Source organism: Agelaius phoeniceus, chromosome 5 (assembly GCF_051311805.1).
Source record: "Agelaius phoeniceus isolate bAgePho1 chromosome 5, bAgePho1.hap1, whole genome shotgun sequence".
NCBI classification, from domain to species: domain Eukaryota; kingdom Metazoa; phylum Chordata; class Aves; order Passeriformes; family Icteridae; genus Agelaius; species Agelaius phoeniceus.
The window spans coordinates 50,251,724-50,323,812 of NC_135269.1; the positions used below are offsets into that span (position 1 = coordinate 50,251,724).

The window sequence follows — 72,089 nt, forward strand, 5'->3', positions numbered from 1 at the left end:
CTTTCACTGTGAAATAGGGAAGAAAATACATAACCTTTGGGAGATATGGGGATACCATTGCCTACCCTGATGAGGGTTGAGTTATCAGGCATCTCTAGAGAACAAATGAACACATAATATCATTAATCTCTGGAAAATGCCGTTGTGCCTTGGTCAGTATTCTTACTGCAAATTTGCTTATTAATTTTAAAGTTCATGAGAGACATGTGCAATTATGTATTTGCAGGCAAACACTTTGTATTTGTAGGTAATTTCCAGAATTTCTTTAGATTATTAAGGCCTCTTAGTATTTACATTGTGCAGCTTTTTACTCTGGATCAAAGCTGTGAATTCATTTACATTGTTCTACTTGAAATTTCTTCAGAACTAATTGCAGTACTGAGCTGGATAAGATTTGTTTGGTTTCTTTTGTTCTGTGAAATTTTATGAAAAGCTAAAAATGATCTAATGTCTATGATGCCAGTATGTTAAGTTGTAAATAGACATGCTTAGAGATAAATACAGTGATATTTACACAGACTTTCTGAATACTATAAGTAAATCTCCAAACATATGAGTGCCCTCCATTTAATGATAACTGAATACTGCTAAATAAATTTTAGTTTAAAAACTCAGACAAGCAAAATATATAGCATGGGAACAATTCTTAATGAATATCTTCATTTGTGATTGGTGTTATTAGTGAAAGTTGAAATTTAGTGTGATGCTGTTTGTGAAGATAGACACCTTTCAGAAAATTCTTTGAAGTGTGATATTTGATTGGATCCCAACCTACATCAATTTCAGAAAGGTGCTGTTATGTAAGGACCTGAGGATTGACCAATGACTTAGGATAGTGTTACCATACTGACAAATGCACATCAGAAAGAAATACGGAATTTTTATTGCAAGAATGGTCACAACCTCACAAGAGTAATTCACCTTCTCCAGTGACTAGACTTGCACAGGATAACTAATACTTCTGCTTTCTTAGTTATCTTAGTGCAATACCTAATTAGATGTACTTTGGAGCCCTTAACTTGAGGTTTACTGACATAACTGATCATAACATAACAGAGCAGATCAAAGAATAAGCGCAGCTGAAACCAGTTAACTTTCACTCATAAGCTATACACATTTTGAAATAATAATGTTACTAGATCTTTATTCTACACTTGTCCAAATAGGATTTCTACTGTATTTTCTGTAAAAGCAAAGACTGGGGGAAGAGAAGAGAAACTGTTAGTGAAACCAGCATTGTTTGCTTATTGCACTTTTCCTCCATGTCAGTATTGTGAGATAGCTAATTAGAGTGAGGAGTTGTGATCCAAAAAGGAGAAATGATGCTGCATGAAAAATAGAATTTTACTTAGGGAAAATTCTTTCTCTATTTATAGATATAACTAAGCATCTTTAGACACTAAAATTAACATTTGTGGTTTTGAAATATCTTGAATACTGGAAAGCATTCAAACCTTTTATTGACAAAAATTAAACTAGTCTATTTTAACCTTTTTCTTAAATAAACATGATGAATTGCCCTGACTGCCCAAGTCTCCATGTGACATTCTAAGTTTCAGGCACAAGAAATCTGAAAGTCCTCAGAGCTCCCAAAACTCAGATCCTTTTCTCCTCCAAATGAATGCTGGCTTAATACAAAGCTCCTTAGTTCCTAATACTTATAACAATCAGACAACTTTGCAGCAGATACAAATGCTTTTTTTGACATAACTTGGAAAAAAAATCTGCATTTTCTAGCGGTAAAAAACATATCAAAAACTTCTTGGCTGCCTTTAACAGTTATTTTGATGCATGATATGTAATGGACTAATTTAAGAATTCATCTGAAATACGAGAAAAAAGGAAGTAGATTTCCTAAAGATGCTGTTCCATGTTGTTATTGGGCAGTTATGCCCATCTACCATATGGGCAAAAAGAAGACCAAAACAGTGATTTCCAAATCTCAGCTCCTAGTGCTATTCTTGTAGGCAAATACATTTTACATATTTTGTAGAAAATGACAGAAATAAGAAGGGTATGCAGTTAGAAATCTAAAGGTCAGCATCTAACATTATTTATGAATAGAAATTCACTATGAAAGACCTGAGGAAATTATTCCAGTCACATTATAAAGATGGAGTCATCTGATTTTCTGATCTCTTTAAACTCTTCTCTTATGCAGTGAATAATATAGGTAAATATTTTCCAGTAGACAATTCTAGTTGCTGACACTACAATGTACACATTATAAGCTCAAACTAATTATGGCTGAATATGTGGTTATCATTTTGCTGTCTCCATATCTGTCTCTTTCCAGCTTTGTATATCTCTCTCTATACTCCTATCTGATTATACTTTGCTTTGCATGTGTATCTCTTCACTCTCCAAGTATCTTAATGCCATTTTTTTCTTTTGTCCTGATGCAGTCTGCATTCTAAATGTCTGAGACTGCAAGTAAAGAGATCTTGCTGCTTTCACATGGATTTTATTCTCTTTTTTTTCTGAATTTATATATCAATCTTGATAGAAAGTTTAAGTGAAAGAAAATGCGAGGTCAAAGAAATTAAAACAATCATGTAATCAACAAAAATATTGACAGATGATCATTTCAACTGGTAATATAATAATGAGCTTTCAAGAAGAGAAAGACCTAATTATAGTTCTCAAATCCTATAAGAAGAGGTAGATATTTTCAAATGAAATTGAAGTACAAAAAGATCTGGAAAATGAAAAGAGAGGTAATTTATATTTTTAGAGGTAATTTATATTTTTAGGAGTTGGAGCTAGTAAGGCAAGATAATGATGACCGTGTGCATCTGTATGCATGAAAACATTTGAGCTCAGCTAGACTGCAAGAGGTGATATTGAGAGCTTTCTCTTGCATCTCTCAGTTTGTAAGAATTTCTATGGTATATCAGATCTTTCATATGTTTGCCTGAGTATTTTGTCTAAAAGTTTCCCATACTACCTCTTCTGACATAAGTATATGCACAGAACACACAGCAGACTATTCTACCTCAGTCTTAGGTCTTTCTCAATTATCAGAGTTTCCTTTAAGTCCTGAAGCACATTCTTAAAATGGTAGGAAAAAATCTCACATCATGCAATTTATACACATTGAGTTTGAAAATTTCTTGACCTCAAAATCTTTGGGAATAAGTTTCCAAGCCAGAACACACAGTGTGTATAAACAAGTTTATTTACAGATACAAATTTTCAAATATTTTTCAATGTTTATTTTTTTCCAATTTTGAAAAAGAAGAAGCAATTTAATTTAAAATAACTGACGTCCTTGACGTGCATGTTCTTTTCACTAGATAATATTGACTCAATTTTTTCTGAACAAATATGTTAGTAAAATTTGCTTTTCTGCAGAACCTTTTTTTTGAGCATGTATGCAATTTTTCTTCTTGCATTCCTTTTCACTAGTCAAATAATGTCAATTTCCCATGTTTCTAAAGGTGCTGCTGGTTTTTCAGGGTCTACTGCTTCTGCATAACTAAAATATTTTGCCACATTTTAGCGGGACTTCAATTTCATCATATATTGAAACGTTTTTGGAAACTTAAGTTTCCCAAGGGTTTTCATAATGCCATAACAAAAAACTGAAACAAGAACTACAGATAGAGTTAAAACCTACTATATAGGAAATGGAAAACACAGTCATACTTTGTGGCAGACAAGCCAAATCTGAAAAATGTGTATGGAGCATATATGCTTTTTTACTCTACTCTACTGTACTCTACTGAAATATGAAACTGAACAGCATCTTCTTATATATGATTTTTCTGCTCCTCAGTTACACTGGTAGGTATAATAAAATATATTACTTTTTTCCTGAAAACCTTCACTTGATACTGCCCCTCAGAGAAAGTATAGTATATACTTCTGCCTTTTCCATTGTGTCTCCTAGTATTTATGTAAAATTAATGTACAAGTTATTTACTGATGATGACTGCTTAAGACCTTTATTACTTTTTGGACATTTTTAAAGAATCTTTTGGAAACATAAATACAACTCCATTTACCACCATTTTTCTTTATCTACCATTTTTCTGTTAATTCATAAAAAAGGCCTATATCTTTTCACTCGTCCTTGCCTACATATACAGACACAAACACATTATTCTATTGAACATCAGGACCCATGTGATTAATTGCTGTCCAACTCAAATAAAAAATTTATATCTGAAACTTTGCTGTATTCCTTAAATTGCAATGTCTACTCCATTATAAGGTTCAAAAATTTTTAAATTAACATTCTTTCCAAAGCTCTTGTAGTTTTGAAGAATTAAATTTATGGTTCATGAACTCTTCTAATTAATTTACCTTTTTTGGAAACCTCTATGAAGTCTAGGCCTGCTGTCTCTCAGATCAATATATTCATCCCCTTTGTCTCCAGGGCCCTAAATATGTTGATGGTTTACCTGAAATGAGTTGACTACTTTTCCTTTAACCTTAGAACTATTCTCTGTAAATATTTCAGCAGTAATGTCTTAAAAGAAAATAGGCAAAAACTGAAGAGACATTTATTTTCCAAATTCAGTATTCAAAGTCACTGCTTTCTTTGTGAGTTTTAAGTTACATTAGAAGTAACAAATTTAACTTTTTTGAATGATTCAAAAGACTATGGGAGCAATCAAAAACAACAAAAAAAAATCCTTAAAAAACTTAAATATTATAGTGCTTATCTAAATTTTCATATGCGTTCCCAGTCATTTTTGTCTGGACTCTTAAGAAAATACACAGGATTAAGTATTTTGAAATGAAAGTACTTTGGTGTGATAACACACATCTCTATCACCAATAGATGAACCCTGTTATGAGTTTTAATGATATTATGGGATGACATAATATCAAGGGATTGATATTATATTATAAAGGGATGACAAAATCTTCAAGGACACAGAATGCATTTTTCTTTTAATTCCAGTGGAGTTCACCTGGCCCAGATTCATACAGCTATTTATCTTCAAATTTCAGTTATCTGGTTAAATTTTCAGTGTGAAAAATATCATTACTTTTTATATATACATTTTCTAAAATGCATACATGAAGAAAAACAAGCATTAGAGCATCTTTCTCTCAGAAGTATTTCGGATTAAGTCTCAAAAGGCAAAAGGAGTATTTAAAATTATCTGCTTCATCAGAATATGACCTTCAGCAAGTAGCTGTCAACAAGCTAGTGAGATAGTCAGAATTATTAACTGGACCCCAGAGAACTTGACTGTAGGCAGTGCTGTGAGGTTTGAGAGTTACAGTATACAAATCAGACAGTGAAACCTTTAACTTTGCTAATGATAACCATCACTCTAGACTTCTAATCTTTGGGATAATAGTTCAGCTGATTCATCTTTGTTCTGTGACAAAGGCATAGATTCCAGTGATTCATTACTTTTACATTCCCATTAGCAGAATATTCACTCACTCTAGGGGCTTGTGTAACAGAAATCCACAGTGAGAAGAAAACACTTCAGGCTGTGCCAGGTCTTTTCTGTAAACAATTTAATTATTTTGACTTCAGATAAATACTAAAATTAAGGAACTCTTCCTTGCCTGTTATTCTCAGCTAAGGCCTGACACAACAGATAAAAACTGTGACACAAAGTACAGAGGCTGAGGAGTAATGTAGCCACACAGTAATGTAGGCTATTCTTGTCATGCATGGCATTCTGAGGTCACAATTTACAAAGCAGAAAATTATTGTCTCACAAGCACACAACAGTCATTATCCACTCATCAATAGTTTTCCTCTGTGTTAGTCATTAATAGACCTTCTCAAGAGACTGTTTTCTTGACAGGACTATGGACTCTGTAGATACTATTTTTCATTTCCTTTTTCACCATGATAAATTGGAAGGACCTGGACTGACAAACTTGATACCCACATTTGGTAGCTCTGCACTGTTGCCATTAGTCTGTTAGATAATAATGGTGCCCTTTTAGAGGAAATGAAGACTCTGACTCAGTGAAATCATCCAGCCATCTATACTGTCTGTATAGTCAATGGAGAAAGTGGACACTTGTGACATGCTTGTCTTCCTAGGTCAAATTATTTGTATTCTGAAACTCTTTAATTACTGCCTGTAAGAAAGATGGGATTTGTTAGTTCTGGTTATTTGATTAATCCTGTTCAGTTCAAAAATCTAGTTTGGACCAGATGCAACTCTTTCCTCTTACTAACTTAGGAACCCTAATTAAATAGGTAAACTTGGGTAAAATTAAATAGTTAAACTCGGGTAAAAACACCCTCAGGGCACACACACGCACACACAGATATGTGACCGTGGTCACAGGGGTTTTCAGGTGAAGGAAGAGATGAGAATGTTGACTCCATGATCAGAAGGCTTGATTTATTATTTTATGATATATATATTACATTAGGACTATACTAAAAAGAAAAAGAAAGGAAAAGGTTTTCTCAGAAGCTAACTAAGCTAAGAATAGAAAAGAGAAGAATGATAACAAAGGCAGCTCTCTCGGACTCTGTCTGAGATAGCTCGGTCCTTGATTGGCCATTAATTATAAACATTTAAGATGGGCCAGTCACAGGTGGACCTGTTGCATTCCACAGCAGCAGGTAACCATTGTTTATATTCTGTCTCTGAGGCCTCTTAGCTGCTCAGAAGGGAAAATCCTAAAGAAAGGATTTTTAGTGAAAAGATGTCTGCAACACAGATACATGGTTCTTTTACCATAAAGAGCTACATTAACCCTCCAAGAATAATAATATTTTAATATTAGCATTGCTACAAAGCATTCTTCCTGTCTAGATTCCAGACACAGTACCGTAAACAGAAGCAATCCTTCTTTCACCCAAACATTGTGATAGAAAAGGCCAATTTTTCAGTCTACACATGACTTCCATCAGGCAGCTACTCAAATTAAGATGAGATATAGGGGCTCAAAATGATAGCAGTCAATGGAAAATCTATCTCCGTGAATGGCAGCTATAATAATTCAGAGAATATTGTTATCAAGCCTTACGTTACTGGCTTTTCTGCCAGCAGAAGTGCCACTTGTTAAAGAGAAAGAGCTCATAGCATTATGAATGCCTAGGTATATGTCAGCAAGTCCTATTTTTCAGTTTGTGCTCCCTTGAATACATTATATGCTGAAATAGCTTTGTATTCTGAAAAGAATCCAATTTTAGTAAATCAAATCCAATTTTAGTAAAATGTACTTTTTTACTTTCAAAAAGTTAGACTGTATTAGCAAAGTTGCCATTGTTCCTACTATTAATACTCCAAAATTTTACAAGGGGAAGAAAGAGTCCTTCCAGTAAAACTCAAAATTTATCACAAAAACATCACAACTTTGTGGGTTTCTTGGACTCCAAGTAACAAGGACCAGTAAATTCACTCTAAATTATGAAATAGGAAAAGCCATATTTTTTTACTTTATGACAGTATTTATTTACATCCTATTTCCTACTTATTATCAACGTCTTTCTAAATAAAAAACCCCACAATCTGCAGTGAGTGATTGTTGTTTTTTACAAATTTTGAGGACAAATGATTCAGTTCTGGATCTGACATGATAATTTTAACTGCCTAATAATGTGCATAATTGCTGTGCAATTCTTGGAGTGTCTCCTCTAGTGCTGATCTATCATGGCCTGCTTGAGTTCTTTTACCATAATAATTTATTGTCATGTTGGGGAAAGTGGTGAATATATATAATTTATATATGCGCTCCATTATCTGAAAAATAATCAGAGGGTGTGATCTTCAGGTAGTATAAATATCCACATCCATTAGCTTTAATAAAGCTGTAAGCTTCCATCTGTACCATGGAGATAGTCACCTTTGACATTCAATAACCATTGAATTTGACAATATTTTGCACAAAATTATAAGGTTATCAACAGACCTGTAAAAGAGGAAAAATATTTCAATAATTAAGCAATTAAATACTTACATAGTTGAATAATTATTTGATCCAAAGCTAAGACAATATTCTTGCTGAAGAGGCATTTCCCAGATTTGGAAATTCACATCTGTTAATCTCTGAGGGGTGAAATTTTGTGCCAACATTTTTTTCCTTATAAATCAAGAGTATTTACTCTGAGTTGTTTTGAAGTATTTTGTATGCTATATTTTATTAAGATTCATTTTTTGTGGACTGTACTGAGGTTTGTATTCTTATACATGCCTCATTTGTTTTGAGAAAAAAAAAGTTTCTAATGTGAATATTTGGGTATATGTATTCATAGCAGATCCTGTAAACATAGTAATCTAATCTTAATATTAGAAGTTTCTTACAAGATATCTTAAAAGCTGAGAAAATTGTTTAGTCTATAACATTTATTAATTGCATAATCTGAGGAATCTTACAATTTATTCAGAAATTACCATATATGTGGGTAGGCTAGAGCATATATTATTGTTCTTAAGAACATTAACTTTCAGAATGCAACATATTATTGGCATAGTTTTTTGCACCAGATGTTACCTCAAAATTTGAAGTAGTGAACACAATTTACTAGAAAAATTTTCTCATTTATTTTCTTTTCACTTTCAGAAAAGAAATGATCCACCCCAAGGCAGTGTTTGATCAATCACATTAGCATGTCGAAATTAGGTGAAGGTAAATTCAGTTTAATTCTGTGGTCTGATATCTATGATATTTATTGAATGCACATAGTAAAAGTGATGTCATATATGTTTGACCCAGTTTTATCCAACCTTTTACTTTTTTAACAAACTGAAGCACAGACTCTTGCAATGACCCATCAAAGAGGTAGAAAAAGAGGGAATTAAAAAGATCCTGAAATTTTAGTAATGTTTTGCTTAGTTGTAATGCATCTGATCAATATGGAAAGGCTTTCTGTCATTAGTTAGATTTTTAAAATGACTGGAATTTGACTAGGTTCACTTTTATTTATATAATCAAACTGTATTATATAAAATATTGCCATATCTCAAATTATAATTACTTGAGAATGTAATGGTCTTCTGCCTACCATTTTGCTTGTACTTCCTTGCCCTGAACAGTCAAGAGCTATGCTTCAAGTTTTACATAGCAGAAGACAAAAGAAGAAAAAAATTTGTTTCTAATACATAAGCAAATAATTTGGTATTAAGTTTGAGCACTATAATTACATAAGTTTATTGAGTAGATTTAAAGTTTTCATGGGTGAAATATTTAAACAAATACTCAGAATAAAATAATATATACATAGAGGTTATTGGATCTAATTCCCATAGAAAAATATTTGGTGGTTATATTCCTGCATGTATTGAAGGCCTTGTGTGTCTTGACGTGTCTTTTTTATTGTATCTTAATTTAAACTTCTAGGCAGCATGCTGTACATCATCTTGAAAATTTATTAAAAATGTAAAAAAGAGTGCTTTGTTTATTTTTCAGTTGTTTCAATGATCTTTATTGGTAGCAAAATTTCAGATTCTTTTTTTTCTTTGCAGTTGTGCTTTCAGCTCTCCTCATAAGTCACTGGGCATATGATTTTGCTGTCATGTGGACCAGAGTAAACAACCAGGGAAAAAATGAATGTTCCAGCAGTGGCCTCTCTATTTGTGTACTACTAGATCCTGAAAAGCTTGATTAATTCACTTGGTCTGTAGCTTTCAGATCTGGCTCTTGCAAAGTTTATCATTGAATCTGTAATATTAGCTCTGCTACGAGGACCCTTATGAAAGCAAAACTAGCAGGCATCCATTTCACTCTTTTATCAAAAGCACTATTGATGAAAAGGTCCCAAACACTGCAGTGTATTTGGGGTTTGGCCAGCTACACTCCTAGGCATGTTTATATGGCAAGTGAAAGGCTAAATATTATTGCACCAGTGCCAAAGCAGTTTCCTCTCCTTGGCAGCTGCTAACTAAAAGTCATCTTCCTGAGAATGGTAGGGTGGCTCTGTCCTGCTGTGCTATGACATTTCTGGGTACTGTCCTTTTGCAGCTAATATAATTAAGTATTTCCCTCATGCACTGAGCATGTTGACAAAATAAATCCAACTGAGAAGAAGCACCTGGTATTATAATTCTCCATGCCTCTACTGAAAATGTAAATCAAATTTAACCTCAGCAGTTTACTCTTTTCCTTAATGAAAAATGTATGGAAGCCAATAAGAGAAACATCAAGTCAATGTATTTTAATAACATGCTTTTTAATGTTGTGATATTGTGACAGAGGGGGATTCTAAAGATTCATGTGTACCAGTCTGAAATATTATTATTAAATTATATTCGGTGCATTTTCAAATATGCATGGAGTAGTATATATTTGGTTATTTCTACAGAGCATCTAGCTGCAAAAATACATTAAGAGGATTAAATATTTAGAAAGGTGTCTAGCTTTCCAGAGTCTGCTAAATTTATGCTGCAGCATACTGTCTACATTATTTAGAAATTTTCTATGTTATAATCTTGACTGCAATTTCACACACCATGTTATAGTTATCTAAATTCTGAGTTCAGGCAACAGGTATCAGAGCTCCATGTAAAACTCATCTGGAGCAAAGGAAGGTTATTGTTGCCCTGAGACGTCAAGGACAGAGGAACAGTTTACTATTGTGTCCAGCCTCTGACAGAGTGGCTTGTCAGCTAAACAGCATTTTTCCTGACTTCCAACTGTTTTCATTTGTAAACAGAACAACAAGACAGTTGTAATGGAAAATTAGTGCTCTCACATCAAAGTGGAGGTAACAGATCAGGCTTTGGAGACAGTCTCCAAATTTGTCTTGTTACAATTTCAGTGCAAACATGAGATCTGGACAAGATATAAGTATGCCATGACTTGAGTCCTTCTCTATTATGACTTGCTGCATCATTTGTGTGGGACTGAGGAGGACCTAGGTCATTTTCTTTATAATAAGTAGTTGAACACTTCCGGCATTTTAAAATAGGAACTGCAACATTTCTGAAAATAACTTAAACACCAAGTTTCATTTTGTAAATCTGAGATCCTCGAGTCCTTCTCTTAAGAAGTGGTGGTATACAAAACGTTTTATCATTTTGGACTAAGAAGTTCTGTCTTATCTCTTGTAAGAAATAGAAGAATTTGTGTGAGCAGTGAAGCACAGTGAGTGACAAATTGACAAATGTTCATTGTCTGTTTTAGTGAATCCTGAGCTGTGAATGTTTCCACTGAGGAGCAGCACATTGCTGTCTGTTGCATCAGAAATTGATAGCCTCCTACAGTAATGTGGATGAGAAGCCATGGAAATACATTTCTAAGTAGCAGCATTCAGAGCTGCTGGATCTTAGTTGTGAGATATGTCAGAGCCAGCTAATTTGTGAAACCTTTAAATTCTGAGTGGATTAGTATTTGTATTGTCATTAGATTTCATATTGCTTCTACAGTATGTCTTATATCTGAAAAGAATACAATAGAATCTCTGAGGTTGAAAGAGACCACTGAAATTGAGTCTAACCATTTACCTGTCAAGTCCACCTCTAAACAATGTCATTAAGTGCCACACTTACATGTCTTTTAAACACTTCCAGGGATGATAACTCAACCAGTTCCCTAGGAAGCCTATTTCAATGTTTGAAAACCCTTTCAGTGAAGAAATTTCTTCTCAGATCCTATCTAAATCTCCCCTGGAATAGCTTGGAGCCATTTGCTCTTACCCTATTGCTTGTAATGTGGAAGGAGACACTTACCACTTTGATATCAGCACTCAACTCAAGCAGCTGTCAGGATTTACCAGCTCTGACTCTAGAGGTTCCCTATGCATCTGTCTTTATATCCTTATCTAGAGACTTGAATTCTGAACCTCATTCTGGAGGAGACTGACACATTACAAACACCAACCAAATATCCCTCCATGGGCCTTCCTGCAGGGATGACATATCCTATCTGGAAGCTTGGAAAGTCCTCTGGGAAGTAGCAGAGTGCATCTGAGTAGTTTCTGGTTGTCATTGGAAATGAGCCTTAATTCCATGCTTTTGGGAAGACTACTTGGATTCCAAAAGTGCTTTTTTTTTCAAAATAAGGGACCTAAGGGTGCTTCTCTGGTTTTAAAAAGAATGTGCCTTGCTGGGTTAGGTGCCTATCCATCTTAGCTTTCAAATGATCCAAGAGCTTAAAAGTTCAAGTCCTTAGTCACTCATCGAAGCTGGTGGGAAGATCTGGAGTTCTCAGTCACCACTATATTTTATACCTGCTCTGAGTGGCTTTCTGTCATCACACACAGATTTTGTGGATTGTGTTTCTAAGGAACTTCTCTATCAAATTGATAGGGAATGAATGTGCATATTTGTGGTGCTGTGAATTATCCTGCTGAGCTGTATCTAATTCTGACACACTGAGAAACCACTTAAACTACTATCAGATCATGATGAACCAAAATGGAAGCAGAATTCATTCAGGTCAAAAATGTCACACTGATGTATATCAGTGCCATATCAAAACTGAAATATAAATTGTCAGTATTAAAGATGCTCGAGATATGTGGATGGTAAAGGATTACCTCCCTTGAAATACAACACTAGTGGAAACTGCTGTGGTCAAAGCCCTTGAAAGATTGAAATTGTCATGTAGCATGCAGGGAGATAGCACTGACACAAGGGATCATTGCATTTCAATGAAGGAAGAAACACAAGTGGAAAGGTACAGAATTCCAAAACACTAAAAATCAAAGTTGTAAAAGACATGTCAAGTTGATACAACACAAACAAATCCTGAAATGAGGTAAAATGGCATTTTTAATTCAATACTCAGAATAAGAATATGATGAAATAACTCCTTCACCATATTTGCATGATAAAAGAATGTCTAGTGATGGTGCTTTTTTATAATTTTTTCTTTTCTGGTAATTAAGAATTTTTGCACTTAAACTTGAAAGCTTGTTTTTTCATGCCCCTTTTGACAACAGAGTCAGGCTGACCTGCTAACTCCTAGGTTAGCAATGCCAGCTCTTAAGTTTGCACCCTAGTGGGCAGGTGCTGTACTTGAAATTATGATTAAGACATCATGTATCGACATTTCAAGCAACTCAGGAAGTGGAAACTAAAACTTTTAAAGTTGTTTCTACTCCATTTTTCCTTCTAACATGCAAGTTCTCCTGAGTGGTTTTCATTTTCTCTTTTTTCAGGTCATTTAGTTTCTTATTTTAGCCATTATTCATTAAATATTAAATTTAAAGCATTTGATCAGAGTGTTCAGAGCTGGCAACGAGTCAGATCTAAACATTATATCTTACTGATTTGCTCTGTCATTGTAATTTCTCTAACTGCTAAATGAATTATAGGATATCACTGTAATGCAGAAAATACCTTCTCAAACTTATACATGAAAAAGTGACATAAAGCAGTGGGAAAGATATAGCAACAACAAGTTTTTTATGTCCATTCTAAATCAGTACAATAAAATACACTTAAGTAGTGTACACTGGAATAAGCTATTTTTGACAGAGCTCAGAATCTCTAAAACACAAAATACTGTGCTCTATATTGATTCTCTTTTCATATTTTTCCATCATTTTGGCATACAAGAAGAAGCAATGAAAATCTCTAACAAATGTGAAGAAAACATTCTTAAACCATTTCTTTAAGATAGTGAACTTCCCCTTTTAGGATGCAAACTGCTGCTGGATGTTATATCTGAGAAAATCTCAGTTTTCTTGTATCAGATTTTACTATAGCTACCATCTGACTGTAAGCAAGAATTTGCTGTCTTATCATCTTACTAGAATCAGCTTGAAGGTGACTTTTTGTCTCCAGCTTTCACAATGTAAGGGAGATGAGTTGTAATACATATTTTCTGTGCAGCTCCAGGAAATAGCAAGGAGTCCTCCTGCAACCAGGGTTTCTGGTAGACTGGACTGATTAGGGATGCTGAACTAAGACTAAAGGTTTTTACTGCCCCAACACATGGCAGAGAGAGACGGAGGTCTGGAGGTGGACTAGACTTAGGAACATAGACTTTTAGACATCAGATAATTTAAACTAAACCATGAAAAAATAATCCCATTGTTCCTCTCCAAAGAGTCAGGGCCATAAGATACTGAAAAATGTGCTGCAATGAACCACAGCTGTAAGAGCTATAAACTTTTTTCCACTTGTATGTGATTTCTAAATTATTCACATTTGCTTCTTCTCTCCATATCCTTTCTCTGTATGTCCCAGCTTGAATTATTGAGACTTCTCTGGCTCACAGTTAAATTCACCACTGACATAATTCAAAGTGATTTTACTGGCCTTATCAAAGAGCAAATAATCAAACCCCAATGCGTGTCTTTAAGTTAAAGAGATCATTTATGTATTTTAAAAATTCCATGCATACAAAGAAGCATGTTACATGAGATCTGCCTGTCTTTTCAAAATGCAAGAAGTTCAAGGGTTGTTAAAATGCCTTCTTGTGTCCAGGTTTTTATAGCGATGACTATAACAGAACTCTTTCTCTCTCACTGTCATCCAGCTAGGCTAAAATGGTCACAGATTTTCACATTAAGGGCATAGCTAAAAAAACATAGGCATACTCCAGTGTTGCTTTCCAATTATAGATTCCTCTGTACTTTTTCATTTGACTTTACTCTTTCCATTGGCTGATCTGAATTCTAGTAAGAAAGTGAAGTTGTGCATTTTAAACAGAAATAATTTTAGTAGTGTAATCTAAGACAGGCTATTGAGGCTCTCTCTAGTGAAATACAAAGCTGGTAAAACCATTAGATTCTAGATTAGGTCACTTGGAGCTGATAACACCAGCATTGTGGGTTTGATCCCCATATGGCCTGTTCACTTAGGAGCTGGACTGGAGGATCATTGTGAGTACTCTTCAACTCAGAATATTCTGTGAATCTGATGCATTCAGACCACTTGCTCTGCAAGGAAATAACCCTGGTCCAGTTTTAGGGTAATTAATACCCTTACCTTTGGAGTTGTTCAATAGGTTCATGGTTCAGCAAATGTTTCAGAAACAGACTGTCCATCAATTAAATTTCCTGCAGCAAGCTGCAACAAATCAGTCCCTGCACTAACTAGATATTTCACCACAGTTTTAATGAATAATAAATGGCGAGAGTGCTTTTTATTAATAAAACAAGAGAAGTCTACATCTGATTACTGGTTCCAACTTATGAGCATAAAGCACTATCAGAATGTCCAGGAAACAGATTCAATTGCCTAATATTATTATAATTACTGTTATTCATCACCTATCAAATGAAAAATACTCTATCTGGATTTGTCTGCAAAAGTATCTGCTGTTGATGCACCTCTACTGTACTATTAAGCAAAAACTCAGAGGAAAGACCCTCAGTGATAATGAATGGAATGAAAGAAAAAGGTTTTTATGTATCCCAGTATGGAAAAAAACAATGGAAAGCATTTTAGCAGCTTGAGAGCTAAACAAATTGATCCTGATTTCATTTCTTTGTGCAAGTTACTTCTAAGTTGTCTATGCCTCTTAGCTCCTCCAGAGAAATAATACTTCATAAAGTCAGTAGACTAACAAACCCCGGGACTAATAGAGCTGGAGTTTTTTCAGAATTAGCTTGTTTGATTGGCTTTTTAACTGACTTACACGAAAAGCTTTTTTCATATCTGCCATGCAACCTATTACCTTCTCCAACACAACAATTTGATTGTGAAGTGTGAGGAGTAGGAATTAGCAGACTAGCATTGAAAGCTGTTCCTTTTCTGTCCTGTTAAACTATCTTTAAGAAGATAAAACCACCTAGTTTTATCTTCTTTTCAAATTACCTTCCTCATCCTACTGGGGTGGAGTGAGCTGCATGTCTGGCCAGTTAAACCAAAGCAGTTCTTCATCTTTTCTCACAGCTGAGTTTACTGTCATCATTATTTGCTGAAGGAGTGCATTTTAAGCTGATACTGCAAGATATGAAAGGCAGCCAATTTCTATGTCTCTAATCATTGCTATTAATACCAGAAATGCCCAATTCTTAGAGACAGTCATAGAACTAGAAAACACCCTTTTTCTGTGCATCCTTTCAAAACTTTTTGCGCTTAAAAACCCCAAACTTTAGAACAAACTGCTTGAAGAATAATTTCCACAAATAATTCTGGGGAATGTTTTTAGTATAATAAGCATGTTTGATGAAATAGGAATTGTGGAGGGAGATTTATTTTTACATAGAAATGTAACAATAATTTCTTAACTATGAAATATGATTATTTGATTCTTGGCTTTCCATAATAACTTGTGATAATTTTCTGCCTCCAGCAAGCAGTAGTAAGCAGTAACTCATGTCAGAAGACACATTGGCTGAATTACTGATTTAGAGAATTTAAACCCTATATACAAGAGGGAATACTAAAGGTAAGAACCTAAGCTGCTATGTGCAACTTTGACTGTAAAGGGAAAGTAAATACCTACATGCTTCATGTTTTAGGATGTTTAAAAATAAAGATTTTTGGCTTTTTTCAGCCTGATTCATTGAAGGGGAAAAAGCAAAAAAGGAGAAATCAACTTAAAGAGAGCCCTTTGCTACCAGTAAGCATCTGTTTTCTTAATAGCAGTTTCTTGTTTCTACCTGATCAAAACTATGTGAGCTATAGTCAAAGAGATCCAATCATGAATCATCTCTTTAAAATTTATGGATTATCAAGCTTCAAAACAGAGCATAACAAAGCAATGTAAAACAGATCAGGCAGCCAAGCTGGCATTATGAAGAACCAGTTCAATTCTACAGAATTTTTTAGATCAGGCACAATGCTCAAGCTAAGAATCTAAGCTAAAGCAAAATAGCTATATTACCATGACCTTGATCCTAAGCTAATAAACCCTGTCAAACTTGATTTGGCACCAGAGGAAAACAGCTCAGATATCTTGGCACAGTCAGTTCTGCAAAGACTCATTTGCTCAGGCAGACCATCACATGGTCACTGCAGTTTTCATCTATCCAGTATTGTGGTACTCTGTCAGATCTCATAACTTCTTCAAGAACCAAATACATTTGGGAGTGGATTGCAGCCTTGTCAGCCTGGCTCCACTGGCACTAGATCAGATCCACCCCCCTGGAATATATCAGGCCCATATGGTTTGGGATGAAGGGGACCAAATGGTACATATGCAAACATCAGTTTTCTTACAAGCAAAATCTTTACCATTAAAGGCAAAACTCAAAGGCTTTAAAGCTATCTTTTAGTGACTTTTTCTTGCAAAAATTCCGTATTGAATTACTGCGCTGTTATCCTTAATAGAGGGTATGGAAATATATATGGATATCAAAATATCAAAACATAAAATTATAAAAGTTGAAGGGAAAGGGAAAGGGAAATCTTTAATACATGGTCCTATGAAGAGTGGTAGGAGTGATGCCAGTCAGATAGGCTATATTCCTCTGTTTATGTGGGATATAGAGAAGCCTCTTTGCAATAACTCTGCATTTGAGCTCCAGCTAAAAAAACAGGTACCTGATAGGCCACCTGACCATGAAATGCCATTGCTGAGGCAGGGAAGAAGCATGAAGAGGAAGGAGCAGCAGACAGCTGTTATAAACTGGCTGCCACTCCCCATTCTTTCTCCCTTATACTGTCAGGGGCTAGAAGGGAAGGTGGTAGAGAAAATGGGAATTTTATCAGTCAAGACTGATTAAAAGGGACATTAAAAGGGCAGGTCTAAGGTGTTTTCATTTTTTCTGAGTCAGTTATGCCTGTGAGAATAATTGGCAAATTATTTCCTTGCCTTTATCTCAACCCATGAGGTTTTTTGTCTTATTTTCTTCCTCTGTCCTGTTGAGGAGGGGAAGTCAGAGAGCAGCTGGATATATGTCAGGCAGCTGGCCAAGGTTAACCCACCTCAAAAATATTCATTACTATTTTAGCAATCTTAAGAAAATTTTGTAAAAGTGTCAATGTGGGATATGGCACAAAAGACAGAGAAAGAGTGTTTAAACTACAGAGTACTTCTGTAATGAAAGAATATATACCTTCACATTTACCATTATTTATTTGGGGAATTAAACAATTTGCATCACTGTCAGAAGAGCTATTTGAGAACCTTTCCACAAGGAAATATGCATACAAAAGAAAGAAGGGGATTAAGTTCATGCTGGATCTTGCTGAGATCCATGAATTGCATGTGATGATTCAGACATATCTGTGCTCCTTCTCCTCTTCACTGCTGAGTAAATTTGCCTTTACTGAAACATCACTTACTGCAATACCACCTCGGTTTCTGTGTACTGGTGGATTTTACGTTAAGGTAGAAGAGTGTCAATTCTCAACTGAAACACTACTCAGTGAGATTCTGATATACTTTAAGTAATAATAAAAGCAATGTAGGGAATGACACAGTCAATTGCAGAGCTAGCTTATGCAGTTTCGATTTCCTCGGATGCAAATCATGGTTTCAGGCGGTTTGCCAACATCAGGATGGGCCATATTTTCTGCTGGTATATTTTCTTTATTTATTTATGGTATATGTCATAGATAATATAGTAACATGCATAAAGTTTAATTTCATAAAATAGTTTTACACTTCACTTAACAATTTAAATTACATATATTAATTTTTCATTCTCTCTTAAAATATCATATTTTGCCAGTTTCTGCATGCATGATAAAAAATTGTTATTAGTTTTGGTTTTTACACGTCCAACTAGAGAAATTTCCAGTTTCTCACAACATTTTCCTTCTTTCCTTGTGGGAAAAAATATTCATAATTTCCAAAATTCTTGAATCAGTTTTTCCTCTTCTATTTTTCTCCTTTACAGTTTGATGTGTTCTGTTATTTGGGAAAAAAAAAAAAAAAAGCTACAGGTGCATTTTGGACTGTATCCAAAAAATCACCATTCCCTTTTAAATGTGTTTCCCTGAGGTTTGTTTACATGTCTCAGTTCCTCACAGTGTTTCAAATACAGCTTTAGAGTTAGAAGTAGTTTAGGCCTACAGGTTTTTGATGATACAAAGTTTAATTATGTCACAGAAAATCACTAGTGAACTAGTTTTTCTTCACATCCATTGGCAGAATTCTCAGTGGAGTCTGTATGAGCTTCAACTGCAAAAGAGGTGCATATTTCCTCTTCAGATACAAGACAGAAATGCCATGAAATTATTAGAAATGTTCCTATAAAATTTATGTGACATGACACAAGACCTTAGATTTCTAGAAATTCCTTGGAAGATCTGTACCAAAATGGTTTAGAAGAAATGGAGCCATTTTGTCTTTGCATTGCCCAGAATTTTGCAATAATGTATGGACTGTAAAGAAATGACTACAGTAGAAATTGAACCATGCCATGGAAACCCTCTGGCCTGTAAGGCCATGTTAAATGGTGTATCATCAGGCACTTTTTCCCCCTCAAAAGAGAGTGGCCAGATCCAAACCTAGAATGGTAGGATGCAGTTACATGCAGTTACCTTGACAGTGAAGCAATTTTCTGGGAGACTGTTTGGCACAAACCATGACATGGAATAAAAGTGTGCTAAAATTTAGACAGTGCCCACAAACACAGACTGTTAGGAACTCACGTTCTGAACCATTTTTTTTTACTTGTATAGACATTACCCATGAAACAGCATAAGTCATCAGCTCCATCTCTCTCAGACAAAGATGACTTTGTCTTCCAAAAAGGATCTTCCACTCTCCAAAATACTGCAAGATACAGAAATACATCTCAGATACCTCACAAAACTTAAGTTCTGAAGAGAGCATGTATGATTCATGTCACTAAAGAAGTAATTACAAGCAGGTTGTGAGTGTAAGAGCATAGAAGTGTTGGTTCCTTTCCATTGGACATATGGAGGTAGATCCTGTGATGACAGCAAGCACAGATGTCTCTCCGGAAGATGTCTGAAGCTTCATTAGATAAATGTCACGCTGAACCCTTAGTACCATGAACCTAACTTTTGTCTCTTCTTTAATGGAACTCACCTCTCTTACACCATATAGCCTCTGCTGTACAGTTTAAAAGCACTAACCTCAATTTGGATGTAACATTCCAAAAGCTGAAGTTCCACAATAAAACATTTTACTAGCAAAATTATAAATTTAAAGATTGCGTCTACTAAGATTGTTTTTACCATATCAGTTTTTATTCCAACTTAGATTATATTTAGATTAAAAAATGGGCTGTCTGAAGACAAAAAATGAGTAAACTATTTTCTTATAGAATTCTTGGGAGACTCAAGAAAATTCCTTAAATGCTCAGCTATTTTACTCAGTATTATTCCACTCAAAATATACTTTCTAAAGCTCAGCTTGCCTTCCTGAAACTCAGCACATTATAAAAAGGGCAAAGAGCACTTTACTTGCAGGATCCAAGATTTCTCCTTTATATTTCTACAGCCCGTGGTGCAGACCATGGTGTGACAGGCTGTGCCCCTGCAGTCCCTGGAGGACCCCATGGCAGAGCAGGTGGTTGCACCTGTAGGGGGCTGTGACCCTGTGGGAAGACCATGCTTGGAGCACTCTGTTCTTGAAGGATGGCACCCTCTAGAAAGAACACAAGAGCGGGATCCATGCTGGAGCAGTTTGTGGAATTGTAGCCTATGGGATGAGCCCATATTGGACAAGTTCATGGAGCATTGCCTCCTGTGGGAGGGACACCCCACTGGAGCAGGGGAAGAGTGTGAGGAATCCTCCCGCTGAGTAAGAAAGAGCAGAAGAGACAAGTGATGAACTGATGTGATGGAGCCTCTGTTTTCCATCCTTCTGCATCACGTGGGGGGAAAAGGTAGAGAAAGTTGGGAGTTAAGTTGAATACAGAAAGAACGGAAGAGTGGGGGAAAGTGTTATAAGATTTGGCTTTATTTCTCATTACCCTACTCTGATTTGATTGGCAATGAATTCTATTAATTTTTCCCCAAGTTAAATCTGATGATAGCTTGTGAGTGATCTCCCCCTGTCCTTTTCTTGACCTACAAGCCATTTGTCCTAATTTTGTCTCTTTGTCCAGTTGAGAACAGGGAATGACAGAGAGGCTTTGGTGAGCAGCTGGCATCCAGCCAGGGTTAACACACAAGTATACATTGTCATACAATTGTTTTGTTTTAATAATTTTTAATGTAAAAAATTATTATATTTAATCAAATACAAAATAGCATAAGAACTAAGCTATGCAACTTGTGTACTCTTGGGAATTTTTTTAGATACTAGCAATTTCAAGGAAGAAATTTTTTCCTACAGTATTTTTTTTTATTTTATAATTTTTTTTATTTCCTGCAATATTTTTCTTTTCTGTTATTCCCTTTAGCAGGATTAGAAACTTCTTAAAAGGAAATGGTCTTCAATAAAGTGTTCTATGAGAAAAGGAGAAATATTAACTCTATATCTTTGACTACATCTGTTCTACTCTCTATACAGTCAGTTTAGCAAAGCACTTAAGATGCAACAGGCCTTAACTATGTAATAAGGACCCTTAACAATTTTCTTAACTGATTCCAGTACTAGGGCTTATACAGAAACAATATATTTCTTTTTCAACTTTCAAAAGGGTCTCTTTGTTCTTGAAACTATAAATTACCTGAAGAATAACCTAAACTTTGCCAAGTATCTAGAAGGAATCTCTTTAAATGCTAATGTGATGCCCAAAAATATCATGGCCATTTTTTATCTTGCATCTAATATTCTAGTATTCTCTATTGTCCACTGAGGTAAGCATAAAATAGAATATGTGCAACTTTTCTGATTAAAAAAAAAAAAAGAATCCAAGGAAGATAGGGCAAAATTTATTGCGTTCATAAAAGTTAAGGCATGAGCCTGTTTCAAGTCTTTCCATAAGAAAATTTTTATTGATAATATTGCACTGAGTATGATATAGCAGCAGCTCTACCTTCTTTCTTTTCAGGATTCACTCCCAATATGAATATCAGCTGTATGGCTTCACAAGAAATTAGTTGGATTTTCAAACCAGAACACACTATATGCTGTTCAATCTAGGTAATTTCTAAGTAATTTTTTTTTCCTGTCAAAATGAAGCACTAGCTTTTATAGGAGCTTTCCAGATCTCTTTCTGAAGAAATATTGTTTTGTACTCCACTAATACCAAGACATTATATTACATATATTTAATTCTCTCAATAATTCCGTCACATAAAGCATTTATCAGCTTCAGAATTTGAACCTGGATGTAGCACATTTCCCAGAATTTGAACCTGTATGTAGCATAATTCCCAGAGAATTATGTTATTCTCTGGTCCACTTTGTATTTTCTTGAAATTCTGTTTTCTTATGAAGGAGTAAAGCACAGACTGCAGAGGAATTTAAATAAAATAGTTGTGAAAGTAGAATTTTAAAAAAAAGGTGAATTACAGTACAGTGACTCTCTAATAATGGCCTGACACTACCAAATTAATGGGAAAATAATGACTGCAGTGACATTTGTAGGTATATTTATAAAATTATATCACACAAATCTTTTTTTTAGACAAGTCATTTTATATTTGTCCGATGGGATTTTTTTCAGTTTGGAGAACAAGTATGAAATATAAAACATAGTCTCTTATGCTTGACCTTTTAACCCACTCAACTTTCATTGTACCTTGTATTTCTTCTGCTCCTATTTACTTTTCCAGTTTTATTATAGCAGCTGTTAAATCATTCCTTTGCAAGAAGCGTCTGAGTTTCAACTTATGTCCCATGAGTAGCTTGGGGTATGCAAAGTACCTTTCACTTGGCAGTCAGGTGAACAGAATGTCCAGTTTCTCTTTCTTCAGATTCCCCTTGCATTGGAATAATTATCATAAATAATCCAAAGACTATATTATTTTGTGTACACACACAATGTGAAATAGCAAAAACTGGAACATGATGATATCAAGGATCTTGCTAGGAAAACATTCTCCCCATGGTCTCTCTGTAGTCTCCTGGTAACTGAGGGTTCAGAAATCCAAGATGAGAAGATGTCTCTCTCCTCCCCATGACAACGGATGGAGTTTACAACAACTTCTGCCTCATCATGGGCACAGTAGGTGTTAACCTAAGTGAGGCTAAACTGGGTGAGTGTGTACAGGGCATTCTCCTCTTTCTGACCCTGCTCTTCCCTCAACAGTGGACTCCTGTCTGAGGTAACAAGTCCTCTGCAAGTGGAACTACACATAAAATAACAGGACCTTGAGAGACTTCTAGGCATTTTTGCATTGTAAAATATTATTCAAAAGGGTTAGAAGATTCTATGGAAGGAGCCATGATTCAAGAAAGAACTATCAAGGGGCCTAAGTGTAGAAAGTCAACTGGGATGATGCTTGGTATTACTGGCTGGCAGTTTCTGTAAAGTTCATTCTAAAATAATCTAATGTTTTAGTTTTGTTACTTTATGGTCTCTCATAACAGCTACAGCAATTATAATAGCAGTTACTATTGCTAATCATAATTGAAACCCTAAGTCTTCAGGCAGTTTTTTCTGGGCCTATTTCTGATATCCTATCAATGGCAAATGAACATCCTTAAACCTTTACATTCCAGTCACACACTATTAGTATCAACTTAAATCTCATTTTGTAAAGTCTTTCAAGTATCAGAGGCATCCCTCAGAAATGTGTTTAAATTCTCTCATTTACATTCAAATTATGCTTTCCTTTCACTTTTAAATTCTTCCCTTCAATTGTAAAGCTATACAACACTTTCACTTGGCAAGAGAAAAAAAATAAGACTGATATGTATTAAGAGGAAATAGGTGATGATGTAGATTTGAAAAATATCGCTACTATGCATGCAATTTACATTCACAATTGAGTTTTTCTGAGGAATTGGTTTTGATAAGTTGTGGGTTTGGATTTTGACTTTCCATTTAGAAATATAATACATTTTTATTCATGCAGAGATTTGTGTATTCTGTTAGAAAGAAGTGAATTAATTCTCTCTGGATATGTTGTAGGTTTGCCTCTTATGTTATAGAATTCCTTTTAAAGCTCGGATTAGCATTCTACCTAGACAAGATCTGAAATTTTCCAGTCTATTGACATACAGGAAAAGAAATAAAAAAATTGAACATAACCATTCAAAACCTAGGTGGCATCTTAGTAGTACAAGTATTGCAGTATTGACAAACAAAAGTTGAGATGATTTGTTGTAAAAATTACCCATAGAATAAAATGCTATTTCTCAGGATTGATGCCAATATTGTAAATGTTGCTAGGAAACAAATTATAAAAGTAATAATTTGTATTATTCTGTATTAGGAAAGTCATCTGGAAAAATTAGCTGATTCTGATCTTGTGGGTCATTAATCCAATATAATGTGGAGAGTTCCATTATGGCAAAAGTAGAAGTAAGGAAGGATTGGTGAGAACACCTATTTTGAGGAATGATGCTTATAGTTCATCTGTATGGATACATGCCACAGCTGTCATGATCCAAATCTGTGCAGCAGCAAACCCAGGCAATATGCAACTTCCTCTTTCTCCAGACTAGGGCACTGAATTCGACTGGAGCAAAATCCATATCCATATATGAGAGCCAGAAAGGGCTCCAAGAATTTGCCAGTCTTGCTTCTTTGACACACACTCAGACTTGCTATAAATCACATAGCTGAGACTACCTGGAGATTAAACCTTTATTCTGCCAGAATAATAAGTATTAGAAGATGCCTCTAATGGGACGCTACAATTTCATCTGCTCCCTTAGTGCAGAATCAGGTTACATGTGAAATACAATATTTGTAATTTATTAGGCAATACAGCTTGCAAGTGTAGCACAATATATTTGTAGCCTGAATTGAGAAATATCAATAGCTCAGAGATTATTTGTAAACACACACACACAAAATTCACTGATTTAGTTTCATTATACTTTTTTCTGAAGTTGACCTGTTTCTCATGTCTTTCATCTGCAGTTTTCTTTAGATTAGCTATTTGTAATTCTGTATTTCAAAGCTTCAGTTTAAAGTTTTACTATGTCTCCATTATTAATTCAATACTGAGTTAATTATAAAGATAATGTAAAAGGTTCTTTAATTTCCGAAGAGGATTTTCTACTTATTAACTATATATGAAACGAGACTGATGAAATGTAGATTATTTTAAAAAATACTGTGAGCTATGCAGCTCACAGTAAAGTGGAATGTTGAAATACAAGCTTAATTAAACTTGAAGAAAACCCCTAAAATTAACTGGAATTAGTAATGAATCTTATTGTAATAGAAATGCTTGCCTGTCACATGAGTGAATGTACACATTTTGTTAAAATGTGATTGATTTGATTTGATGAATGATTTTGATTGATGAAATTTTGTGAGATAGCTGAGAAGCTGACAGCAGTTTCTTGGAAAACAAGAGCTTCCTTCAACAGTTTATCCCACTAAGTGTGAGCAGCAATTATCTTTCTCAACCTGCATTTCACCTGGAGAGTTTTCTACGTGTAGTTCAGTGGATGAATCTTAGGGTTTTATCAATGTTATATGTGTTTTTGTAGTGGGTTGATGCTGGTTGGAGGCCAGGCATCACCAAAGCCTCTCTATCACTTCCCTCCACAGCTGGACAGGGGAACAAAGGGTTCATGAGTTAAGGACCACGAGAGATCACTCACCAAGTATTGGTAAAACAGGCTAGAATTAGACATAATTTAATTTATTACTAACAAAATCAAAGCAAAATAATGAGAATTAAAATAAGACCTTAAAAACCTTCCTCTATCCCAGCTCTACCTCCTCCCCCAGTGGTGCAGGGAAACAGGGAATGGGGGTTATGGTCAGTTCATCACATGTTTCTCCCTCTGCTCAGGGAGGAGTTGTTGCCTTGCTCCATTTTGGTGCCCCTGCCATGGGAGACAGCTCTCTATTAGCTTCTCCAACATGAGTCCGTACCACAGGCAACAGTTCTTCATTAACTGCTCCAGTGTGGATCCCTGTGCACGCAGTGCAGTCCTTCAGGCACAGCCTGCTCTAAAGTGGCCCCTCTATGGGGTCTCAAATTCTACCAGGAAACCTGCTGCAGCATGGGCTCCTCTCCCCATGGGTCTGCCAGGACCCTGTTCCAGCCCAAGTCTCCCATGGCATCGCAGCCTTCTTTCAGGCATCCACCTGCTCCAGCGTGGGGCTCCTCCAGGGGCTGCAGATGGACCTCTGCATCCCCATGCCAGGGCTGCAGGGGCAGAGCTGCTTCACCATGGCCTGCACCATGGTCTGCAGAGAAATCTCAGCTCCAGCACCTGGGGCAGCTCCTCATCCTCCTTCTGCACTGACCTTGGTGTCCGCAGAGTTGTTCCTCTCACATATTATCACCCCTCTTTTCCTTGTCCATCATTACATCTGCACATATCTTTTTTTTTCCTTCTTAAATATGTTGTCATGGAGGTGTTACCACTATTTCTAATTGCCCCAGTTTTGACCAGCATCTCATTTATCTTTGGAGCTGCCAGGAACTGGCTCTGCCAGACATGGAGGAAGCAGCTTCTCACAGAAGCCATCCCTGTAGGCCCACCACTCCCAAAGCCTCCTCATGCAAACCAAATACAGTTTTCAAGCCTCTGATAAGGAAATCCCAGAATTTAAACTTAATAGGGTCCTAGAAATTGCACGCTCATGGAAAAATGTTTCCCAAGAGATTTAATACCTAAATTTGGAAAAATGGCTGCTAGCAATTGCAGTCAGTAATTCACAATTCAATAGTAAATACACAAACACACACACACCACTCCCTCCCCCACACCCACCCCTTCCTAATGAGTCATTAATGACAGAAGTATCATGCCTGCTGCCTATGTATAGTTTGAGAGTATATTTGATGTTCCATTTTTGAATAAACATCTAATTTTGGATTCAAATGTTCTTCAGTATGGCCCAGGATTTCGGCTCATCATCAGTGCTGTATTTTTGAACTGTGAAGAAGAGTGACAACATATTGTTCAGTTCTCAATTTGTATCTATTTGAGATTAGCAGAGGACAAAAATTAATTCTATCATTTTCATAGCATCTCATTTCAATTTGGATAGAAGGCAGTTATAAGAGTCTCGAAATATGTTTGCTTCATGCTAAGAACAAATCTTCTTTCCTCTCTTCTCTTGCTCCTAAAGCAATTAAATGCAGATTTGAAAAGATGGAATTATATTCATCTATAGCACTGAACCAAGCAGGGTCAGATCTTGAAAACAAAATTCTAATACTTAGTCTGCCACAGAGAACATTATTTTTACAAGAAGGCCTATTAAATTCAGAGGGATGACTTGTGATATGTAGATCTATTCATCACACTGCATCAACTAAAAAATGAAATGGAAAGAAGTTTTCTGTTTAGCTGCTAATTATCATGGAACTGGCATTTCATGTTTTTCTATCAGAATCAGATCCACAAAAATACTGAACATTTTGCATGATTCAGAAATATACTTCTTTTTCCTTTCCTCCACTCTCTTTCTTAATTCATAAGCACTGCTAGTTTTGCTTGCTTTCAGAATTTCTTGTTATTTAGCAACAAGCAAAATCTTAAAAGCTAGCATACAGGAACATTAATTTTTAAATTTTATTCTGTTATTTTTTCAGTGAAATTTTACTTTGTCTCAATGAATTTCTAGGATTTAAAAAACTGTTCAAGTTCTTGCCTCTGAAATAAAGTTTCCAAATAATTTTCATGTTATTGTTTTCTTGATATTTTTTCTTTTCAAATTGCAAATCATCTTGTTCCTTTTTTCTTCAGGGTAAATCTAGGACTTTATTTAGGCTAGAAATCACTATTCTTTAACTACACTTCACAAAGAAAACGTTTATTTCTATACAGTGGTGAATTTTTTAATCCCTGTTTTGATTTGATAAAAACATAATACAAATTCTTACTTGCTATAATAAAAGAGTTTTATAGAAATTATCTAAGTAGTGTAGTACAAGTTATCACCATAGGCATCTGTTGTACAAGCTATCACAATAGTCATCTGTTGTGAAAAAGTAGGTTGATTATTAAGAATACTCTAAGTGGTGTAGTACAGGTTAGTTATCATGGTTATAACCCCAATTAAATTTATGACAGAACTGAGTCAATTAGTATCTATTTTTACTATACATTTGTACAGATGAGATGCAGAATTTGGTAACATTAACCATTGTCCTAGAGTGACTTAGGAAATTTGCAAACTTTGGTATACTCTACCAGATACAGAAATGACTGTTGTACTTTAGTTCTTCCATACATAACTTTTCACACTTGCATTTTCAAGGACATTCTACAGGTCTCACGTGTACTTACATACTTTTTAAAATTCCAATATATAGACTTCAGACAAAATAAGGGTAAGGAAATGGGGAAAAAATCCACTAAACAACAAAATAATAACATAAATGCTGTAAAGAATACAATATTCATGTTATTAATAAATGGGAAACTTCAAAACACTTTTTCTTTCCTTTTTCATAGAGCTGTGAATAAATAATGCAATTTATCAGTGAAGTGACCCTCATTGATTTCCTAATGTTCTTAGCAAAAACTTTTTGTACAGTGGAGGTGCATTCAGTTTGAGAGTATATGTTGGCGCAAAGAGATCTGAGAAGGTCTCTCTGTGCAATTCATATCTATTTGAGTTCTCATCAACCTGGCTCCACAACCCACTTGAAACCTAATATTTACAATTCATTTCTCTTTGGACACTCTTAATTGATGCTGTGGAGGTGAAAACTAGGTACAGACAATGGAGGGTAAAATTTAGTTCAATATATTGCTTTCATTTAAGCTACAGACATAATTTATGCTTTTATCACAAGCCATAGAGCTTAAATTAATAACACTAGTGGAAGCCAAGAGGGTGATTTAGATTCGTAACAGTTGTCCATGGAATGATTCAGTTTGTTAAGCACATGTGTTTATTTATGTGAGATTGTTTGCAATATCTTCCCTGATCTTCAACTTATGTGGGAAAGTATGATTGTTCTGCAGGTCATGGGTCATATCTTCTAGTTCAGTGACTCTGCCTCAGGTATCCTAAGGTTTCTTCAGTGACACTAGATTCTTTTGGGTATCTGGATCCTCCATTGGCTATGGTAAGAAAGATAGGTAGCTGACATATGTGCAAAGACACTAAAATTTATTTATACAAATTAAAATTACTTAACCTCCTATCCTAGAGGCCCCAGAAAGTATGCACATCCAAAATTTCTTCTTAGGCAGAGAGAAGAGTCAGCCTCAGTACCTGGCAGAATTATAGAGCTAATATTCACTCTCAATATCCCAAAACTCTTTTGGGGTACGTGAAGGAAACAAAAAACCCAAACAACCCCAACTCAAGGTTACTGGGTATAGTCAGCATCAATTTCTTATGGGCAATGAATGAATGACCAGCTCTGTGGCTGAAGGGAGTGCAGTGAACTCCATTTACCTTGATTATATCAATGTTACATAATTATCTCCTTTTTATCAAGATCTTCCATGGAGTCCTGGTAGCCAAATTAAAGATTAGATGTGTGAAGTATAATCCGGATGAAAAATTTGGACAATCAGACCCAAAGGATAATGGCCAATGATACCTAGTGATCAAAGTGTACCTAGTGATCATGGCATGTTCCTCTGGAATTGATTTAAAGGGATGATACTTTAACAACTTGGACAGTGACCTTGATGATGATTCACCCTCTCAGGTTCTTTTATTATTTCAAATTGGGAACCATGGTTAATATGCTTGAGAGCTAGGCTGTTCTTGGTAATGAAAGAATAAACCAGCTGAAAAAATGAACTGATAAGAATCTCCTAATGATCAATAAATACAAAGTAGTCTTCTACTTGGCATGAAGAATGTCCATCATCAGTCCAGGCTGGGAACAGACTGTCTTTAAGTGACCTGGGATCAAGATACGTTTACAACAATGAAGACCAAATGCCTACTGGGATGTATTAGCAAGGGTGTAATTAACAGATTGAGGGTGTAGATGGCAGATTGAAGCAAATGGTTATTCTTCATCCAGTGATTTTGAATTCAATGCTTGTATCTGGAATATTGTGTCTGGTTTTGGACACCTGGTAAAAGAGATATGTCAACAAACAGAACCTAGTGGAGAATCACTAAGATGATTAGAAAGGCTGAAGAACATCAGGAAAGGCTGTTGAAACAGTTTAGCATGGAGAATAGGGAGGAATATAATATAGGGAGGAATATATAATTATAATATAGGGAGGAATATAATTTCAGTCTTTCATTACTTAAAATGGAGTTACAGTAAAGACAGAATCTGATTTTTTTTCTTCGATGGGTACAACAAAAGATCAAGGGCTAGTAGCCAAACTCATGAATATAAAAAAATTCTACTTTGGTACGTTATTCACTGTGAAAGAGGTCAGGCACTGGAAAAGGCTGCACAAAGAGGTGGAGGAATCTCTCTCCCTAGTGATTTCCAAAATGCAACTTGTCAAGACCCTGGGCTGCCCTCTTTTGAGCAGGATGTTGAATTGACCTGAGCCATTTGCCCTGTTGCAGCTTCCCCCTTAGAGTAAAAATGAAAATAACTGATAAGCCTTTTCACAAAATGCACATAGCAGAACTATTTTATGCTATTCTTTTCCCTCTCTCTAATGATATTTTTTATATATTTCAAAGCTGAATCTCCTAACCCGCTTCTAATGATGAGTCAATCTCCTGCATTCATAAATCTTGGTTAGGCAGCAAATGCAAATTTTCAGTACGTCCTCCTCCAGTCCAGTTACCCTCCCTGAGTTACAGAATTGCCACTGAAGAGGCAGGAGAAAACCAAAAGAGTATCCTTAATCAAAAAGATAACTTCCTCAAAAGAAAAATGTGGAAATTGATTTCTGAATCTACTCAAAATATTTTACTGTGGAAATGAAAGAGAATTAAGTTTTATATTTTTTCAAACTTCTAAAAAATTGCAAGACAATACATTTATTTTCTTTTTTCTTTTTATTTCCTTGTTATTTTCTTGGTTTTGGGGTAAAGAAATTCAATTGATAGAAGATTGCAAGCAAATGAATAGGGAGACTTATCTGTAATACCAAAAAGCTAACCTCTGCTTCTGAGTGTTTTCAAGACAACTATTTCACCTTGTGTGATTTTATTGGTATTCAGACCACATTGGAAGAAAGCAGAAAGGGCCATGTTACAATTTCCATTGTGCTTGTTTGTGAATCGAAGCGTAAGCTGACACCTTGTAGTAGAATCAGAGAATGCAAGCAGCACAGTTCATAAACCTGCTTTCCTCAGGTTTCACCAATTTGAAATACAATTGCAATATTAAATTCTACTCTAGTTTTGACTCCAAGAAGAAAAGTTACTAATTATATCTGGTATTTTACATATTACATCAGTATTAGAGAGAGAGAGAGTAATGATTTTGCAGACACAGTGCTGGATGAAGAAAAGCATAAACATATGCACAAAATGTGTTAGAAATAACATGTATCAAACAGTCAGAAGGAAATAAAAGAACATAAGCAAATTCAGCATGGCCCATAAATATGTTTGTACTATTCACCTTGGATATAGGAGGCAGAGTTTAAGTAATGCTTCTTTCAGGTTTAGATTGAGGATTTGAACTTGAATATTCCTGGATAATTTTCCTAATCACCTCATCACTTTTAAATACTTCCAACCCGTATACATATAATAATTTTGCATTTTATCGTAGTAAATTTGACTTTCCACCAATAAAATGTTCTATGTGCTTGCAATTACGTTGTTCTCCATCTACTTTACAACCAGAGTCCCAAAGACTCTAAATCATTTAGGTAACTCGGGTACTTCCAGGTTTCCAGGTTCGACAATCCTTTCAGCTCTTCTTCTTTCTAAGGATATGTCATTCACACCCCATGTGGTCACTCAAGCTACCCCCTGGTTACAGCATTCCACTGAAGTTGTGAGAGACTTGTTCTTTTATAGCAAGTGTGCCCTAACCATCACTTCATAGGCCTTTCTGGAACAGTTTGTTCTAAGTCTTTCCAGGTGATGGTACTCCATATTACATAACCTAAATATTCAACAGGGCAGGCAAATACTGCAATTCAGTTGGGATTATGCAACCATGTGAAATGATAAAAGTCCATACTCCAAATCAATATTAAGTTATTGTACATGGTGGACCAGGTTCAGCACAATAGAATGAGAAATGATGCAGTTGCCAAGGAGACTTGTAGGGCTACAGAAAGCTACTTCCTTCTCAAATTCAGTAAAATAAAGATTTTTGCAAGGGTCACCCATATTTCAGGCACTCCCAAACCACTTGAGTATCAGGGCATCTGAGAAATCACTGTTTCCTGCTTTCTTTTCATTGTGAGCACAGCCACTAGGCTTCCAAATAGAGTTCACATCTATCAAAATTGAGTGGAGTTAAGTCTGATCTAGGTCTGATAGGCCAATTCTTCCCTTTACTAGCAATTTCCTGCTGGTTGTGCTAAATACTTCTATACATAAATAGGAGCATTTATTATTACAAAAAACTCCCCACATTCTACAAAAAGAACTGTCAAGAGGATATCAATTGGAACAAACCCTTAGGTAATAATCACTTGAAATGGTCACCATAATAATATATTAGTATTCCAAGTACTCAGCTCTTGATTTTCTTGAGAGAAACCACTTTTATTCTGTTACTTAATATTGACATTAAAGGTGTAAGAATATTATTCTCTTTTACAAATCACTAACACAATTGAATCAATCAGTAAACAATATGAACAGTGAAATTTTTAACCATCTGCATTAATAAAAACAGAACCAGACACATCATAGACCAACTGGGAACCTGAGAAAAAGGGGGCAGTGATACTGAGATGTGGGATCTAGGATCTCTGTTTATCTTGTACAAGTTGGCAGGTAGTTTAATAAGTGATACAGCAAAGCTAGAACCTGAGGAAGGAGAAGGAACTTGTTTCTGGTGATGAAACCTTTGCAAGCAGCCAAAGTAAAGCCAACACAGAAATAATTTAAGTAATATAAATAACCAGTATCCCAAAGCTGAAGCATGTTCCTTTTTCTTTTTAGTCATATAGACTTGGTCATTGAAACCATGGCTTTAATATTATCTGTCAATGGAATTAAGCATAATGAAATCGCCAGGAATCCAATCTCCATCACATCCACATTTTTAAATGTAATCTATAATGTTGACTTTTATTGGCAGACAAGTCCTTCAGTCTTTAAATTAAAGGGTTATATCTAATTGCATGGCTAGTTGCTGAGTAATAGTTCTGGGACTCAGGTGTGGCTGTCTTTCATCGACTTCCATCCCTTTTTAAAAGATAGATAAGAAAAAATTACATTGATGGTTGCCTTCTTGCATTGCAATTACTCTTACCTTGGTGCTGTGGGTTAACTCCAGGTAGCTAAGCTAAGTCCCCACAGAGTCACTCGTGCACCACAACCCTCCACTCCCCTTTCAAACGGGGGAGAGTATTAAGAGAGCAAAAAGCAAGAAATGGGTCAAAAAAAGGGTAGTTTAGTAAGTGAGGAAGAATTCCCCCAACAAGGGAAGCAAAAATATTCAGTCACCACGACCAGACCAATATCCATACAGTCCTCATGCAGTGGCTGTCTTTTGAATTACAAAGACAGACATTTCATTTCTGAACACGATGTCACATGGCATGGGGGATCTCTGGTCAGTTTTGGGCAGCTGCCCCAGCTGTGTCTACTCCCAGGTTCTTGCTCACTCCAAGTCCTGTTCCTAAGGAGGGGAGGGAGCAGCAGACAGCCTGGGCACTGGGCAAGGACTTTTCAGCATTAGGGAAAACATTGGTGCATTTTGGTCACCAATCTAAACAGCACCATATGGATAGATGTGAAGAAAACTAACTGCATCCCAGTCAAACCCAGTACATTTTGTGTTAATATCCTTGAGTTTGCTTCCCCCCACCCCCACCTTTCATTTACTCCCATCCTAGTCATTGTCCTGGCACTGCAGCATTCTACAGCAATGGGTAATTTAAAGCAGAACTTTTTCTCTTTTCACATAATCTGTTCCTCACATCTCTGTATTCATTTTTCTGTATTGATATAATTTATGATAAATTTGGATGTAAAGCTTGAGAAAGTGTCAAAATTTTTATAGCCTGCTTGCATCAACGTGGGTCAAACAAGTGAGTAGTTGGATAAGACTGAACACATTCAAAAGGATCAATAAGCTTCCTCTGCCTAGAGAAATTACACTCTTACAGAAGGGGACGTATTGCTCAAAAATATAATGTAATTATTTAGGCAAGAAATTTCTTAGAACTCAGATACTTGATTCTTTCTGTCAGCTCTACTTACCTTCTGGAAACAAAATCCCTTACAAATTCAAAGTTTGTAAAGGAAATTGCTTTTCTTCTTTGCCTTTTGTCTGACTAACTGCTGAAACTAAAAGTGACATAACTGACATCATGTAACAAACCATTTTCTGAGCAGGTGGCTTGGAAATTGTACTAACACTATTCTTATTAGCAATGAATATAATACCTTGAGTACGGTTGATATTTGCACTGTTATTTGCAAAATATTCCATTTTTCCCCTTCACAAAATAACTGTTCAGCTTCAGAAACATCACATCTTTGTTAGAAAAATCATAAAATATTAAAATATTAGTTAGATGTATGCTACTGCCAGTTTTTCTAAACACGGGTTAAAATATAGCATAATGGTTTAAATGGTTCCTGACTGTTTTCGGAGCAAGAATTGAAACATAGTTAATATTTTTAGACAATTAACAGTTCTGTAACTATTATTTTCTCTCAGTGCTATGCATTGGGTAATTAACATTCAATGTTTTGAAGTGTATTATTACCTTGATATTAGAAATGAAATATTTTAGTAGATATACTCATTATTCTCTTGAATGCTGCAGCTGGGAATTCCTATTTTTTTCCTTACTGCAAGCTCCAGTTCCACAGATTTGTCTCTAAAGGAACCATTCAATTCATGCATAACATCCATTTAAATCTGAGAACTCCATAAATATACAGTGTTCTTGTTTAAGAAATGAAATTGCAAAATCAGAATTACAGTTCTTGCTTACCCATATTCCATTTAGGATCTTGTCCTAGATCACCATGATTGAATTAGTATTTTGCATTTCAGACTGAAGAAAAACTACAGATATCATTATTGTGAAGGGCAAAAGAATATTAAAAATTATTAATTCTCATATTGAAGATTTCCTCTCAGATAACAAGCTAGAGGTAATTATTTCTTCCTTTCTGTAAGTTTTGGGGGTTTTGTTTTAAATTCCTATTATGTCATGTAAATTTCTCTTTTTCTAAGAACAGTTCTATTGAATTCAGAACTTCAGCTATTGTTCCAGTCTTCAAAAAAAAGCTTTGTGACTCAGCAGTATTATCTAACCATAGGCTTATTGCTCAATTATCTCTGTGTTTAAGTCAAGGAACAGAAGTTTTTTTAATTACTTGCCTTTTTTTTTTTTTTTTTTGAGATATGTTAGTGTGAATTTAGGGAAAAGTACAGGACAAAAGTACAGGGCAAACTTTATGCTCTCTATAATTCAGTGAAAATGCCTTTTATCTTAATAAAATGGACTTAATTGAACCCTTTAATGGTACAAAATGTTCTGCATAGGTCAATGGAAATTTAAGCAGTGTTGCTGTTGGTTGGTTGATATATAGTAGTAGACATTTAGGTACAAATTTTCCAACTTTCTGTCAATATCATGTCTCTGCAAAGCCTTACAGATTGCTTATAATTTTTCTTCTATTAGAAATTAAGTAAGCTTTGCTTCTACTTGCAAAATTTCAAGGGTACCTTTAAAGTGTGTTCTCTGAGCAGAATGCCAGAAATACCCAAGAACACTTCCTCAAGGTGCTCAAAGTTCTAAAAGCTGATGAGATGGATTCATACCAGACTGCAGATATCAAATGCAAGATCATGAGACCTTTATAAAACACGTATGGCTTTGATTAATAAAATAAATCAAACTAAGTGCTCTTTTATGACCTTTAACCACAATTCAGGGAAAGCTAATGCTGTTGGCTGACAACAAGCCAATCTTTCCTGTAATGGCAGCTATTAAATACACGGGAAATCAAGACATTATCCAATTCATATCAATTAATCAGATACCTTGGCTAAGCAGAACTAATATCCCATTTTGTTATCAAGACATATAGTAAAATGTAATAACTGTAGTAGGGTTCAGTTTAGTAGCAAAACTAAGGTTTTGTGCTCATGTATCTTTGCTTTCTGTTATTGATCTATTGATCTTCAAACCTACTTTTAATTAAAAAGCAACTCTTCTGTTATGGTTTTGTGATATCCATGACTGTTTGTAAAAAAAAAAATTAAAAAATTGAATATGCTTTAGTCTTTTAAAGCATCTGACATTTCTGAAAGATAACCTCAATAAGAGAATATGATCCAACAAATGCTCTGGACCAGCTGGAAAGGAAATATCTAACAGATAAGTTCTTTCCAGATGTGTTTCTTTTCCACATTAAGGTAAATGTGTAGTAAATGTGTAGACTATAATGACGTGTTTCTGAAGGAAGGATTATTTCAGTGAGAAGAAAATTAAGAAGAATCCAGCCAGCAGAACAAAATGTTACATCACATCTTAAGGTAATGAATTGGTCCTGTCAAAGATGATGTCTTTAAAGAATTTGTTAGAAGAGATTGTGACATTCATTATAAGGAATTCTCAGCAGGAAGGTTAGTGAAAGTCATATTAGAGTTTAGTATAATTTATGCTGAACATTATTAAAATATTGAATATATTTGAAAGTTGTAACATATAAGTTGTAACATTTTGCTAATGAATAGACTATATATAATGATTCTCGACATAGGTGGCCATGTCAATATTCCATCCTTACATAAGCTATGGAAGGAACAGCCCAACAGCTAAGGACTATATTGGTACTTCAAAGGGCTGCCATGGGTTTAGATTTTTGGTTTGTATACTATTGTTCACTTTTGTCAGACTGCAACACTTCTGAATGTTAGGAAAGGGGACAGCAGCTTTTAGTGTTGGGAGATATGTGAGTCCTTGATGAATACCTAAATTCCTGAGTGAGAATAGCAAAGGTAAAAATCTTTACAGTTCAGATGTGCAGGACTAGGATAGTGTGGGTATACACAAGATTATCTTCCTTATGTGGAAACTGAAGAATCAATCCCTGAGACTCCCAAAGGACAGAGTATACATAGTACTACTCTTGTGAGTGACCACTATAGAGTCATAATTTGTAGGGAACTTCCTTTCCTGCTTCTTTACCACAGCATGAACATTTTCCTTGTAAACCATGTAGATAATATCATAAATGATAGAGTGCATCTCTCCAATTTAAGTAATCTCAGCAGAGCATTGTAAGTGACATGAACTTCATCACAGAATAAAATGGCATATTCTTTGCATGTCTGACATATTTGACCTATTCCACGGTGGTAGAAGAAAGACAAGCCCAAAAGTCTCATGCAGCAGCTAAAGACCAGCCATCTAAGTTAGTCAAATATTAAAATCTCAGGAGTTCTCTTAACATTTAAGACAAGAAAAACTGGACCCAGTGGGAACAGAAAGTAGTCTTCAGTATTAAGGGTGCTGGTGGAAATCAGTGTCACAGAGAATGTGCTGTTCCAGATCCCCTTTTACTTAAATTTCGCATGCAATTATACATGCAATTTTCTTCCCATGAGAGTCAGTTGTGAAAGTCTGCTGTTTCAACAGCAGTAGTACCAACCTTAAAACACAATATCACAGAATCACAAATTATGCTGAGATTTAGCAAAAACTTAAAGCTCCTTTTTAAGGCCCAAGAACTTCTTGCTAATAGTTTATTGAAGCATAGTGTATACTGGTGTTTCCTAGCAATATTAGCTCTCAGGTTCTTGTAACACAGGACCATAGACACTCATAATCATAGAATGGACTGAGTGGAAAGCAATCTAAGGAGATAACATACTTCCAAATCCCCTGGTGTGAGCAGGGACATATTTCACTAGGTGAGGTCACGGGCCATTCGCAACTTCTCTGGGCAACCTATTCCAGTGTCTCATCCCCCTCATAACAAATAATTTCTTCCATATATCCAATACAAACCTACACTCACTCAATTTTAAACCATTTTCTGTTGTTCTTTAATAAAGATATTGAACAGTACAAGTCCTGGTACATCCTCTGAGGGACACCACTTCAGTGTCAATCTCTGGACACTGAGTTGTTGATTGCAACACTTTGTTGATTGAGATGCCCAGCCAATTTCTTATCCATTAAATAGTATGTCTATTAACCCCATATCTCTACAATTTAGCAACAAAAATGTTACGTGGGATCATGTGAAAAGCCTTATAGAAATTAAGATAGATGACAACAACTGCTCCTACCTTATTCGTCAACATAGTTTCTCTATTGCAGAAGGCCACCAGATTAGTCAAGCACCATTTGTCCTTGGTGGAGACATAATGGCTGTCTCTATTCACTTCCTGTCATTTATATGACAGCTTGACGCAGCTTCCAGGAGGAGCTCCTTCTGTGATCTTACTAGGTACAAAGGTGAGGCTGACTGATCAATAGTTCCAGGGTCCTTCTTTATTATCCTTTTTAAATATTGGTGTGATATTTCCCCTTTTTCCAGCCACAGGTAGCTTCACCTGATCAAAATTACCTTTCTAGTATGGTGGAGATGGGCTTTGAGACTACATTGGTCAAGTACCTCAGGATCCTAGAATGCATCTAAGCAGGTCCTCTGGATTTGTGTACTGTCAGGTACCCTGGGTTCCAGGAACCCTCTGCCGTGAGATCCAGGGACTCAGGAGACATGGGAAGAACTGTTTCTGGCGAAAACTGAAGCAAAATGTTCTAAAGTGCCTCAGCCTTCCCCATGTCCATTGCCACCAGATCCTCTGCCTCATTTATTGGGGGCTGTACTATTTCTTTTGTCTTTCTTTTCTGACTAACATATCTGTAGAAGCTCTTTTTCTTCACATAACAAATTTAGATCCGCCTATGCCTTTGCTTTCCTGAATCCCATCCCTACACTCTTGGACACTGTCTCTACATTCTTCCTGGCATGTGTGTCCCTGCTTCCACTGCCTATGCATTTCCCTCTTGTGTTTCAGTTTGGCTAGAAGGTCCTTCCTCAGCTATGCTCATCTCTTGCCTTCTTTGCCTGACTTCTTGTACATAGGAATTGATACTTGTTGTGTTCTAATAAAAAATGTCTTTATCCCTGGAGGCAGTTTCCCAGGATTCCCATCCACCAGATCCTTTAGAAGACTGAAATTTCACTTTTAATAATTTCAGGGTCTTTACTATTCGCTTTAGATATTACTTATCTATATCCCTTGAGATCACAAGTTCCATCAGACATGATCACTGTAGCTCAGGATACCACCAATTTTGGCCTTTCCAATAAGTTCATCTGTACTGGTCAGCCCTCCTCTGGCTGGGCTTACAATCACCTGGATTAGAAAGTTGTCCTCTATACATTCCTAAAGTTACCTGGACTGCTTGCAGATTGCTGTGCTGCTTTTTCTGCAGATGTCAGGGTGGCTGAAATGCTTTTTCAGGAGCAGGGCCTGCAGGCATGATGCTTACTGTAGTTGAAGTGAGAACATTTCATTGACATCCTCCCCTTGATCAGGTACTCTTTGCTAAATATCAGTCACAAGGTATCCTTCGTTGTCTTGATCTCTAATTTTTACTCATAAACCCCTGACCTGTGCATTACTGCTTTTCAAAGAAAGATCTGTGCAATCAATCCATCTGTTTAGGTATAGAGCAAGTCCCTCTACCTCTGTTCCTCCAGAACAGTTTACAGCCATCAATTGCAGTGTTCCAATCATGTGATTCATCCAACCAAGTTTAATTGAGAGTGATCAGATCAAAGATTTCCAGCTCCATTGTGTCTTCCAGCTCTTCTTTTTTGTTACCCATATTGTGTGCATTGATATACAGATGCAATTTGATTACTGTTGATTCTCATCTTTTTCATGGAACCTCTTTAGAGGGTTTGGGGCTGTGTGTCACTGCTGTGGTAGGCGTGTTCTTCCACTCTGTTGCTTTTGAGAACACAAGGACTTTGCAACCCAGTCTCCAGTTCATTAGTGTATAGTGCAATTCACTGTTGGTGAATTTTCCAGTGATGATTCACCTGCTCTTCTAGATAGGGGTATCCCATCTCTCCTTAGGAATTTGAATTCGTCAAAAAATGTCCCATGATCATAGAAGCCAATGCCCTGGTGTTGACACCAGCCATGAAGCCAGGTGTTGACCTGCATGACATGCCTACTTCTGGCCACACCTCTGACTGGCAAGATGAGACCATTTGGGCCCCATCCTCTTCACTTGTGCCACCAGGGCTCTGAAGTCCTCATTGAACTTGCCGGGGTTATGTTTCACTGTGCCATTGGTGTCCATATGCAAAAGAATTAGGTGATAGTAGTCTGTGCTTTTAACCTGTTGTGGCAATCTCTCTGTGACACCCCAGATTTCAGCTCCTGGCCAAGCAGTGAACTTCTGTTGACTGTATATAAGCCCATCAGATGGGTGCCTCAGCAGAGAGTCACCCACTCCTAAGTCCCTGCTTCTTTTTTAATCTCTTATTATGTGCAACAGGTATGGATGGTCTCTTCCAGTTTCAGCCTGAGTGACTCCCTCTTGAGGGCTTTGTGCAGCTGGAGCTGGCACTCTCCTCTCCCTGGACCATAGGGTAGTGTGCAGTGCTCCACAGGGGCAGCAGCTTCCCTGACAGGAAGCTCTGTCTTGGTGGTAACCTCCAATTGCTCCCAGCTGTCCCAGCAGTTGGCTCCAGGCTGCTGCGGAGCACAGCCCTTGCTTTGTCTCTACCACTGTACTTCCCAAGATGTCAAAGCACTGCCTAATCAGCCCTCCTACTTCATGGAATCCTCAAGCAGCTGGGTGGACTTGTGCAGGCAGTATCTGGCTGGAATGACTGTCAGGGCTCCAGCCTCCAGCGGTGGAGGGGCAGAGCAGAGTGCGGCCTGGTTGCTGTCAGAGCGCACTCTCCTCCTTGCACCAACATGCCACTCCTCCCAGGCATTCCTCTGTTTTTGTACAACCTGGTCATGTGATTCCTGGTCATTTGCTCTCCCCAAGGGCCAGTTCCATGGAGCTTCCTGTGGTTTAAACTGGCCATGCAGACACCCGGCCTCCAGAGGCCTCACAAGCCTCCTGGTCTTCCTGGCATGCCACAAGAACTGCTGCTGCCACTGCTGCTAGCATGAAAATAAATCATAAACCAGGAGATATTGTATAATTGGAAGTATTTGATTTAAACTATTTTTACAATAGTTACTTATAGCAAACAGCAACAAAACTAAATCAAACTATACAGGTTATTTTTAGCAATAGCAAGGCAACCAGAAGCGTCTCAAAGCACAAAATTAATGCAAGGTAATGTAAACATATGATTAGGTTCTTTATAAACAAAAATAAACAGGCACTAAACCAAATAGTATTAATACTTGTAAACATCTCCGACATCCCATAGGATAAAAGGAACTATACAAAAGTAAATTGTTATTCTCACCACAATTCTGGCACGATACTGTGCAGAATGTTACTACTGGATATTTTTAATAAAACTACAGATACACAGAATAATCTGAATTCAAAAGGGACCCACAAGAATCATAAAATAAAATCAAATCATAAATAAAGGGATCATTGGGGATTGAACCCACAAGCTTGGTGTTATTATCACCATGCTCTGATCAACTGAGCCAATCTCAGGGTCTGAAATGTCTTTTAAAAATATTCAAATTATTGCATGCTTTTAGTGAATGTAGGTTTCAGACAAAACAGCTATTAAGTGTATCCAAAATTGTATATTTTATAATACATTATATATTTTCTGATACATAATCCATTAGACAAGTCTTGCAGATGATCATAGGATTCTCTACAGCCTCCATAGAACAGTTCCACAACTACAGCTGTGCCTCATAATGGAGAAGGCATTGTCAGTGCCAGGCAGGGCTACTGAAGTGTGGGAGACAAGCAGCTTTCTTAACTGTCTGCTGCTTTCCATCTGGAAAACTGGTACCTTGATCAGTCATTAATTTCTATATGTTCTTTCTCAAAAATCAGCATTTTAAAAAGATGCCCATGATTCTGCTTTAGACATCTGTACACCTGCATAAAGACTTGGCTCAGCACAACCTTTTGATCCTACTACAGTGGACCTTATAATGCACTTAAATTGAAATCACACATGCTTTAAGTAAAAATGCACTGACAGATATGCAAATTTTCATTCACTATGAAGTAACCATTGACTGAAACCAACATTTCACCTCTTATCTTCTGCTCAAAGCACAGTATGGCTGAAAAGAGTCAAACCACATTGATTGTATTATAGTTAGTTTCTAAACCTCTGCATTTTATAAGGTTAAATATTTTATTGGTGAAAGTGCATAAGAAAGCTAAGCTTCAGTGCAAAACAAAACCAGCAAAAGTTGCCAACATGTACAGCTAAGCTATAAATCCACAATAGAGGTTGCAATAGAAATGCTGACACATTCTGAACCACAGCTATTTGAGCACAACCAGCTGTAATTTGTCCCATTATTAAAGACTTGAACTGGCTGCATATTTCACAAGACTGATTCTGCAGTCTGGTTGTCAATCTGTTTTAAAATGTTTATGATTACAGAAAAAAGATTCTTTGTGCATTGTTTGGGGTCTTTTGTTTTTTTTTTTTCCTCTTTCTGGCACTCACATGTTTTCTTGAACAGCTTGATCTATTGTCAATACTTGAAATTATTTCATTGTTAACAATACAGATTGAGAACACAAATTGTAATTGCATTAATAAATTTTTCTGTTCTCATACCTGAGATTCCCATTCCTTGGTCACTTCTAGCTCACACATAATTCATGTCCACCCTTTTCACCTACTAAAGTGTGAAAGAGATTGCATAGAGCTTTCCTCCCCAGCTCCCCAGTTTCTGCTATTTATAACAGTAGCAGTTGAATGGAGGAAAACTAGCCATTCTCAAAACACACCTTCTGCATAAATGCAACTGGTTAAAGAAATGAAGAGACAGAAATTGGTAGCACTGAGTTTGAACACCAGCGCAGGTTCTCTGATGCCCTTTTGATCAATCTTCCTGAGCCAAGCATAGGACAAGCACAGCTTATTTCTCTCCTCAGCTAAGAGAAAATAGATTTGTATGTAAAAATTATAATTCTTGCTTTCCATCTCAGGAGGCACAGTTACGTACAGCTGAGGTTTATGACAAAGTTAGAATTAGCTCTTACTGTGTGGAAACAGCAGTTTGATTTGTGAAATATCTGAGATGACACATTTAGGATGATGTTTTTCACATCAGTGAACACTCACTTAAAAGTATCCCACTAGGGCCTACAAAGATGATGCTGAGTTATTCAGTTTGTTAAAGGGTTAGGTATGAAAAGGAAGGGATATGGTCTTCTGCTAAAATATTACTATTAAATCATTCTTGGGAGCATTTTAGCTGTAGATTTTTCAGCTCATTTCTTGTTACAGTCATATTTTATCACTAGACATAACTCCCCACATATTATTGAAGAGTATTTTCCTTTCCTGTTTGTGACAAAGAGTTGATCCAACTCATATTATACTTAATGGGGACCTGTCAGATTAAATTTGAGTTGATTCAAGTCAGTAAACTGCAGTCCTGGTCACTGCTGTCTGGCACTACAGCGTATGCAAGTAAATTCTTTTCATTTAGGCAAGCAACTACCATGTAATACCATTGTAAACCTTTATATGTAATATGAAAGATAATGTAACAGGTTTTGAAATTATTATTATCTGTGAAGTAAACCGAGGAATGATAGTTTGCATCAGCTAAGAGTACGACACAAATTGTTCTTCAATAACTCCATGAGGAATTATTCATTCATTTATCACACAAGTCCAGAAATTCTGTCTGACAGTTCAGGTCATCTCCCTTAAACATCTTCATCAGCAAGCACTCTTGTGCTCCTTTTGTGCTGGGAGAGTGAAGGATCTGCCTGCCTGGCCTCTATCAATGAATAACCTCCATCTGAGATAAGATGAAGGCGCTCTCAACTGAAGAATTTCCAGTAGAGGTGGTGTCTCCACTAGAAATGTCACCTGTGTAAATAGCAATGTACCAGCTGCAGCTATAATACAGAGTTTAGAGACTCATAGAGCAAACCTGAGGCTGATTGTAAAATGCCAAGATGCCATATCTTGGAAATGAAACACCAGAACATGAAATTGATTGGAATATCTAGAAATCTTAGTAAAACTCTTCATATGACATGAATAATATCCCAGAAATTCTGGGGAACAATTTTTTCTTCTTTGGAGAGTTGATATTCCAGGAAAGAAAGGTAAGAAAAGAAATACTGTGTTTGTCCATCATATTTGTATCTGGACTTTATTAAGATTGAGAAAGTAATATTTTTTATCCTGGTTAAAGAAAACAAGAAGAATGGAATAATGGCAGTTAACCATACAGACCTTTATTGAGGAGGTTAATGAAGCATTTCTTAGCCTATTTAAACATTAAATTTTGGTGGAAGCAGAGAATTTTACTATGACATAATGCTACAACAGGCTATAGACTGACAATCATACTCATGGAATTTACTGGGAAAAAATTGTGTTTAGGAGGTTAGAAGGGGACCAAGTAACTTAGATTTAGTTCTGCCTAACAGGGAGAGTTGATTGAGATGAAAAAGGTGCACTGTTGTATGGGGTGAAACTAATCACAAGAAGATAAAGTGAACTACCTTAAGGAAATAAATGATAGAAGAACTAAAACCAGCATAGTTTAAGGAGTCAAGCTTTGATAGAGAATTCAGGAAACTCATATGATAGATCATTTGGGAAGATAACCTGAGAGAGACAGAAATGCATCATATCTGGCAGTTACTGGAAGAAACAATATTAATGCACAGTATCAAATGAGTTAGTGCAAGAAGAAGATGGCAAGCACAGTTAGAGGAATACTTTAACTATTCAGGATGTCCATAGTGACTTGAAAAGCAAAAAAAAAATCATATAAAAATGTCCTGTGGTTGTGGGTCATATAACTGAGAAGATTAGAAAAAAGAAACCTTATACTTGTAAAGATAAACCCAGAATAAGGACAGAGCTTATGAGTATCAATTAGTAAGAGAAATTAAATAAAAAAAATATGAGATCTTAAACTGCATAAGAGAAAAACCAGAAGAAATACTGATCCAAGTCTAATTGGAAAAAAAAGAACAAATGACAACTAGAGCTTTCTCTTCATTCTCTGTTGAGGTCTGAATTCAAACTCAATAATTTGACAAAAAGATGGTCTGATTCTGGAAAGAAAAAGGTACTGGTGATAGTTCCAAAGAGTTCTCAAAATCACATTAAAGTGTTTATGGCACTGTGTGAAGAATTTGAAACATGAATGGTACTTTTAGGAAAGGCTATGTGTAGGAAATCCCTAGAGGACTGAAAATGGAACAAGAAAATTCATAGACCTATCTTCAAAAGTGCAAAGTAAAGGAGGGAAAAAAGAGCTGAAAACTAGTCAGCTTTGGTCTCAGACAGTTCTAGAATATACAGTTAACTCACTTCTACATCCAAATAATTAAAAATTAGTTAAGACAAATATTTAAATATTAAAGCCCTAGCTTAAATTTTCAATAAGGGTGCATTTAAATTGAACTAAAGAAATCTGTATGTGCAAAATGCTAGGATGTGGACACAGTGTACCCTACCATTGACCATAGCGGGGCAGTGGAGCGAAGCAGACAACTGGATGCCAACCACTGTTTGACAGAAATTTTCTCTTATCCCTCTGCGACAGGGAATACAATTATTCAGCTCTACTTAGCACTGGTGATCCTTGGTTGCAATGCCACAGTCAGTTTTAGGCACCACAGTTTAAGAAAAAAAAAGAGCCCAGGAGAGGATGCCATATATGGCAGACATATTAGAGAGTACATGAAGCAAAAAATAATCAAAATGCCTTTGCTGGAGGCAGGAAGTGGAACGGCAGTCTCTTAATTATTATGGGTTGCTATGAAGAAGTAATGAAAATCATAGGAAAGGACCAGTAGAAATCAGTTTCTCTTGTAAGAAGAAGCTATAGATAAGGTATTAACTTTCTAATGTTATGAAACAGTGGACCAGATTACTGCATGTTGCTGTACAACTCTTCCCACAGTGGTTTTCAAAAGCAAGTTAGAAAAATATTTATTAGGATGTCTTCACTGTAAGATGATTACTCAGGTGATTTTTCAAGCTCCCGTCTAATATTATAGTTGTACAATTTCACTTCTCGTACATTTTGTCTTAACATGAATAGAGTATGTTTTGTATCTAGAATACAATAGAAAACATCAGATATTTTTATGCAATATATTTTATGCCATTGCTAACATTCCATTTGTGGCCAATTAATGTAGAGGTATAGTATTTTTAAAACAGTCTTTAAAATGGAAAAGTGCAGTCCCTTACTTTATTGTTAATTACAGAATCATAACTAAATAATTGTAACCCAATTTTAAAAAAAGCACTTCACCTCTATCCTTTCTAAACATGAGCCATTTCTTGCTACATTTACTGTTTAATTTGCAGTGTAATCAGATTCAGAAATATTCTACATGGTAATTGTCTCAGTCTGTTGATATTTTTGTACTACATATAAAATAATACTTTCAAAAAGTTCTTTTGAGTTCATTGATTTTAGAGTGCACTGTCAGAAGTCCAAATAGGTGATTGTACAAGACAGTTGAGTGAGTGACACTGGGGTCTGAGTGAAGACTGTGCAAAGGCTTCAAAAACTCTGAACTGCTGCAGTGCAACCATGTGACATTTGTTGTCTTGTAGTTACAGAGAAAGATCTTCCGGGTGCTAAGCCAAACATAAAATTCACATTCCAATATATTTCTCTCTTTAAAGAAGTGGCTTGAAAGCTGTTGTAAGCCAAGGCTCAAATGCATGGCATAGACCAATTGTATTTCTCATATCAGAGGATTATCTTCTCAATTAAAAGGAAGATAAAAAGGTCAGGGTATTTTTAGAAATCTGGTTAATTGATTAAACTGCTGTCTAGCTGCTACTGTCTTACTCAGCTCACTCCACTAAAGCTATCCACCTGTCATCACAAACCATTTTTTTGAGGCGTTACTATACAAGTAGCTTTACAATGCAACTGATTTCATGTGCTGACACTTGTTGGCCACAAATTTATTAAACAATCATATCTGGAACTACCCAAAGCAGTCCTGAACATGAAAAACATGATTTTAGCAAATCAACAAAAGATTTTACTTGCTTCATTTGAAATTAAGAAACTTGCTTCTGATACATTCAGAAGGCAAATTCAAATCACAGATCTTGATTGCTGTACATAATACATATTTTTGTTTACTTCAGTTTATCTTTGCATGTCTGGCTTCATGGAATTAAAAACCCTTGATCACTTATGAGCTCCTGCTGAGCCACACTGTCTCACACAATGCATCACAAGGCAAAGTTATTGAGAATCAACATCCACAAAAAAAAGCACAGCCCCCAAATTCTTCTTTTTCCATTATATTTGGACCTGTGGACACAATGTATTTTCAAATCAAGACAGAAATTATTTTTTTTTAAGAAGTAGTAGCAATTTATAGAAAAAAAAGCACAAAAGGTTGGTTAAGAAGCAGTAAGTTCACAGGAAAAGCCAGAGGATTTTGTGAAAACTAGAGTTTAAAGGGAATCTTGGTTTATTATTGTAGTGTAAAACAAAAGTCCTTTTTGGGTTTTGTGTTTATTTGGTTTGGGATTTTTTGATTTATTTTTTTTTTAATGGGAGTCTTCCTTTGACTGTCATGCAGACATTAATAGAAATGAGACATTAAATGAATTGGGACAAAGGCCTGAAGCTTAGGGCAGTCTCTGTCTGCTAAATCTGGTCTCTTGTAATTGGCAATGTGGCTTTTTGCATTTCTGCCAGGAGCAGGACAGCTTTCTCAAGAAGTGTGCAAAGAATCAGCTTTCCTTTTCTGGAGGAGGTGATTCCAGCACTGGACATGTCAGTGCAGATGCAACAGCTCTGGCTTCACAAGGGGGTGAGGAAGCCCCAGCTCCTATGGAGTCACTGGCAAGTTACTAGGTGGGCTGTGAATAGCAGCTTTTATTCTCTCTTCCTCTGGTCTTGAATCCATCTGCTTTTACCACTTTTATTATGAGTACCCTGCCTTGGGGGATAATTTGTGTAGAAAAGTGACAGAATTTTGGATGGCCACATGGGATAAATTATCATAGTAGCCTCTGTTTCCAGACCAGAATGCTTTTGTCATATGATCAGTACCTCACATTAGTGGACTATGGATGTTGTTACTCTTTTTTCCAGGCAGAGCTGGAGAGTGATCTGTGTGGTCATAATCTCAGATATATATTTTTATATTGCTAAGGCTCAGAATTGCCTGAATCAAAATCTTAATAGAGCTTTTCCTCCAACTCACAGAATCACAGAACATGCTGCATTGAAAGGGATCCCCAAGGATCATCCAGTCCAACTCCTGCCTTGCACAGCACCATCCCCAAGAGCCACACAGTGTACCCAAGAGCATTGTTCAAAAGCTTCTTGAACTCTGTCAGGCTGGTGCTGTGACCACTTCCCTGGGGAGCCTACTCTGTTGTTCTTCTATTATTTCTAGAGTCCCATATTGTTGATCTATTAGATTTCTAAACTCCATACCTCTTTGCTGTATTCTCATGGCTACAGATCTTCGCTGCTCAGACTCCTTCCTCTGCACATTGTTCTCTCTCAGATCAGGGCTCCTCCAAAGCTCTCCCTAACTGGCTAGCCCACCCCCTTTTATCCCAGTTATCTTCATTGGTTACAGCTGCAGCCCAATTAAGGACATCGCAGCTGCAGCCCATTGAGGGCAACTGGGACCTCTGGGGCAAAGCTTCTATACAGATATTTAAATACAATACATATCCTCTACTATACTACTCTAGTACCCATACACCCTTTGAGTGAAGAACTTTCTTCTAATATCCAACCTAAATCTTCCCTGACCCATGTAGAATCCTGTGGTGTCAAATAGAAGCAGATAATCATGTTGCAAATGCCTTTTCTGACTGGAGTCCCATAGATCCAATCATCTACTCAACAGACTGAAAATAATCTGCATTTCTGCAGAAGAATTAGCTAACTATATTCCAAGAATGTGTATCTTTGAATCTCATTCTATTCACAATCAGCTGATATCTTAATCATAATTTATATATTTATATTATATGATCTGGGATTTGAACCAAGAAACATGGTTAGGGTTTCTTTAGGTTTTGGCCTTCTATTGGAAGAAAGATCTTTCCAGTTTAGTTAAATTGAGTTCTGCAGGTAATGGGGAATATGAATGAAAATATTTTTTCCTCAATGGAACCTTGTAGGACCAGAGAAAAATTTTTTTGAGATGTTAAGAAGATCAAATCTTAACATCAAAGATGTTAAGAAAATTTTTTTGAGATGTTAAGAAGATCAAAATGAAATCTTTAAAATCCTTATTTTTAAAACCTGACTATATCCAATATTAGAATGAAGCCTTGTGTATAAGGATACTCAGACTATATATAAGCCCACTTTAAGTATGTAATGTAGGTGTCTGAAAACCTAGATTACATAAAACCAAAGACCTCTGGGAAAAATCTTTATACTTGTTGAAATGGATTTTTCCATGCATGTGTATACATGATAATCTATAATAGCTAAAAGAATTAAAAGAACCCTTTTTTATTAAAAAGGTCAATTTTTTGGCTTTCATGGTCTCCTCAGTCCTCTATAACATGATAAGGATATACACAATTAATTAAAAACAAAAGAAAACATGAAAGAATTATTAAATAGAAAGACAGATGAAAAAATAAAAAAATCAGTTTGAGTTCAAGAAGCAAATAATGTGCATGCAGACAATGTAGAAAACTAATGAAATAGTGGGTGAAAGATGGGTATTTACAGGATGCTGCAGCAAGAGTTCTGTATATGTAAGCATATTAGGATCAAAGTAATGCTGTGTGCTAAAATACATTTGTTTGACTATCAACATATTTTCATTAGTAAGATCAACAGTATAGACACTGATATATCTTTGCACACACAAAAAAAACTCATTTCTCTGCTAAAATGGTGACTTTAAACAGCAAGTTTTTAGCTAAAAAGAAATACCATTTGTCTTATGAATCAATCACCAGAGCAAATGGTATAAAAATAACATGGACTAAATACTGACCTTTTCTTATCCAGTTGAAGTTTCCAAACTGGTGCAAATTAAAAGATATAAACATAGAAAAAAATCCCATTCATTTATTTTAGATGTAAGAAGTAATATAGATTATAATTTGGTTGCAAATATGAAGCTTTAAAAATGCCATCATAAAACATGTTAGAAACCTGGATAAAGATATTGCAATTAATATGTTTCTTCCTTCCTTCCTTCCTTCTTCCTCTGGACTACAACCCATCATTCAATAATTCTCACAATACAATTTTTTCATGCCCCAAAATTTTTTCTTTCAGTCACTGTAAAATGTGATCAGTGCTACTTCCTCAACATCTCTGCTGCAGGTACAAAAGATATTTGAGTTCAGAATGCTGTACAACATGTACAAGCATATTGGTAAAATATTTCCTTTTGGGCCTTTCCTACTTTTTTGACCTGCTCCATATCTTCAGGATTATGTCTCCATGTACACTTTTTAATCTCACCTTTTTTGTAATTGAATGGTCTCTTGATCTTGATTTAGAAGTCACTGAGCTCCCAGGTGAGGAATGGGAAAAATAGACACTAAATTCTTAAAAGTGCTGAGCACTCCTACGATCTACCACAGGCTTTTCCTCATCACATTCCCCTCAATCTTTAAACACTGCTAATACTCTTTGCTTTACACCTCATTTCTAGCCAGTAAAATAAATGGTGCTGCTCACTGGAACCAATGGAGCTCATCTTATCAATAGGCTCTTTATGTGCCTATTTTTTGCATTGCTTTTTGTTTTAACCATAGAAGAATTGTGGACATTGCACTGCCCTCATTCAGCTCAACAATTATACATCTCACATGTAGGCTATGACCTCTGCTTGTATGCATTAGCTCCAACAATGAAAGATGAGGTGATCCATGGCAAGGTCGTGTCCTCTGCAGGGTTTGGAGGTCTCAGTGCTGCAGAGCTCTGCCAAAGCCACCAGTATCATCCTGAGAATTATGACTGTGTAGTTCCTAAGCCAAGAAGTGATGCCAATAGTAAAATGGTTCTGTCTCAATATGTTTAAAATGTGTGTACTAATTAAAGAGAGCACTGCCCTACCATTTCCTCTTAGTTGTATCATATAGGCAGAGAAAAAAATCTCACTGATTAATCCTTACTCTAACACTTAAAATGCTTAATGTAACAGAACATGACATTGGGGCACGAAAAACAAAACACCTCTAAAATTTAAATAAACCCCCCAAATATATATTATAACTGACAAACCAAACACAGAGCCCTGACTACTAAAGGGATTGTTACTCATACTTCTAATTGTCCCCATCGAGTTTTTTAAAATTTATATAAAAGAAAAATTTCCCTCATTTATGATCTTAGTAGAAATCTGAAAATATGGCTGTTACGCTCCCAGTGTTTATCAACACCTTATCCACAAGAAAAAAAACAACCATGTATTCTGGTTTTTCTGAATCAGAGACTATATTTGTGGGTAAAAAGAAGATGCATAGATTTTATTAGTAAGTAATGAGAACAGCATTGTAGTAATTGATCATGGTTGCTTCTTTGTTCAAGATGTGATTAGTTTTAATATTTGGCAAGGATACTTTTCCTTTTGACAATATTTGGATTTTATTAGTATTCATTTTTGTTGTAATGTACTGTGGTTTTAGAAGGCTGGGTTTACTAATGATACATTTTAAATCTTTTAACACAGAAATCTGGCAAGCCATCTCTTCTTAGTGGTAATGAATGTCAGTAAAATTGAAATTGGGATTTTTAGTTATAATACTGAATTCATAATTTGCATCCTTGCAGTGCTTGACGCTATCTTTACTCAGACAAACTCTTTTTGATGTCCAAGTGTTTCTTGAGGATTCCTGAATAGAACTTACAAAGACAGGGAACTGTGGGCAGTTATGATTTGCAGTAGTTAAGGTTCAACAGACTCTTTCAAATATAATTATTTTCATTAACTGCAATATGATTTTGGCAGACCCATATGGTTGCATATTTGCATAATCTTGATATCCATTTTGATAATCTCATTGCCATTTTCCCAACCTGCTGAGGAACACCAGCTTTAACATCTGCACAAACTGAAGGACACCTAGACCTGTTTGATGAATGTGGCCACCACCACATGGCTTAATTTACAGCACACCTTCTTCATTCACAGTGACAGGATGCATGTGACAAGATGTAGTTTACCTTAGAGCCTTTTACTTCCATGTGCTCATGCAGTTCATGAATAGCCCACAAGTAGCTCAAATCTCAGAGAGAACATGATGAAAAAATAATTCATGTAGGCTATCTTTGCCAATTTTGGATTCTCAAAGTGTACTTACAACCAGGCTTTCCAGTATTCTTTCCAAAATTCTGGCTGACAGTCTTTTTGCTTCTTTCGGAAATGTGTTTTTGCTCTTCTGACTAAAAATTGTACATGTAGTATGATCTTTTATGTAATTGGCAATGAATTAGTACTTATCTGAAACTCTTTTCCCACAGTTTTCTAGAAGTGGAACAAAATCTCACCTCAAACCCTGACAGTGTGAATTACTCTCTTAACATTCAAGTATTTTACATCACCAGTTCTATAAAATTGTCATGACTAAAGAAATTATAAATGAAAAGGAAACCAATTAATATTAAAATTGAGAAATAAGTGATAGAAATATTGAAGTTCAGATGGATGGAAAAATGATACTAGTTTAGGCTGAGCTCAAATCACTCCTTGCTTATCTCCAAAATTAAGCTTGTTAACTCCTTTTGGACCAGAATATGTATATTTTCTCCAACTACACTGCCTGAGTAGTTGCTTTTCTTTCTTTTTCATTCCCTCTGAACATGTAGCAGAGGTCATTTTTTAACAAACAAGTGCATGCTTCCAATGGGACCAATTTCTAGAAGCTGACAGGTTTGGGTTCTGATGGGGTGCTCTCACTTTTTCTTTATTGCCAAGTAGCTCATAACATTTTTCTGCTCTGAGCCAAATAGTCAAACTTTTCCTAACTCTACAATTGATTCTGCACTTCTGTGATAGAGAATAGAGAAAGGGAGCATAGAATATCTTTTCTTTATTTTTTTTCATTATTTAGTTGTTTTCATTATTTGGAAGCAGTAATAACAGCTTGCCTCTGTTGAAAAAATATTCATAACCAAGAAAAAAAATACAGTGTTTGCCCTTGTCTGCAAAGTAAAGCAAAATTAAAGATCAAATACATTGCCCAAGAGCCAGGCTTTCTTTTCCATGGTTTGAGAGGCTTTATATTTCTTCAATTTCCCATGTTAGTCACAAACACTTAAGCTGACACTTTGGGCCCAATTTATTCCTGTGTCACAGGAGAAATATTAGTAGTGGAAGTAAAAACTTGCTTGCACTGGAGTTGCTTTATAGCCTTCCAGTCACCACAAAAATTATGTGCACATTTAAAAGTATTACTTTAGAAAGCCTTCCAAGCAGTTTTAAAGGCTTTCACAGAACAGTGGAATGGCTGAGGTTGAAAGGGACCTATGGAAATGATCTAGTTCAACCCCCCTCCTAAAACAGGTTCACCTAGAGCAGATTGCACGGGGTTATGTTGATGTGGGTTTTGAGTAAGTCTGCAGGAGATTTCACAAGCACTCTAGGCAGCCTCTTCCAGTCTCTGTAACCCTCAAAGTAAAGAAGCTTTTCCTCATATTCAGGTGGAATTTGCTCTGTCTCAGTTCGTGCCCCTTGCCATTTGTCCTGATGCTGGGCACTATTGCAAAGAGTTTGGCTCCATCCCCTTGACACCATCTTGTGTGCATTGGTGAGTTCCCCCCTCGGTCATCTCCTCTTGAGGCTAAAAAGGCCCAGCACCCTCAACCTCTCCTCATAAGAGAGATGCTTCAGTCCCCTGATCATATCTGTAGCCTTCACTGACCTCACTCCAGCAGTTCCTTGTCTTCCTTGAACTGGGGAGCTTCTGCCAACATTTTTTCTGGCACTTAATTGTGGTTTAAACATTTAGAGATTTCTCTTTCTGTGCTCTAAGATTATTGTCCTTTTAATTCCTAGATTTGTCATCAATTATTTTTAGAGAATATTACAAAAGTTGAGCTAGAAAAGTAATGTTTGGAATGAATGCAAAGAAAGAAGTTGTGAGACAGATGATTAGCCTGAGAAGTACATTCAAATTTACTTTCCATCTTTCCACCCTCCCTAACAACAGTCCCTGGACTTTTATTTTCTGCTGAAGTGTGACACATTACAGGAGAGCATAATTTCAGCTCTAACAAGGATTCAATTCTATTTCTGCTCACATGGTAGTGCATGCTAGCATCATCCTGGGTTGCACTAGGTAGAGGGAGGTGATCTCTCCCCTTGGCTCAGCATGGACCCAAGGGCAGGGAGTCACAGCTGCCTTCTCTCTGCTGGGCTGCTGGGTTCCCTGACACTTTTGAGATGCTATTTCATGACCAGTTTCTTGGGGCTTGGTGCATTAATATTTATTTTAGTCGCTACTTGGACCATGCATCCACCCTGAGAGTGTTTAGTGTTACCAGCAACAAAATGAACTCTGATTAAGAAATTATTTCTGACAGCAATGAAAAGACATTTGAGACAGGTGTTCCTGCCCTCATCCTCTGGTGTTTCCTCTCAGTTTCACATCTTATTCACATACTTGCCAGAGGTCTGTACATAATAAAGTCTCAAAGTGCTATATTATAATTCCTGTTGGAAATCACAGCCTCTCCAATATTTAATTACTCTGAACTGAAATTATGCAGGAGGTTTGTCCCTTTTTCAATAACTTTTTGGAATGCTTTAAACCATAAATAAAAATTCAATTTCCTCTTTCTTCTTACCCTCAGTAGGATTAAATAATGCTATAAAAGATAAATCAAATTCCAACTTCTTAAACTTCTTTCATTGCTTTAGATTTATTTATAATTTCCAAAATAAATCACATTTGAACTCAAACCTCTCTGCCCCTTAGCCATGATCCTTTTGTCCTTCAATATTGCCCCCATCTAAGTAACAATGGGGGAATAAAATATGGGTTATAGCTTTGTCACCACAACTTTTATTGAAGTTCATTACTGGGACCATTTATTTGCCTTGTGATGGACCTAAAATCTTGTCTCTTTTCATATTAGGAAAAGTCAGACTTTGGTTTAATTAGTTTTTAAAAATTTTGAATGTTGAGGAGAAGAGATCAAGTTGATATTGGTGGGGAGAAGAAAAAAAGGATTCAAAACTTGAGAAAGCAAAGGGGAAATTCTAAGGACAGTGCGGACAGTCAAAAGCCTCTATGTCTTCAACAGAGACAAATGTCACCCTAGGTTACTGTTCAGAAAATATCCAGATGGTTTTCTCTGCCTTTCTTTATGACTTTCTATCAGGTCATCCTCAAATAGATTCACTCCTCTATTTTTAGTTCATTCATTATTCCTCTTCATCTCCCTCTGTGGTGATGAAGGGACAGGTCTGGTGTCAGTGGAAGCAATTTGAAATGAATAGATGTGCTAACTGACCCCTTCACAGCTACATCACAAAAAACATTTAGTACTGCTATTTATGGTCCACACAAAGGATTCAAGCTCTTAAATGACTTCAAAACAAAAGTATCATTTGGAGGTTATTGCAAAAAAAGCTTGTCCTACACAATTACTCTCTACTCTCACAATAGCTAGAAAGCTGTTTACTGGTCACCAAAAAGTGGATTTTGGTTTTCAATAATTGCCAATCATAAATAACAGTAAGGGTGTATTTGAGTGTAAGACATTGTCTTAAAAATACTTAAAATACCAATCTAAATCAAATATATATAATCTATACTTTGATAGCCAAATTTAATCAATCAAATTCAATCTAGTTTGATTTTTAAGAGGTGTAATACAATGAACAGTATATTGTATTACATGTTTAGAAAAAATAGGCTATTATATGCAATAATAGGTCTGCCAACCATCTGGACTCATTAACAGGTAGACCTAAAAGTTTGTGAAAGTCTCAAATTCAAAGTAGAACTTTTGATCTACTGTAGTCAGGGCACACATATTCAGTGATCTCTTCTATTGTACAGTTTAATTACTTAAATAAAGCTTAGTGTGTTTTTACTTCATCTTTAAAACTGTCCAGGTGGCCTATTTTTTTTTTCATTTTTCAATTGATTTCATTTTTTCTTTTTACTCTATCAGAATTTCACAAACTCTCTTGCACTTTTCTATCTTCTATACTTTTTTCTGTAAAGGGCATTAAAGTGTATATATTAGCTCAGATATACATCCTCCATATTAGGTGAGTTTTGAAGAAAATGCTCAGATGGAAACTGAATCTTGGTTTCTCTGATAGATGGGTAGAAAATTCAGTACTTTTTGATACAGGTTGCAGCCAGATTGCATTGCTACTGAGAAATCGCACGCAGGTCAGGAGACAAAATTAGAGGCACATATCCCAGTAAAAACCTAAGTATCTGACAGGAGACACAAATGTAATAGACACAGGGAACAAAAAATCAGTGAGATCTCAATTTATCTTTTAGCAATTGAATGACAGTTGCACAAGCAAGTGAAGGTTGGCCAAAAGGGAGCTGATGAAGAATGGACAGTAGCACTGTAATTTGACAAGGTGAATTTGACAGGGAGTTTCAGATTACCAAAAACCACAGCAGACAACCTGTAGGATGACACAAAGGTAGAAAAGGTATATAATACTTCTTAGCAAAGTTATATCAGAACCAGGAGATTCTAGCAGATTGAAAATTACACTACATTTAATCTAAATACAATGGAAGGACACACATGGCCAGAAAGGAATTCCAGCTATTCAATTTAGGCAATGATTATACATGGGCCAAGTCTCTCTCCAGGTTTGTTTACCTCTCTCATTTGACACAGGAGCCACCCTTACTATTTCAGTTTAAAAACTCATATGGCTAAATTAAGATGAGAGGTATCCTACTCACTCTAACAAACAGCACAAGTAAGCTAATGTGAGGTGTACTGAGAGCTTATAAAAAGTGTGGTGGATATCTAATTCCGTATGTTTTACTGCTCCAGGCAGCTTGTTCAGTCTCATCAAGAAGACTACAACAATCCTACTGGGGAAAGTGCTTTTCTTTTTGTTTTGTGTGCTCTCCCCACTCACAAGACAAAATGTACAATCATAGATTCATAGAACTGTTAAGGATAAAAAAGAGCTCTAAGATCATGGAGTCCTTAAGGGCCACATCCATGTTGGACCACAACTGACCAGAAAGTTGGTTAATCTGTATCAACTTTCTGTTGAAAAGATAATCAGAAAGATTGTATTTTAAATTGATCTTTTGTTACTGAATCCTTCAAACCCATAGTCATGATTCTACACACTCTGAGGCCAGGTAACTTTTTAGGTTCTGCTAACATGTCACTTTCTTAGTAATTCTAGGAAGCCAAAGAAAAAATTATAAAATTTGAAGATGATAGAGTTGCTTTTATGACCATTATGAATCATATGAACTAGGTGTATCAGCATAGATAAGAACTGGAGAAACAGATACAAAAAGCAACATGAAGACAGGATTTCTACTACCAACAACACAATACTTGCACTTTAAATTTTGAAATGTGTGAAGTTTTTCTCTACAGAAGCATTGAAAAAAATAAGAACTGGATAGGGTGTTCTCTCTGGGAATCTACGAATCTATAAAACACCAAATATTCTAAGATTAATAATATGAACACCAGTCTATGCAAGGTCATAATTCTGCACCTTAGAATAGAGCAGGAGAATAAAAACCATGGGGCTTTCAGACTCAAGAGAAAGTGATAGAAAAATATTACTGAAAAAACAGTACAATTAGCTGTCTCAGTTTTTTGGGTCCTGCTGTCCCTCTACAAATGAAGTACATGTCTGCAGCAAAGATTGATTTCCACAAATATGAATGAATGACATTACACTACTCTTCTGTCTCATTCAAATCTAACAGCTGACAACCACATTCTACAGTTATTGAAAATATTTCAACTTTTACAAGTGAATATAATCAAGTTTACCTTTTTTTCTGGGAAGATCTGTCAGCTACCAACTGCTATAGTATAAATGGTCCAAGTATCATGGCATCAAAGAATTTTAATAATTGTAGTTTATAGTGTCTTTTAGCCATATTACAAGGTAACATACAGTTAATGAATTGAGGGTTTTGATAAATTTTAAAAATTATTTATTTACTGGTATGAAAAAATGCATTTCAAAATGCATGTCATGTAAAACATTTGTTAGTTTTGCTTGGGGAAAGAAAGGAAAGAAATTGTGTTGTTGAATTGCTTCACTTTACAAAGAAAGTATGGAGCCAGGGATGAGAAGAAATGGAGATAAAGATGTATAGAAGGCCATGATCTGCTAGGAAACAGCAACTGGAATTCAGGCCATTTTTAAAACCACAGACCCAAAACAATTCCCGAATATCAAAGAATACAAGCTCTGTTTTTGCACAAGGATTCAGAACTTTGTGCTGTCTAATTAAGCTAAAACTGGACTTTTTCATGTATTATTTCTGCATAAATAAATTATGGTTTCTATACACACATATTTCCAGAGACCTCCTTCTACCCAGAGACCTACTTCTACCCAGGAGGCAGCTCCTCTGCTGGGACCACATCACTGTGTAATCTAACTCCTCAAAGAAAAAAGTTATATGTAGTCACATTTACTAATTGTAGCTCTCTTATTTAATTTTTTCAACAATGCTCTCCTGCAGTGCATTTTCTCCCTCTTTCTCATTAAAAAAAACAACAATAAAAAGAGGGGATTATTGTCCCAGTCATGTACTGTGCCACTGTATCATAAAGCAGTGAAAAGGGAGTATATCCAGCTGTGCTTTATGCGTTACACAGGTTTTGCATATTCATAGTTTGGAGACCCACCTGCTGAGTTAATACAAACAAAAAAAAATCATATAGAGCTGAACTTCTAAAGAGAAAACTATGAGAATATATAATAGAGCATAAAATCAGAAAAGAACAACAGGATACAATCCCAGTTATATGAAAAGCACGTGAGCAATGTCATAAAAATGTAATTAACTCAATACATTGACTTCATTAAGGTATATTAGGATCAGTCCAACTCCTTCTCCTTTATTTCTTAATACAGTATAATTATGAAATCTATGAAATATGTAAAGACAGCTGGGATGTTCATTTTGGTTCATATTTTTGTTCTGAAATGGGGATATGACAAAGTTGAGATTCTGAAACCATCACACAAAAAGTGTAGCAGTCTTATATTAATACATATTAACGTAACTAGCAGATAAAATCTCATTCTGTTTCATGGCTTTATTTTTGACTTGAACCAAGATTGCCTTGTATTCACATTTATAGAATCACTGACACCTTTTCCTGTTTTTCCATCAACCAAGGAAGAATCGTGTACGGGATGAGCTCTGCTAATTGCAGTAAAAACCACTTTACTCTTCAAGTGATTATGAGATTTTGAAAGGTATGTTTAAAGCCATATTTTACATGACTCTGTCTTTTATTGATCATTATTTTCCTCTCCTTTGCCATTCATTACTTTGTAATAATTTAAAACATTATTTTCTTGTATTTCTTTTTCATAACATTAGAAATGAAAACTCAGAGGATGATGTTATCACCCACAGTTAGAACGGCAATTTCTTTTGCAACACCTAAAATTGCCGAGGTATTCTTCAACTTTGTGGTGGAAAGTTCAAAGAAGCAGAAAGAACAGCAATGTGATGGATATAGGATGCAGCCAAAGGGATAATTCAAGATTCTGATGCTTAGACCAATGGAGGAAGAGAGAGTGATGCTTCTTTTTCTTCCTAAAGATAATTTTCCTATAATTTCCTTTGAGATATCACTTTTCACTCCATGGTGTTACCAGTTTTCAAAATTAACCTTCCAGGCACTTGCAGGGGTGCCACTGATCTGCCCATGAAACAGAAAGATGAATTCCTGGATTCTTTTGTTTTAGCAAATTAGGCAGAATTTAAATTTAGATATAAGCTATAATTTAAAACTTTAGGTTTATTCTATGATATTTATCCATAGGAAGGAGTAAGAGCTGGAATGTAAACCTTCTGTAAGAGGGAACTGTGGTCAGGATTCATGCCTCCTAATTTTAGCTTTCAAAAAAAAAAAAAAATCAAAAAAATCTATTATTAGTTGGTGACCAAGACTATCTTATAAAACCAGTGGAAAAGGAGAGGATTTGTCATTTTTGGAGGAGTCCATTTTTGGCTCCTTAATATCTATGAAGCCAATGGAAAGGCAGAGGCTCCTCTGCACCTAACTTGGATGCTCTGAATCATTTTCCAGAGGAGTCTCTATCTTATCATGGAGTACTGTGAGATCTGCTGGGTTATTAGTCTCATTACAGAATATCCCCTGGGGCACACCTATAGATCACACTGTCATTTCTCTTACCTTAGTGCTCTGTTCTAAGACAGAATTAATTATCTGCTGGAATGCCTTTCTCTTTTTCCATGAGTGTAAGATCTGAGTCCAGCTACCTTAGGCTAGACTGTGCCTTTTAGGTGAACTAAATTTGAAAAGATCAGTATCACTTCACACACAAAATATAAATGTGCTAAAGAGAATCTGAACTGGAACTGCATTTAAGCTGATAATTCAATTTCACCAGGGGATCTAATCTGTGATTTTAAATCAGGAGTCCTCTGTATTAACTCTTCAATACGTTACAATATCCTTCATAATTCAGAAGAATTTTACAATCATTACATTAATACTTATCTCAGCTTCCTCTCCAAAAATTGTTAAACCACAAGGTAAAAGTGAACTATGAAAGTTGTTTATTAATACTAAACTCCTGAAACTGTACTTAAATAATATTTTTTGACAAACATATGAAGAATGTATACAGCAGTAAAATATGTTTATTCCACTGTAACAAGATTGAAACACATACTTTTCTGTACATTTTCTGTAGCTCTCTGGTTTCTGCCGTCTCATAAGTGAAGCTCTAACAAAATTCAAAAGGCAACATCTTAGTCAGTTTTAATGCAGGTTATTCAGGTAAAATAAAGGAGTTGAAGTAGCAGGAATTGCAAAAAAGCATGTCTTTCAAATACATTTAAAGATAAATTTCCTCTTCAGTTATTTTCAAATGAAAACATACCTGTTCACAAGTCTCATTTAGAGCTTTTGGGTGTATAAAATTCCATAAATTGGCTTTTCTAATTGCAGAAAGCAAATTATTAGAACAAATGGTGCAAATGTTTACGAGTAAGAGTTTAATTTACTTTCTTTATATATTAATCCATATCATTAATTTCATTCTTATTGAGCTAAATGGAACTCTAGGGGTGGTACCCTAAAGCTGATGTCAGTGTGATGAATTTCATCTTTAGTATCTCCTGGTTCATTTAACATCTCATTCATTAAGACTATTACATATTTTATACAATTTTGATCATCTGCGTTTGCAGATTCCTCTTAAGGTCAAATACATGTGAGCAGCTATTCTTTTATTTTAGACTTCATGGAATGCTCAGTCTTAATAAGTACTTTGAGAGGAAACAGCTATAGTAGTGTCCTTCATGTACACCATCCTTTTTTTATTTATTTTTACTCTTTGCATGTATTTGTTCACTTTATTGAACAAATACACATTCAAATAGAAAAAACAGAGTTACAAATATAGCATTTGGATCTATCAAGAAGAAAAGTATTCTACAATGGAGTCTCTCAAGTGGTGGTCCTATGTTAAAAGTTATCCAGAGCCTTTAATTATGAATATTTTAGGCCAGATTTCGTGAGATTAGATTAGATTAGATCATGGCACATGAAATAAATGCTACTTCTTTGATTCTTCTATCCATGTCTGCTGCTATAATAGGGCATAATGATACTATACAGGAGATAAGGATTTTAAAATTTTATTTAATTTACATACTAACTTCCTTAAATCCTAAATTATTGCTATTATGATGAGAAGAAAAAAAAATAGAAAAAATAATTTAATTAACAGGTGTTAATTATTTAAAACCAATCATTTAGTGAATTTATCTAGTCTTTTACCAAAACGAAAAGTTCTTCACAATTCAGTGAAACAAAAATATCCAAAAATAAAAGTATTTTCCTGTTGCATATAGGAATGATGAGATTAGGATTTTCCATTATTTCCCATAATGATTTTTCTTATCATAAACTATAATAAATTTTCTTTTATATTCGTGGAAAAACAATGCAATGCCTACTGTGTCAGTGCTGTTGGCTCACGGTCCCCAAAAACCGCTTGGTGCGCTAACTTGATTTCACAGCAAAATTGATTACATGTCAGTGCAAAATTAATTATTGTTTGACACTTTTTAGAGCTCCTGACAGTGATTTAGTTCAAGTCTGCTGGAAGGGTGAAGCTATGTGGTCATGGCCATTGGAGAATCATGGGCAAAGATTAGCTAAGATACCATGTCTTGTATTTTACTCGTAAAATTTTTTATCTATATGACTCCAACAGGTCGAAAGTAGAAAAAAAATGTTTTTCTAAGTCCAATAACTCACCCAGCATAAAATATTTGTGATTCTCTCAGAAGTAACAACTTTTTTGGTTTAATTGTTCATAGTTAAGGTGACTGTCCTTATTATGCCCGCCTACCAAACTTGGCTCATGGAGTCATCTCTGAGTGTGTAAGCTGAGATGAGGAGGTGTACCCAAGTTAAAAAAAATGCAATTTCATATGTGTTGCATCAAATGCATCAAATGTGTTGTACATCATCAGGCCTTAGATGTGGAAAACCAGATTTTTTTACCCCCTCTTAAGGTTCAGCTATTGAAATATTTGAACAGATATTATTTAATACAATGACACCCACATGTTTGTATAAAATGTTGTATACATGTTTGTATACTCAGATATCACAGGGGCAAGGCTCAAAGAGTGTTTAGTGAGATAATGCAAGTATGAGAACCATATTGTTCTCTTATTCATACAAATCTCTATTCAAAGAAAACTTAGTGCAGAATTTATGCTAGAAAGTGTGGTGAGAGAGATCACGATTTTCTGTATCATCAAGATGTGATGGGAATGCAATGATGTTGAAGGGCAGTTAAGAAAGCCTGTTATGACAATCCCAGTCTAACTATGTTTACTCCATCTAACAAGAGTAGAAAGCAAACATCATCTTTCCAAATTTAAAAGAAAAAAATTATTTAACCTTTCAGAGTGTAGATTGCCAGAAAGGAATATTGTATAGATTGTCTTTTAGGCTTCTTAAATATGTGAAAGTACCTTTTGAATAGTAGGATTTTTATAGTCATTTTTTCTTCCTGAGATAAAAAAAGGAGAAAGAAGTAGTTAAGGTGTTTTGGTTTTTTTTTTTCTTCTTTATAAAGAGAAGATTAAAGGACTATTCAGATAAAATCTTCACTTTTTTTAATCTTTGTTTCTTTTTCTGCCAGAAAGAAAAAATAAGAACATGTTATCTAGACTTTAAATGTAGAACAATCCTTTAAATCCTCATTATTCTGAAGATTGTAAAGATTACAAGTCTGTACAATACTTCCTGAAAACAGACACATAGAAATGACAAGCAAGTATCTAAATGAGGGACCAAGAATTCTTTCTTTCAAACACTGAAAGAAAAAAGAGAAAAGACACGTAGAATTAGCTGTCTTTCTGCCATTCTGTCCTCAAAGCTCTATGAAAGAGATGAACATGAATTCGAGAGAATGGCCTAAAAAGACTGTAAGTAGCTTTCCTAATACAAAATATGATAATCTTCAGAGCACAGAATCAGCTGCATTTCCAAAGGTAGTCTAAAGATATAAAGAAAAGAGCATATGAAAGGTAAAATCCTGCTTAGAAAAATGGATGTGCAAGCTCTGCATTCCAAAGACTCACTTTAAAATTCTGCCTTTTCCAGTTTTACTTATGCAATTTATGTTCATTTAAGGTCAACTTTTGCTTTTGTTTCATACCACGCATAAGCCACACACCACTGTTGTTTTTTTCCAAGGCTATTTCCAAATTTTTCTTTGAAAATTAATTCGCCAATTCTAGCAAGTTGTTCATTTTTCCAGCATGTTTGAACTTTTACTGAAGTACTTTGCCTTGATATTCAACAAGATAGAATGCACAGAACATGTGATAGCACTAAACTGAGCTGAGTTTAGTTAGAGTTCATGTTCTCTTAAACTAAACTTAGAAGGAAATAATTTGAAAGCAGTGAAGAAATGATTGTGCATCCTTGAACTAAGATCAGTTTTTTCTAATATAGCCATCAGAAATGCCAGATCATCCTGCTAAAAACCAATTACTTCTGGAATATCTGGTAGCTTTCCACATAAATTAACCAAAATGGTACCACAGTGGAGGGAATGGGTGGAGTTTAAAAAAAGGTAAAATTCTCTGACCAACAAAAAAGTAAAAAAGAGCAGTCCTATTTGCCACAGTTCTGAAACAGTAAGTTGTTCTTGGTCTCTTTTTTGGGTCCTTATTCTGGATAAACTGAAATTCAGAACCTCACAATATGAGGCAATATTTTGAGAAAGAATCAGCTGCGGAGTCTTGATGTCTGATTTATTAAGAAAATTAAGTATATTGAGTTGCTCTGACTGTGTACCTCCCTATATAATTTATTTGGGCAATTTCTAAGCAAATCAAGAGGTAGAAATCTCAGAGACAAAAGATTTTTATACCTTTTTTAGGCATTTAAAGGTGAGTAGAGGGTGGAGACCAAAATAAGGAAAAGCAGGTATGAATTTGGCCCATGGAATAATGCCAAGAAGAAAATCAACATGTATTTTCTCTGAGGTACCAGTTATACATCCTGACACAGGAACACTAAAAAATAAAAGATACAGCTAGCCCAGTATAGCACCATGGGACTTATTAAGGAGACCTAAAAATAGTGTGCAGGAAATCAGCTGTCACTCATTCTGCATCTCATGGGACTACCTTGGCTTTAAATAATTGAAATTCTGAAAAAAAAAATTCATTCTACTACACTCAGTAGTGCTTTTTCTAAAAAGACTTCCCGCATTGATGATTTTGTGTCTGTCAAAATTTATGGCTCATTTATATGTTTACAAAATCATGACACTACTTAAGATTAAAATAATTTATTTAGGATTTTAGAAATGCCATAGATATGACAGGTGAAGTATGAAGTCAGTTTGTAATGCCTTCTGTTAAGAAATGTGATCAAACTTAAAGGTCTTTTCCTCTGTGTTTCATGTATTGGTTTTCTTAGAACAAGTGTGACAGAATGTTTGCTCTCTATATTGTCCAGATTTACTATTGGAAAATTTTTATCGAAGAAATTAGAATTTGTATTCTAATGAGTTTTTAATAGATTACATGATAGATTCTAATATATGCATACTATCTTTCCTTTTTTGTGTGTGTGTGCATTCTGTATATAAAATGCTTTCATTGGGGTACAGAAGGATTTCCACTGAGGATGTTTCTCTGTTTGTCAATTTTTCTCTGGGGTTGGAAAGATTATTAGCAGAGAGCTAATAACAAAACATTGTTGTTACTTCTGAAATTGCAGCCCCTTATCTCAATGACTAAGCTGGAAGCAGAAACAGGGTTTTCTCAGGGAAGATTATGTTGCAGCAACAGAACACCTGCTGAAAGACTTCAAGTCTCTCAAGTCTGTCAATAATCACTTGACTGAGAAATCCAGAACTTTACAAAAGGAAAGTCTTCGCAATGATACTTGTGAAAATGAAAGGGAGTAGAAGGAAGGACTCTGCAAAGACCCAAAGATCTTGAATGGACAGAATGAAACCTAAAGTAATGTAGATGTTTTGAGACTGGATTTTGAGTGGAAACTTTTATTGCTTTTCCAAAAAGCAATGTACTTCCTGAGCTTCTCTATGAGCTATCTCTGGTTGTTGAGATATCTTTCAACCTCTCTGGTCTTATCTTTATTTCATTGCTGTCTTGTCCCTGAGAGCGTTTTAAAAAAATAATCTTCACAATCACATTTTGGTGGAGGTCTGGAAGCAGGAAAGTACTACTTACTTTGCAGCAGAGCTGGCACAGGAGGAGATGGCACCAGGATGTGGATGGCTAACATAGAGAGCCTCATCTGCTCCGACCGGGTGCTTGACAGTGACTCTGCAGACCATGATGGTGCCCATGAGCCTACAGATGCTTAGCCTTGGTAAGTTTGCACAAGCCAACTTGATCAGGTTTATATTGAGATAGCTGAGTCAGTATTATGACATAACAAATTTCATGGTAATGTAATGTACCATTATTTCTCTATTTGTACCATCAATTTCTCTATTTCCTCTAAAGGTTTTCAAAAATCTTAAAATTTTGAAAAAAAATGTTGTTTTAATAAAATACATCTGTCTTTACTATCTGAATACCCTGTAATTATCAGGTTTCTTCCCATTCCTTTAATCATCAGATCTCAAATTATTGTTACAGTTCATGCAGAAATTTATTCCTGCATATGCTTCTTTTTCTTGCTGTAAGAGATATGTTGTATGAGTGTGTTCTTCAATAATAATCCTTATTTCTTTTTCAGATGCATAATAATTACATGTTCTTCTGGAAGGAGCTAAAATGTTTTATTGGCATGTTGAGGTTTTCTTTCCAACCTGTATTTAATTCTCTTTAATGGAAATTAAACCTTTATTTGGTTTTAGAGGAATTTCTAGAACATGGTCCTCTTGGATACATGTCAAAAATACTTATAGAAGCAACATGCAGAAAGATGAGTAACAGAACTTAAATGACAACCATTACCAAAATAATACAAATTCCATTATAAGATAACTACCTCTAATTTAACAACATAGCAGACACTCATTAAAGTATATTTTCTTCTTTTTCCTTTTCAGAAGTGAACAAAACACCACTACAAAGTGCCAAACTGACAGCAGTGGAATTAATTCTGTCTGCCTGGTAGACAAAGCATAGCAACCAAGCTGGATTTCTTTAAATTTTAGTACATTTGTCAGGCTTGTCTTTTCCCTCTGCTCTATGCAATTGCTCTTTGTCCATTGACATTAATTGTACCATTTCTATTTACTCCAAAGACCTTTAGTTCAACTCTCAAATACAGGAACTAACTGCATGCTAATTGCCATTTCAGTAACATGTAAATATGCTAAACTGTGTGTTTGTCAACATAAAAAGAAGTAGGAGAAAAAGAAAGGACATTGTTTCAGAATATTGACTAAGACAAGTCCTATTCTTGAATCTTCCACTCACTGCTAGCAATTCTAAGTACTTCAAGGAACATTGTTTTTGAATAGTTACTACTAAGAATTAGAAAGTACAATCCATTAAAAATAACTTGGGTCTTGATTTAGTGGGTAGGAGAATGATTAACTGCATTGACATCAAGGATGAAAAAATTCATGGAAGGGCAAATCTAGCCCATCTGTGCATAGAAAAGGTTTCTAGGATGACAATTATCCTATTCTTTCCATTTTTCAGGGAAGGGGTTGAACTATTTTAGAGGTAGGAGTGACTCCCTGGAGAGTTCTATAGCTCTATACTAGTTAAGGGTGATTGGGAGGCAGGGAGGGAGGGAGAGAGGGAGGGAGAGAAGAAGGGAAAGGAGTTCACATTTTTTCCCCCAGCCTCTGAAGTAAAAAAGATACATCCTTCAATAATTTTAGAAAATAATTTACAAGAATAAGATTTTTTTTTATTTTAATTGTATTAAAATACAAATTTTAGTTCAATAAAAATGTTTTTATCTAAAAAACTAACCAATTTCAGATAACTCAGATGCAAACACTGTGCCAGACTTCACAAACACACTTAGACAGACATTTCCCCTTTCCTCTCAAATCCACACATGGATGTATTGATATCACCAAGTTGAGTGGTATAATTGATATGCCCAAAGGACAGGAAGCCATCCAGAGGGACCTAGACTAGCTCAAGAAGTGGGCCAATGGAAACCTCATGAGGTCCAGTAAGGTCATGCACAAGGTCAAAATCCTTTTCTCCTGCATTGCCAGGTTTAACTTCACCCCTTATTTCCAATCCCTCTCTTTATCCCTGCAGGTTACCCTCAGTCCCTTCAGCAAGCAAAAAATGAGGAAGGGCACCCTATGGTCTATACTTAGCTATTTGTCTCTGACATTCCCATCTTATCACACCTTTCCTTCAGTGTGAGTTCTTCCACGGCTGCAATGCTTCAGGAGAACCTTCTCTAGATCAGGTTTTCCTTTGGTGGAAGTGAATAACTTCACCCCACTTGTCTGACTTCGGTGTTTCTTGTGCTGTTTTACACTACTTTTACTCCCTCCTCCCCTCCCTGTTTGGTGTTCTGCCCTTTCTCAAATACAGTATCACAGAGGAGATGTCACTATGGCCGAGAGGCTCTTCTATGCCCTGTGTGTGTTGGCTGGAGCTGGCTGGAACCATCCATGTCCACCCTGGGCAGGCCAAGCCTCTCCTCCCTGGCCAGCACCTCACCACGCACATCCAGTGCAAAGTCATACACAAACTCCTTGAGAAGTTCCAGAGAGCCTTGTCTCAGATTTCTGGGAGAATAGGAAGTCAAAACCCCATTATCTGCTTGATTCCTTTAAATACATATGGATACAAGAAACTTGTTTTGAACTAGATTTACTGTACTTTATTTGCAGATAAGTTACACTATCTATTGGCATGAAGAACAGAAAATTAGTTTATTGTTGTATTGTGTAACAGCGCTTGACACATCCTTTGAAATCAGACAATAGAAAGATGGTGGTGTTCATTGAGAAAATTTTTTCTCAATAGGTAATGAAAACATTCAAGTGCTTACAGATTTTTTACAACATGCCTGTTCAGATTTGTGTAAAATCGGATGTGTAACAGAGTTAACAATTTTTTTTTTCAGAGAGGGAAACTGAACAGAATACAGAAGATGGATATCAACTGGTATTTCGTTTTTAAATGCATTGCTGAGCAATGGCTTGAAAAATGAGGCAATTAAGGTTTGCTTATGAACAATTAGCTTGAGATCATGAACTGCTCAGATGAGCAAAAAAAGTAAATTAAATAAATGTGTATAGAGGATATAAGAAAAATGTTTGATTTTTGAACCAAGGAAGGATAATTATATAGGAAATTATCCTGAAAAATCAGCATATATTAATACTCCTATATGATTAAACTAACATGCAAAATAGCTGAAATCTACCAACAGTTTGTAGAAGGACACGTGAAACATGTGGGATGGTTTTAAGGACTTTCTTTCAGGGAAGTTCTTGGTTCCTTCAGGCTGTTGAGACATTATCAGCCTTTGTTCATGCTGCTCTGTGAAGGCATGTGGCTGTACCAAATACCAATTTCATTTGAATGTACCTGCTACTGTAATAACACATTATTCCTTGAGTTCTTCTTACAGCACTGGTTCTCTTGGGGTCTCAAATCGTGACATCTTTGTGATCTGAGTTTGTTCAGAGAATTCCATACAGCCTTTGCTCTTCCCATATAATCTATTGTGATCATTGCACATACAAATTAAAACAGCTGTATGAATGAACATAATGACCTGTAATATTTGAGCTGCAGCCTCATATAACATTAAGAATTGTCACTCATCTACTGGGAAAAAAATATTACAAATTATACAGACTCTTTTTTCAACAAAAATATACATTCCAAAATAATAGAAGTAAACTGGAAAATAATTGACTTCTAATTAAATTCTATTAGTTCTGCATAACATAGGAAAAAATAATGTGGAAAATGTAGCAAAATATAATTTCTCATCAGCAGAATTCAAAGATTGGTTTTCTTATTCAATAACAATATCATTACAAGTCAAACTGACTTATGCAGCTGAAAAATTAGCTAAATAAAGGACTCTTTCTCTTCCTCCTTGTGTTACAAAGACACAGACAGTCTTTAGGATGGACTTAAAAGGAACAGATGAAAAGTTTTTGTTGGGTGCCAAGTAATACTTTGTTCCAAAATTTATTGGTCTGAAAAAATAAGAAACAAAATAAATTTTAACAACTCTCTTAATGCAGACACAGAGTTGAAGCTCTATTTGTTTTGTTACTTACTTTCTTTGCTTTAGGGAACAAAATGGTTAGCCAAGCAATGTAACCACAATTAACTGGCCTATTAAAGAGAAAAACAATTTAAACACACAGGCAATAAACAAAATTATTTCATTACAATGATGTTCTTATGTCCAAACAGTGGCAAGGCTGAAGATTCCTAGCAGGTATACACACACATAGCCCATCTATATCCTACCTATACATTCATACATAGCTATTTACATATATGTGCATACATGTGTATATCCACAGAGCACCCACATAAACACCGGGTAAACCAACACCCTCCTTCCCTCTCTGGCTGGACAGGATGGAGGTCCAGTGATGAGAAATTTATATCCATATGTAGAATGTGGATTGTACATCCAGCTCCTGCATTCACTTGGCCTGCCCAGTGTTGAGATCCGGTTATTAAAATTTTTAGAGTCATGCCTCTGCCTGAATTAAGGTGCAAACAAGACTATAAGTCAAAGTCAATAGTAGGAATTTTATTAAACAGCAAATGTGAAAAAGGTGAGTGTGTGTGAAAGAGATAGAAAAGAAGTGGGGAGATAAATGTAGTGACAGAGACAGATTAGGTAGAAATGATAACCACTCTGTGGATCCTAACAGCATCCTATTGATCTTCTCCATCAGGTTTTCTTGGTGGTGAAGGTGCCTCCCCAAAAATAGAGTCCAGTGAATTAATATACATCTGGGGAAGGTGGGAATGCCCGGGTACCTCCCCTGGGGCAGGGGCAGTGTTGCACAGTCTCTTGTCACAGACTCTGGATCTGTGGCATCACTTTGCATCATGGGCAGTCCTCTGGTGCAAGGCCTCGGGAATGAGTCTCTAGGGGACCCTCAGGGGACCCTCTCTAGTCCCTCAGGGGAGCACTCTAGGGGGGTCTTTGATGAGCACCTCCTCAGCTGCCCCTCACATGCAAATCCCGGAATGCGGCCTTCCCAGCGTGGGGGGCTTTACAGCTAAGCCAGTTTGTGTAAGGGAGGATGGGTGCTCACTCCCTCTGACCACAAGTTATGCCACACACATAAACTCTCCTTCTCTCCCCTAGGCTGTGGGGCAATGTATGCTGACATGGCCTCAGCAGATAGGCCTGTGGTCTATGGCCTCCTCCACCCCAAACCCAGCCAGGGATGACTTCCAGGACAGCTGCTGGGTTTGGCTTTTTTGTGGATGTATTCTTCTCCCTAGACCTGAGATGATTGAACAATAGTATCACTTTTATTTTATCTCAAGTTCCCTTAAGTAGCTTAATTCATAATCCAAAGTTTCAGTTTGGAGGCTTCTTCAGGGAGGCGTGGGCTTTGGTGGTTGCAGCTTCTTTATACAGTTTTGCTATAATGGACAAAAGTCCTTCATAACAATGTTTGAGCCACAAACCATAACATTTCAGTGTCTGACTACCTGTAGCTGATCCTGGGCTCCAATCTTTCCACTTGTCAGCACCTGGACATGGATGCCCTGAGTCATTGCCCCACTCCAGTTGCTGGTTGCAGAAATACAGCTGGCCTAAATGAATTTTTTAGTGGGATATCAGTCTTATATCAAGACTAGTGAAGTCTCTTGATTGCAGACAACCTTAAATTGTTTATATGTAGAAGAATGTAAGTGAAAGATTATTTTCACTGAAGGTTACACACAATATGACTTTTAGAATTTAATTGCAATGGTAAACACCAACTGCAAATCAGAAAAAGACCTTTGATTTGCTGCCATCAGCCACAAGTTCCCCATATCAATACTCAGAATTGAGCCTCTGTACACAGCACAACAATTTACCTCACACCTGAGCCCAATCAGAGTTAGATCCACATACTAGGGTTTCTTGCCTCAGGTTTCTTGAGGGAACTGACCTATTGAACATTCTCTGAATGCAAGTAGTAAACATGGATGAAATTGCAGCCAGTGTTTTCAATAAAAATTTGTGTGTATGGCATCAGCCTTTCATATTGACTGTGGCTATCTCATCTTCCCAAGAAACAGCAGACTCAAGCTTTCCTGCCAAGAATATTCCAAGTCTAGTCCTGTCCTACAGCTATGATAAAAAGATTAAACTTTTTTTTTTCTTCTTCGAAATACCATAAGAAAAGAAAATCATATAAAATTCACTGACTCAGAGGTAGTGTGAGTTGGTAAACAAGTAGTTTGTATTCTCTCAAAGGGATAGTGAATCATGGACACATATTTCTACCTAAACTTG

General features: G+C 35.9%; 1 long non-coding RNA gene across 1 annotated transcript; it reads right to left on the reverse strand.

Moving 5' to 3' along the window:
- Positions 1-17,871: 17,871 nt before the first annotated feature.
- Positions 17,872-40,927, reverse strand: LOC143694157 (uncharacterized). The gene is made up of 3 exons (XR_013182454.1): positions 39,196-40,927; positions 19,417-19,503; positions 17,872-18,906 (listed from the first exon to the last, which is right to left on the reverse strand). It is a non-coding gene; the product is annotated as an uncharacterized LOC143694157 (long non-coding RNA).
- Positions 40,928-72,089: the final 31,162 nt, after the last annotated feature.